This window comes from Mirounga angustirostris, unplaced genomic scaffold (assembly GCF_029215605.1).
Source record: "Mirounga angustirostris isolate CCGP_5_RB_7025 unplaced genomic scaffold, mMirAng1.0.hap1 SCAF_6, whole genome shotgun sequence".
NCBI lineage: Eukaryota > Metazoa > Chordata > Mammalia > Carnivora > Phocidae > Mirounga > Mirounga angustirostris.
In genome coordinates this window covers 42751-104307 of record NW_026991714.1, presented here as the reverse complement: position 1 = coordinate 104307, position 61557 = coordinate 42751, and the positions used below count along the sequence as shown (strand labels likewise).

The 61557-nt window shown below is 49.7% G+C and overlaps 6 protein-coding genes across 10 annotated transcripts in view; all 6 read left to right on the top strand.

The window, feature by feature from the left end:
• Nucleotides 1-927: 927 nt before the first annotated feature.
• S100A2 (S100 calcium binding protein A2) lies at nucleotides 928-4421 on the top strand. Of its 3 annotated transcripts, none has more exons than XM_045876030.3 (3): nucleotides 928-1073; nucleotides 3204-3351; nucleotides 4181-4421. In XM_045876030.3, exons 2-3 carry the CDS (start codon nucleotides 3211-3213, stop codon nucleotides 4331-4333), a joined length of 294 nt encoding a protein of 97 aa, XP_045731986.1. In that variant the 5' UTR covers nucleotides 928-1073; nucleotides 3204-3210; the 3' UTR covers nucleotides 4334-4421. The 3 variants fall into 3 exon arrangements, with proteins under 3 accessions (XP_045731986.1, XP_045731982.1, XP_045731983.1); XM_045876026.3 differs by lacking the exon at nucleotides 928-1073 and adding an exon at nucleotides 2057-2215; XM_045876027.3 differs by lacking the exon at nucleotides 928-1073 and adding an exon at nucleotides 2295-2717.
• Nucleotides 4422-4542: 121 nt separating this feature from the next.
• On the top strand, nucleotides 4543-16676 carry S100A3 (S100 calcium binding protein A3). The gene is made up of 3 exons (XM_045876025.2): nucleotides 4543-5514; nucleotides 15754-15899; nucleotides 16312-16676. Exons 2-3 carry the CDS (start codon nucleotides 15759-15761, stop codon nucleotides 16471-16473), a joined length of 303 nt encoding a protein of 100 aa, XP_045731981.1. The 5' UTR covers nucleotides 4543-5514; nucleotides 15754-15758; the 3' UTR covers nucleotides 16474-16676.
• Nucleotides 16677-18068: 1392 nt separating this feature from the next.
• S100A4 (S100 calcium binding protein A4) lies at nucleotides 18069-20247 on the top strand. Of its 2 annotated transcripts, none has more exons than XM_045876022.3 (3): nucleotides 18069-18183; nucleotides 19034-19189; nucleotides 19962-20247. In XM_045876022.3, the coding sequence occupies exons 2-3, from the start codon at nucleotides 19049-19051 to the stop codon at nucleotides 20124-20126; spliced, it is 306 nt and encodes a 101-aa protein (XP_045731978.1). In that variant the 5' UTR covers nucleotides 18069-18183; nucleotides 19034-19048; the 3' UTR covers nucleotides 20127-20247. The 2 variants fall into 2 exon arrangements, with proteins under 2 accessions (XP_045731978.1, XP_045731979.1); XM_045876023.2 differs by lacking the exon at nucleotides 18069-18183 and adding an exon at nucleotides 18775-18926.
• A 124-nt stretch (nucleotides 20248-20371) lies between these two features.
• Nucleotides 20372-26557, top strand: S100A5 (S100 calcium binding protein A5). Its single transcript, XM_045876021.3, has 3 exons — nucleotides 20372-20648; nucleotides 23694-23843; nucleotides 25744-26557. Exons 2-3 carry the CDS (start codon nucleotides 23706-23708, stop codon nucleotides 25885-25887), a joined length of 282 nt encoding a protein of 93 aa, XP_045731977.1. The 5' UTR covers nucleotides 20372-20648; nucleotides 23694-23705; the 3' UTR covers nucleotides 25888-26557.
• Nucleotides 26558-26944: 387 nt separating this feature from the next.
• S100A6 (S100 calcium binding protein A6) lies at nucleotides 26945-28161 on the top strand. 2 transcript variants are annotated; one of them, XM_045876019.3, is made up of 3 exons: nucleotides 26945-27099; nucleotides 27435-27593; nucleotides 27932-28161. In XM_045876019.3, exons 2-3 carry the CDS (start codon nucleotides 27456-27458, stop codon nucleotides 28064-28066), a joined length of 273 nt encoding a protein of 90 aa, XP_045731975.1. In that variant the 5' UTR covers nucleotides 26945-27099; nucleotides 27435-27455; the 3' UTR covers nucleotides 28067-28161. The 2 variants fall into 2 exon arrangements, with proteins under 2 accessions (XP_045731975.1, XP_045731976.1); XM_045876020.2 differs by lacking the exon at nucleotides 26945-27099 and adding an exon at nucleotides 27128-27296.
• A 30433-nt stretch (nucleotides 28162-58594) lies between these two features.
• The window catches only part of LOC123842441 (protein S100-A8), an 8905-nt gene continuing 5942 nt past the window's right edge, over nucleotides 58595-61557 (top strand). Inside the window, exons 1-2 of the transcript XR_010412110.1 lie at nucleotides 58595-58940; nucleotides 60950-61120. The gene's annotated coding sequence lies outside the window, so the exon portion shown is untranslated. The remainder of the gene's footprint in view (nucleotides 58941-60949; nucleotides 61121-61557) is intronic.

The following is a 61557-nucleotide window of genomic DNA, read 5'->3' as shown; positions in this document are numbered from 1 at the left end:
TGCCAGCTGTTTTCCAGCCCGGGGTCTAAGTGCCACTTCTGGGACCTGGGGAAGTTAGGATTTGGTAACAGAGTCCGTGGTGTGATTTGGGAGACCAGAAGGCCCCTTGGCTCCTAACTACCATCCCCAGTGCCCACTGCATTGGCACGGGGTGTGTGTGAGACCCTTTGTTCATGCAGAAACGAGTAAGACCCTGCCCAGTGAGCTCACCGTGTGGGGGTGAGGGCAAGAGAAGACAAGCACTCGAATGATTCAGCCCAGGGCAGATGCTCTAGCGCACAAGGACAAAAGGAGTCCTTGTATGGGACACAGCAGGTAGAGATGGAATCTGGCTGGGCCCGGGGAAGGCTCCATGAAGAAGGTGGCATTTACCCAGCCTTTGAAGGATAGCTGGGATTTCAACAGGAAGAGATGTGGGGAGCAGGGGTCAGGACAAGCAGGGGGTCCCAGCGCACCGGGTGCATGCATGATGTGCTCAAGACGCGGTGAGCCAGGCAGTTAGGGTGTGTGTAGAGGGGCTTGGAAAGTAGGCTGGGGCCAGGGTCCAAGCACCTCGCTGCCAGGCTTCGTGGAGGAGCCATGGGCACGGCTGCGATATCTGAGCCTGAGAGGCCTTCTCTCACGTCCTGAGGCAAAATGGAGGAAGTGCTTCGAAAAGCAGTGCGTTGCACCCATTGGGCTTTACCCTCAGGGGGAAGGACTTTTATTTCAAGCTCTACATGAAACGGGGTTTGACAGGGAGGAGCAGTAGCATGAGGGGTCCATGTGCCTCGGACAGGAGGGGACACCGGGGGCTCCGAGGCCTGACGCCCTCTGCACTGTTCAGGCTGCCCTGAGTCCCACGGTGACCCCAGGAGAGGGCAGCCTGGCTTCCATCTGACCCTGTCAGTTCTCAGTCCCAGCTCCTCTGCGGTGTCTAACTCAAAGCTCCCAGACGGGGGCCCATGAAGGGTCTCCGTGCCAGCATCCTCTCCTCCCAGGCTGGGTTGGGGTTTCCAAGTGCTGCCCTGGCCTCCAGGGAGGAGGCGGGCGCCGCTGAGTCATTGCCCGGGCATCTGGGCCTGGAACAGTGGGTGAGTCACCGAGGGCTGGGCGCTGGGGGAGGGGAAAGAAGCTGCTGGACCTCTGGAAGGGGGAGGGGAGCTTGCGGCCGGAAGGGCGGTGCCCAGACTGGTGGAGGTAGAAAGAGCAGTAGGCCCCGGCGCCTGGGAGGGGGCAGCATGAAGCCCGCTCTTCTCTGAAAGCCCCGCCCTGGGCTGGGTCCTAGTGGCTGCAGTTTGGCCTTCCTCCGGGCATGGGGAGGAGCCTGGCGGGATGGGGTGAGGAGGGCCATGGCTGTGGCCTGCCCCAGCCCAGGCCTCCGCTGGGGGAGCTGTCCAGCCCCTCCTCGCTTGCCCACCCCCAAGCCTTCCCTTCTCCGTTTCGAACCTCCAGGGGCGTCCTTACAGTTCCCACTGACTTGCTCGCCCCCACTGCGAGGGTCTCTCAGGGCCTCCCTGCCTCCTTCCAGATGCCTTCCTACCCACGGGGGCCTTTCAAGCTGTTTTTAGGCACACGCTTCCCTCATTACCTCACCGAGAGGAATTCCGTTGCCAGCCACGAAGCTTCCCCCCGTGAGTCCCTAAAGTCAGCTTGCAAGCGTGTGTGCGCGCGCGCACACACACACACGCACACACACGCACCCACACGCACGCATGCACGCACACACACACGCACGCACGCGCACACGCCCGCACACGCACGCGCACACACGCCCGCACACACACGCACACGCACGCACGCACGCACGCACAGGCCTGGGAAGTCCCTGGGTGCCTGTATCCTCTGACTCACAAATGAGCTGCGGCCCGCAGGCATGTGTCAAACGAGCAAGGCCTGGCACGAGACTCTAGTCGTGCAAACAGGGGTGACGGCCCCTTACCCTGCTTCCCCATGACACCTCCCACTCCCCTCCGCGGCGTCGGTGGGGCCTTCTCGTCCAGCTGGTGGTGGGGCTGGCAGAGTCGGTGGGGGGGAGGGGGGGCGGCAGAGTCTGGGGTGGGGGCTGGCAGGGAGTGGGTGGGGGTGGCAGGAGGCCAGGCTTCAGCGGGATCAGGTTGGGGCAGGTTTGATTTCCTTAAAATGCCAGGCTGGGGGCCAGTGGGGCAGGCATATAAACCCCAGTGTGGGAGCCTGGCCCTTTGCTTTCCTTCCAGAGCCTCTGTCATCTGGTCTGGTGAGTGCCTCAGTCTTCTGAGGGCTGGGTGGGGGGACCCCAGGGGTCTCTGCCTTATTCTTCTTTCTTAATCTTTGTCTCTATAGTTTCCTCATTCTGGGTCTCTCCCTTTGGGGGACCTTGTGTGAAGTGTCCGACTGAGAGTTTTTTCCAGGCTCCTCTGTGAGGTCTTAGTTTAGGGGTTGCTCTGAGACCTTCTCTTGGGTCTCACAGTCTAGGCATCTCAATCTAGAGACCCTTCTTGGGGGCCTAGGCCTAGGAATATGAGGTGTGGAGGGTGGTGCTTTAACAAGAGTCTTGAGTTTGGTTTTTGTTTTTGCAAAGTCCTGGATTCTAGCAGGACTAAGGGACAAGAGCCAGGGATCTCAAGTGCGTGGGCCTGCCTGGGTCCCTGCCCTGCATAGCTGCATAATGCCCTGCCCTTTGCCGCTTCCCATCTCCTCCCCCTTGAGAAGGCAGAGCTAGCGGATGGGCCCAGAACTTTACTTGCCCCTGACACCAGGTACTGAGGCCTTACCCCAGGACTCCCCCCTAAGCATCCCGGGGCTGCTCAGAGCATTCTCAGAGGCAGAGCCGTGGAAAAGATGGCCTCTGAGTTCTGTCCTGCTGTTCCCAGGACCCAGGACATGTAATTCCTTTAGTACCAATCTCAGTAGGATCCTTCCTGGTGGGGAGGGTTGCTCAGTGGCCTTCACCTGTCTGATAGAGACAGTACCCCTCTCCCCCTCCCGGCTCAGAGGTCTCTACTGGGAGGGAAGATTCATCCCTATCCTCTGAGAGTCCTTAGTCCAGTGGAGGAAACATACTTGCCCAAGGATACTTCTCTGGCCTTGGGGGTCCCTCGTCTATGGGGGAGATGACTCCTCAGGGAGGAATAGTCTCGGGAGATGCAGAGGGGGGTTTGGAGAGGCACTTTGGGGCACAAGGGCAGAGTGTCCTGCGGGCTGGGATGAAGTGTCTCCATCACCTGCCACCCCTGTGGCCCCAGATCCAAGATGTCCAGTCCCCTGGAGCAGGCACTGGCTGTGATGGTCACCACCTTCCACAAGTACTCTGGCCAAGAGGGTGACAAGTTCAAGCTGAGTAAGGGGGAGATGAAGGCCCTTCTGCACAAGGAGCTGCCCAGCTTTGTTGGGGTGAGTGGGGCTGGTTGGGGTGGGAGGGTCCTGATGTATGTGTGGGGGCTGCCTGCTGATGCAGACACAGGGCGCAGCCTCACAGAGGGGGCCGAGGCCCACCCACGTGTGAGTGCCCTGTCACTGCCGCCCCTGCGGCTCTCCAGAGGATGGATGGCTGTCAGGGCCCTCAGCGTCCATCTGTCCGATCCCCTCACTGAGTTGAGCAAACCAAAGCCCAGAGAGGGGAAGTGACTGCCCAAGAGCACACAGCTCTCTCGCTCTTAGTTTCCATGTTATATGCCAAACTAAGAAGGTATGTAGGGAGAGAAGAGCCCAGCTAACACATGCGCCCTGGGACAGTTGGCAGAAAAATGCAGTCAACTTTCAGTTTGCCCCTCACCTGCCTCATATTGACTCCTGAAGAATTCAAAGTCAGTTCTCAGGCTTTGAACTTATGGGGCATGTCCTTTATTCCTTTAAAAAATTTTTTTTTGGTTAAGCTTTTCTAATTTGGTTTCATTTTGGCTGGTATTAAAAAGTTTGCCTTTTCTGAATTCAGAAATTTTTAATTTGTTCATCAGCACAGTGGGGGTAGTGATGCCCACCTTGTTGGGCTCAGGGAGTACCTGGGTGCTCCTCACTCCCAGCAGGGACAGCTGGAGACCCTCCCCAGTGAACGTCTACCTGTCCTCATTCCCAGAGCCTCTCTGTAGCTCCCAGGAGGTCCCTGCCCACCACGTACCCACTGCCCAGTGCGGAGTGAGGGCTAGGCTCTGACCAGTAGGTGTGTGATTGGTGTGGGGGTGGGTGGAGAGCAGCCTGCTGAACCATTCTTTTTCACTTTCAGGAGAAGGTGGATGAGGAGGGCCTGAAGAAGCTGATGGGCAATCTGGATGAGAACAGTGACCAGCAGGTGGACTTCCAGGAGTATGCTGTTTTTCTGGCTCTTGTCACTATCATGTGCAATGAGTTCTTCCAGGACTCCCCAGACCGGCCCTGAAGCAGAGCTCTTGCTTTGCTGTGGGCCTCTTGGACCCACGGGGACTCTAGCTATCCTTTGTACTCAATAAACTTATCTGTTGATCATATTTTATTTTATTTTATTTTATTATTTTTTTTAAGATTTTATTTATTTATTCATGAGAGACAGAGAGAGAGAGAGGCAGAGGGAGAAGCAGGCTCCCAAGGAGCAGGGAGCCCGATGTGGGGCCCGATCCCAGGACCCTGGGATCATGACCCGAGCCGAAGGCAGATGCCCAACCATCTGAGCCACCCAGGCGCCCCTGTTGATCATATTTTAATAGCTCAGTGATGCCCCATACCCTGGCTGGCTCAGTTGGGGTGCTGGAAAATGAGAGCCTCCTTAGATCCTACCCCCTCTAGGCTCTGACTCTTCTGGAAATCTCCCCAAGGCCAGAGCTGTGCCTTAAGTCCCAGACTTTGGGATTTCAAGTACCAGTAAAAATTTGAGATAGTTTGCTAACTTTTTTTTTCCCAATAAAGATATTAAAAAAGGCAAATACCATCCACCATCACTGTCATTTCATAAAAAGAGATAAGTCTAACAAAGAAGGAAGGATACACTCCGAACGAAGGACAGACCTTGACATTCAGTGCTGTGAACAATTAGCTGTACTAGGATCTGCTCCAGAGGCGTAAGGTGGTCTAACCAACCCAGCAGACCTGCTCAGTAAAGACTTCTTTTTTTTTTTAAAGATTTATTTATTTATTTGAGAGAGCGAGAATGAGAGAGAGTACATGAGAGTGGGGGAGGGTCAGAGGGAGAAGCAGGCTCCTCACTGAGCAGGGAGCCCAATGCGGGACTTGATCCCGGGACTCCAGGATCATGACCTGAGCTGAAGGCAGTCGCTGAACCGACTGAGCCACCCAGGCGCCCTCAGTAAAGACTTCTTATCAGGTTGCCGGCTTTAGGCCCTGTTTTAGCAAAGCTGTATTTCTTTTGATATCTGCTTTCAGATGGGCTCCAGTTTGAGTTCATTCTTCTCCTGTTGGAAGCTATCAGGCACTAGTTCATATCGGCATCCTGATTTTTTTCTACCATTTTCCCTAAACTTGTAGCGAGGTTGCCATCTGTTCTGCACCCTACGGTCCATCAGGTGACAACATGCCCGAACACCTTGCCACCTCCTAACAAAGTCACTGACTTTCCAGCCAGCAAAGGTGAGGTCCTCATATTTTATTCTTTCCTCTCCTCAAGTAATTACACATGTTAGATTCTCTCTCTCTCTCTCTTTAATGGATCCCACTTTTAGTTACCAAATTCTCTACCAGTTAGGAATGTATTCAGTTGTAAGATACAGGAAACCCGACTAAGAATGGCATAAATGAATTGGCATTTAAATGTCTTATAAAATAAGTCTGAGGTATGGAATTCAGGTTTGGTTCAGTGACTTAGAGATGCTGTTCTGGTTACCTATTGTTGCATTACAAATCACCCAACACTTGGTAAATTAAAACAGATTTATCTGTCAAGTTTCTGTATGGAGACTGCAGTCAGTCAATGAAGTTCTCATTTGGGACTTTTCATGCGGTTGCAGACGGATGTTGGAGCTGGAGTCATCTGAAAGTTCAAATCAATTCAACTTCCAAGGTAGCTTACTCGATATGCTTGGCAATTGGTGCCAGTTGTAAGCTGGGAGCTCGGCTGGAACTTTCGTCTGGAATGCCTACCTATTACCTCTCTATGTAGCTTGGGCTTCTCAGAGCATGGCAGCTAGGTTCTGATAGGGAGGATCCCCCAAGTGAGCATCCCAAGGGGTCCCAATGGGGGCTGTGAGGCTTCTTAGGATTTACCTCAGCAATCCAAGAACATCACTTCTGCTGCATTCTATTGATCAAGCAAATCATCAGGCTGGCCCAGATTCAAGGGGAAGAGAATTAGGCTCCATCTGTTCATGTGAGGAGCAGTAGCACAAAACTGACGTGGCCATCTTGGGAGACTGTATACCATAGTCTGACTTCTAGCAACCATGTGCAGAATGTAGTCACCTCCTTCCCAAGACCCACCATGTTTCACCCTGTTAAGGCATCAACGTGGGGTCCAGGGTCTTGTTATCTATGTCAGGCCCTAATCAGCTCCTCAAGAACAATTCCCTTGACCTGAAGATCTATGAACAATACATTCAATGCACAAAAGTGAGACAGACAGATAATAAACACTCCTAGTCAGAAAGGGGTGGTGGTGGATCAAAGGCACAAAAGTGTCATTGGTCCATAGCAATTCTGAAATTGAGTCAGACACATGCCACCAGATTCTTGATTAGGGCCCAGTTCTGCTCCCTATAAGTGGTTCTTCTTGGGTCCATGCTCTAGGCTGTTGGTTTCATTCTCTTTAACTCTTTATTTTCTATAAGGAATGTCTGTGTTTGTAGGTTTCTCAGCTGCCCCCTGCCCAAAGGAAGTTGACAACCCAAAGCTTCTTTTGTTTGAACTGTCTCTATCCCTTTCAGCCCAGGATTATGTAATTCCTTTAAAAATGTTGTGGGCTAGGGGCGCCTGGGTGGCTCAGTCATTAAGCGTCTGCCTTTGGCTCAAGTCATGATCCCAGAGTCCTGGGATAGAGCCCCACGTCAGGCTCCCTGCTCAGCGGGAAGCCTGCTTCTCCCTCTCCCCCCGCTTGTGTTCCCTCTCTCGCTGTCTCTCTGTCAAATAAATAAATAAAATCTTTAAAAAAAAATGTTGTGGGCTTCCTGTGTATCAACTTATAATTCACTTAATTAGACTAATGCCACACTTAGAAATCTCTCTGAGACCGGCCCCTCCCTACCTTAGACTGAGAATCAGGGAGCTGGGAGAAAGGCCCTCTTGTCTGAAAGCATCTGAGAGGCACACTTCCAAAATTGTTAGAAGCCAACTTGCTTATCTGAGATCTGTGAGACTTGCCTTTAAATCTTTCCAAGTCTCTACCTTTGACTTTGTTTTTACCCGGAGTCCCTCTCTATTGGCAAGGCCCTGGATTTGACCTTTGCCCTGAAGCCATTTATTACTTTGAGAGCCATGTGCTGGCTGTAAAGACTGTTCTGGGCCATCTATATTTCTATATTATATTAAAAAACCTGAGCAGTTCCTTCTTAGGTCATCTCTTTCTTCTCCTGTTTTATCATGGGCATCAGAAGAAGTAGGCACTTTCAGTATTCCATCTAAACATCTCCTCAGCTGGATCCATGAGTTCATTAGGTACGCTTTCTATTTTCCCATTACCATAGACTGTAATGTCCCCAGACATTCCACGACTACATACTAGGGTCTTTTCTTTCTTTCTTTCTCCTTTCTTTCTTTCTTTCTTTCTTTCTTTCTTTCTTTCTTTCTTTCTTTCTTTCTTTCTTTCTTTCTTTCTTTTTTTCTTTTTCTTTCTTTTTCTCTTTCTTTCTTTCTTCTTTCTCTTTCTTTTTTTAAGATTCTATTTATTTATTTGACACAGAGAGCACAAGTAGGGGGAGCAGCTGAGGGAGAGGGAGAAGCAGACTCCTCGCCGAGCAGGGAGCCCGATGTGGGACTCGATCCCAGGACCCTGGGACCAGGACCCTGGGACCACGACCTGAGCTGAAGGCAGACGGTTAACCGACTGTGCCACCCAGGTGTCCCTAGGGGTCACCTTTTCTTCAGCCTTCAGTAACAATTTCCTCACTACCCTCCAAATTATTACTGCTAACCTCCTGAGGTCCTTCTAGCTTTCACTTATTACCTGATCCCAAAGCCAATGGCACCTTCTTGGTTTTTGTAATAGCAGCATCCCCCTCTTGCAAGGAACCAGCTCATGTTAACTTTCTAAACTTTTCCTACCACTTCCTCTATCACTACATTTAGGATTCTCTTTGGTCTGCATCCCAAGATACATCAATGAACAGTTCAACCAAATATTTTGTCATTTCGTAACAAGGGTCTTTGGCTTTCCAGCCTGGACGTATTTGGCTCTTGTATCTCTCTGTCTTTCCTCCTCCACTTAGCCAATTGTATTTTTTAGATTCTTTTACTTGAGGACTCCACTTTCAGATGTAAAATTCTCTACCAGTTTGGAATGTATTCAGCTATGAGTTGCATGGTTATTTCCATGGTGCTTAATTGTCTTGCATAACAAGAAGTCTGGGGTGGGCAGTTCAGGGTTCGTTCAGGGGCGCAGAGATGCTATATGACACCAAGTGCCTTTTCAATTTTTTTTGCTCTGTAACCTATAGTATATATGCTTTTCCCCTCATGCATGCTGCTTCGTGATCACAAGATGGCTGCTGTACCTCCAGGTTTCACTGTCCATGTTCCAGTCTGGAAGGTGCAAAAAGCTTTCCTTCAGACTTTGCCTTTTAATTATGCAAAAAGTGCTCTCTCCAGGGATTTCCACTTGCAGCTCTTTGGTCTTAAGGATGTAATAAGACTGGACCTAGCTGCAACCAAGTATTTTTACCTGGGCATAATGACACTTTGAAAGGAAAAAAAATTTTTTTTTTTAAGATTCTATTTATTTATTTATTTGAGAGAGAGAGTGCACACACAGGCGCGCGTGTGCAGGAGCAGAGGGTGGGGCTGAGGTGGAGGGAGAGGGACAAGCTGCCTCTGCGCTGATCATAGAGCCCAATGCAAGGCTCGATCTCAGGACCCTGAAATCATGACCTGAGCTGAGACCAAGAGCTGGCCACTCAACCCACTGCATCACCCAGGCACCCCCAAAATGGGTTTTCATAATAAGGAAAGAGGGGATGGATAGTAGACAAGCAATAGACAATATAATATTTTCCTGAATTGTTTTCTTACTTCCCTGGGAAACCCTGATGCTTGGTGACCACTTTCAGAATACCTCAGACTAGACCTGCCCAGAGATGGATGGGACCCGAGTGCGAGGGTGCCTGGACAACCTGCTTGTTCTCACTGTTCTGCTTAACTGCACATCTGGGGCTGGTGAGGCAGGCTGGGCAGGCCTAGCAATGAGAGAAGCCCACCTCCCTAATGTCCTGTAGGAGACAGAGCCAGGAGAAGTAGGTCAGGGAGTGGTGCTGATGGTGATTCACGGCCCAAAGCAGCTCTCTCAGCAACTCCATGCAGTGTCACTTGGCCTCTGGATTCCCTGGAGAGGGTCTGTCCTTAGACCCTCATCACAGAGAGGAAACGGGGAGGGGGCAGCATTGGCGTTCCTGGACATCTCCCTCTGGCCGGGCTCTCTGCTGGGCCTGTGGAGCACTGTCTCCTTGCATCACCAGAACAGTTAGATGATGGGTGTGCTGGTGGTAACTGCACCTCACGGAAGAGGAAACGGGCCGGGAGACGTTGAATAAGGAGCAGTGTTGGGACTTGACCCAGGTCTGTAAGAAAACACCTCACCTCTATGGAACATGGGATACGGAGGAGCAGTGTGGGCCTCCCTCCTTTCCCCTGGCCACCTCCACAGCCTTAGGCTTTGTGGGAAGGAAGGGGACCCGGGTGAGCACAGTCCAGATGTTCTTGGTCTCTTGATGAATCAAGGGGAAACCTGGCTCACTTGCTGGTGGTCTGGATACTCACAATGGATCCTGGCTTCTGCTGGGGCTCAGTTCCCCATTCCTGGACTGTTTTGGCTGGTGGAGACTGGCCTCAACTGGTGGGTGCTGAATGGGGCTAATTTTTTGAAAAAATATGTTTTTATTTATTTGACAGAGAGAAAGAGAGAGAGAGAGAGAGCACAAGCAGGGGGAGCAGCAGAGGGAGAGGGAGAAGTAGGCTCCTTGCTGAGCCAGGAGCCCGATGTGGGACTTGATTCCAGGACCCTGGGATCATGACCTGAGCTGAAGGCAGACCTTAACTGACTGAGCCACCCAGGCGCCCCCTATGTGACATTTTAATCCTTCCCTTTTGTTTCATTTTGGAATTCTAATTCTCCTTTCTCCACCTTCTTTTGCCTTATAATCTTTTCTTTGAACTTTGTATCTCTCTCTTTTTAAAGATTTATTTATTTATTTATTTTAGAGAGAGAGAAAGAGAGAGAGTGTGTGTGCATGCTTCTGTGGAGTGGGGGAGAGGAGGGGCAGAGGGAAAGAGAATCCCAAGCAAAGTCCTGCCGAGTTGGAGCCTGCCATGGGGCTGGATCCGACAACCTTGAGACCATGACCTGAGCCAAAATCAAGAGTTGGACGCTCAACTGACTGCACCACCCAGATACCCCTAAAAAATTATTATTATTATTATTATTATTAGAGTAGGTTCGGTGCCCAGTGGGGCTTGAACTCATAACGCCGAGATTAAGAGTTGCATACTCTTTTGACTGAGCCAGCCAGGCGTCTCCCACCCCCTTCCGACTGAGTCACCCAGGTGCCCCGGAATGGGGCTAATTTCTTTTCCTTCTGTGCATTTGACAGACTTAACAAACACCAGACTTACCTAGCTGGTCTTAACAGTCCTCCCACAAAATCTCTGCTGAAGCAGAGAGCAGAAGAGTCCAGAAAATGGCATCATTCAAAGGAATGTCGGACAGGTTGCTTCCTCCCTTCTCCTGGAGCTGCAGCTGGGAGACCCTCCTTAGGACAGCCATGCCTCCCATCAGGGCTTGCTGTCCCCTTGGCCTTTGCTCTTTAGGGTCTACCCTTGGCAGCCTATTAACCCTCCAAGAAAAGAAATATTGACGTCAAAGGTGGCTTCTGAGACAGGGGAAAGACTGAACTAGGGCTCCCTGTGCTCCTGTCTTCAAGTCACATGAGCTCTCCACTGACTCACCGATCCCATCTGGGAAATGGGCATAACTGGCTCGGCCATCAAAAGAGGTAGTATTCTAAGCTCCACAGGCTCTCCTTGGTCTCAGTTCAGACCCTCTCCCCAGCAAAGACCTCCCGGCTCCAGCCCCAGTAATTAAATCCCCCCTTCTCACCTCCCCTTATGGGACTTAGATGATGAGAAAGAAGGTGGATCAATCTGACAGCAGTTCATTGGCCCCATGGGGCTATGGGATTGGGGGTGCTCACCCTGATCCCTGGGCTCAGGTCCTTTTGGAACAAGTACATGAATGTCCAGGTGCTCTAGGACACTTCATTTTATTTCTCCCTGAGGTGCAGAACCAGACACTGACCTTGAAAGGGCAACACAGCTTCCCAGGAGCCTTTCAAAGGCCCTGGTGGTGATGGTGGGGGCAGTGGAGAGAGGAGGGGCAGGAAGGAGAGGGAGAGGGGGAAGGCGAGGCGGGAGGGTCAGTACTGTAGGAAATCCTGTCAAGGCAGAATGCATCTACTCCCACCCTCACACCCACAGGCCAGGGAGAGACCCTCACCTTCCAGATGAGGTGCACACCTCAGCATTTAGCTCCGGCACCCACAGCAGGGGAGCTCCGGTGAGAGCCCAAGGGTAGAGAAGCAAGAGGAGGTAGCGGACAGCGGAGGGTGGGACAGGACGACGGCAGCCCCCGACTGGCCTCAGAGGGATGGTTAGCGTGAGGTCCATTTGGAACCACTGCAGAAAGCGGGGTTCAGGGCAGCTGCTTGGGAAGGCCCTCCAACGGGCAGGCAGATTCCCGTCACTGCCAGAACTCAGGAAAGCAGGGGAGGAGGGTTTGCAGCTTTACCCACGCCCTGTGTGGAGGCCGAAGAAGGCTGCCCAAAATGACCCGGTGAGGAGGGCCTTGTTCCCTCCTTCCGCTTCCCCTCTCCCTGACGCCTCCATTGAGGGGTCTCAGTGGGCTGGCAGGCTGTAACAGTGAGTGACATAAAGTACTTTCACACGGAGGTCCTAGGGTAGGAATTCTCCAAACCCATTTTGGAGGCAAGGAAATTAGGCCCAAACCAGGCAAAGGATAAGCTCGAGGCCAGGTGGCAAGAGGGTGGTGGAGCTTGCAGGGGAGGTCTGGTGAAGGGCCCTTTCCACGACGGTCCTCCAACCCCAGAGTGCCTGTCTCTCCTGGGTGAGCTCCTGCCCCTCGCCTGCAGCAGGCCGACAAAGGGGCAGCATCCTTCCGGAAAGGTGCAGCAGGCTGAGGAATGTGAAGGACCTCTGAGAAGCAGGTTGCCACTCAGCAGACCACCACATACAATGCCAGCCCGCCACCACCCTCTCTCCCTTGGCCCTGGCTCTGGCTCTTGCACTGACACCACCAGCCGAGCGTCCATTTATTTGTTACTGCCTGTGTCCCCCACTAGGTTGTCATCTCCACAGAGCCAGGCTTGATGTGTCTTGCTTATGACTATGCCCATAATGCCTTGGACAGGTGCCTTTAAATATCTGCATGAATAATGAATGGCTCTTAGGCTGGCCACTTATTAGCTGTGTGACATCGGACAAGTTACCCACCTCTCAGCTAACATTTATGCCCTTACTATGTGCCAGGCACTATTTATCTGTGAGCTTTATACACATCAACTCGTATAAGCTCCACAGGAATCCTATGAAGTGGTCACCATTATTATCCCTGATCATTGACAGATGAGGGAAGTGAGGCCCGGAGGGTGGGGTGACCTGTGGCAGGGAGGTGGCTGGTAGCAGAGCCGCGAAATCACAGGCTGGAACAGGTGCTTGGCCTAGAAGTGAAGTAACTGCTGGCCCCCACTTCTGTCCCCTCCTCCTTGTAACCTTTTGCCTATAAAACAGGGCTAATCACAGCTCTCCTTTCCCTACCCGCCCCCTGCTCAGCCCCCTCACCCACAGGGGCTGAGCCCTCATGGAGAGGATGCAGAGGCAAGGTTTGGGTTCTGGGGAAGGGCTGGGATCAAGGTATCATGAGCTCTCTGTTTGCCTCCATCAGCAACAAGCTTCCTCAGAGGCCTGGGTGCTGACGTCCTCTTCCACTTTCCACACACTCTTCTGGGTCTTGGGTTCTCCTGCTATGAAATGGGGAAGGGTCTCTCAGGCTGGGGGGCATGAGAGAGGGAATAGAGTCATAGTGATATGGAGGGATTTCCACTTCTGGTAATATGGTGGTCTCTGCCTGTTCCCACTAAAAACAACAAAAAATGTTGGACAGAATTAAAAAACATGTTCCAAAGCAATGAGGAGCTCACAGGGCAGTAGGGAATGAGGAGACCAAAATCTAAGAGAAAGCCAACTCCAGGGGGTGAGCAGGGCACCAGGGCCCCTCATGCCCCAAGACCATTGGCCAAGCTGAGCCCAAACGATCTTTGGCTTTCATAGTCTGTGGGGTGAGGAAGACAGAAGCTGACGCCCAGGCCTTATTGAGGAGGGGAGACAAGGGGGACAGCCCCCATAATGCTGGGACCCCAAAGGGCTACATACTCCAGCTAAAGGCCAGAGGAAACCAGGCCCCATCCCATCAGACCTCAGGGAACAGAGGACAGGACACAGACCTAGGGGCTGTATGCACAGGGAAGCCCGCAGGTTTTATGGCCCACTTACGGCCCTTAGGGCAGTGGGGTGCGGGCCGCAGAGAAGTCAGCCTGACTGTGGAAGGGCCCCTCGGAGAGTTTGCCTTCCTTCCTCCTATTCTTCCAGACACCCTGCAGATGGTCTCCTCAGGGGAGAGAGCAGTCCACAGCCCAAAGTGACCAAGAACCATTGACCTGGTCAGGCAGAGAGGATATCTCAGGCCTCAGTGTTCTCACCTGCAGATGGGGGGCTAAGCAGGTGAGACCTTGCTCTCCAAGATCCCCTCTGGCACAGGGATTCTCTAAGGGTGAAGCTATGTGTGCTTCTAGAGTGAAGAGGTGGGGGTGGATGTGATGGATCAGCCTGTCTCCTCCAACTGTGCTGGAAGGGGTTGGGGGGGTTGCTGTGCCCAGTTCCCAGCTCTGGGGGCGGACAATAAGGGGGTTGTGTCTGTGGCCCCGAATGGGCCTTTGATGTATGCATGGGTGGGTGGGCTGGTGGGGCCTATAATAAGGGCCGCCAGGGAAGGAGGCAGGGGAGCCCCTGGGGGCATCCTCAGCTTGACCTACTTGGGCCCCCATAATTGCTCCCTTCCTTCACTGGGAAGCTACAAATAGGGATGTCCTGTCTCTAGCCTCTTACAGCTGAAACCAACACCAGCGGTGAGTACCAGCTGCTTGGGTGCTGCCTGGATTGGGAGGCAGGGCAGCTCAGGGTCTGGGCATGGGTGCAGAGGGATGAGCACAGCAGGGACTGGCCTGGTGAGGGATGTCAGATATGGTTGGCTCAGGGGTCCTTTGTACAGCGAAGGGCTGTCTGGAAGCTTGGGTTAGGGGTGTGGAGCGCTGAGATCTGGCAGGGGTCAGGGCTTCACGGGGAAGAGAGGATTCCCTCCAGTCTCCAGGGACCCAGCTTCTGAAAGAGCAACCGCGGTGGTGCCAGCCAGGCTGGCAGGAGCCCAGAAGGGCCTCTGAGCACCTCGGAGTTTCCTTATTCCCTGCGTGTGTGGCCTTTTCCTCTGCTGGGAACACAGACACCTTGCCCCAACGCTGGGCTGTCATGGGGAGACCACAGGCAGTGCTTTGCCCCATCGCCCCGCCCGCAGCCCTGCCAGCCTTCTGCTCCACAGGGCCCAGCGGAGGGGCATCAGGGACAGAGCCACGGCCGGGCAGCCTTGCTGCACACTCCTGTCCCCTGGGGGAACAAGGGCCTAGGCTCACAGGGGAATAGTACTGCCTTCCCGACTGCCTCAGGGTTTCCCCAGGCTGGAGGCAGCCTCCCAGAAGGCGGTGGGATTGGGGGGAGGCGGGCACTTCCAGGAAAGCCTGCCCCTCTGACAGAACAGGGTGGTCCTATGCAGAGCCTTCTATCTCACGACCCCAGGGAGCAGGGGGACAGCTTCAGGTGGGGCAAATCACAGACCGGTAAATACCTGAGCTGACTCTTTCTGTGGACTGCCGGTTCAGGTCCCTGAGTAGGCCTGAGAGGCGGAATGAACCCCAGTTTACAGCTAAGGCCCCTGACACCCAGTGTCAGTGGCTCATCTGAGGTTGCGTGGCTGGTTCGATGCACAGGGGATCCCAAGCAGAGTTCACGGGAGGAGGGTTGGGTGACGGTGGTGGTGGTGAGGTGGTGGGGGTTCCTCTCAGACCTGACCCCTCCCTGAGAATGCCTAGCTTCTCCAAGGGCCTGAAGATGAGGCACACAGGGCAAGGGTCTCCTTGTGCTATTTCCTACGGAAGGAGTTTGGGTCCTAAAGGTCAGGAGGCTGTATCTCATGGGGTGCACAGTGGGACTGAGCCCTTCCTGGGTGTCAGGGACAAGAGAAGGTAGACAGTCAGGGAGTCCTCAAGGATCCCCAGTGTGGGGGTGTAGTTGGCGGGTGGGGCACTCTCCCTGAGGAATTTGCAATGATGTTAGGGAAAGAAGACCTCCATCCAGGAAAATAACAATGGGGTAGTAGGGAAATAAATTAGAAGGGGCCGGAGTGGTCAGGGAGGGCTGCTCAGAGGGGAGCTTGTGGGGCCTGCCCGAAGCCTGGTGGAGACTAAGGTCTGGGAGCAGTCCCTGGGAAACGCCCTGGGCAGAGGTGCCCTGGGCCTCTGGCATGAGTCTCACACCCTTGTTCTCTGACAGTGAGGATGGCCAGGCCTCTGGAGCAGGCGGTGGCTGCCATCGTGTGCACCTTCCAGGAATATTCGGGGCGCTGCGGGGACAAGCACAAGCTCTGTCAGGCAGAGCTCAAGGAGCTGCTGCAGAAGGAGCTGCCCACCTGGACCCCGGTGAGCACCTGGGGTGGCCAGTCTGCAGGGGAGCACTGCCTGGACTCTGCAGAGACAGACCCGGGGGCAAGCTCTGAGCAAGTGGGGTACAGGCGAGGCTGTGAGGAGGGGACACCAGAAAGGGAACGGACGTGGCAGGAGTCCCGGTGTCCTCATCTGTGAGACGGGAAGGAGAGTCGCTACACCTGCTGCTTTGCAGGGCTACTCGGAGGACAGAGGGAGAGACACTCAGTGGCAGACAGTGGGATCTGAGAAGGACGGTGTGGGGGGCACGGACATGGGCGAATGACCAGGACAGGAGGCTGAGGCTGGCCCCCAGAGGGGTGTGGGAGGCGTGGGACCGCCCAGGAGTGGAGGGCGGGAAGTGGCATGCTCCCTCCTCAACCTGCCCCCTCCCCCTCCCCCTACACAGACCGAGCTGCGAGAGTGTGACTACAATAAGTTCATGAGTGTTCTGGACACCAACAAGGACTGTGAGGTGGACTTCGTGGAGTACGTGCGCTCCCTTGCCTGTCTCTGCACCTACTGTCACGACTACTTCAAGGACTGTCCCCCTGACCCCCCCTGCTCCTAGTAGGCTCTGCTCCCATGGGCAGGGGTCTGCTGGGGCAGGACCTGATACGTTGGCCGGGCCTACCCATGAGGCTGGGGACGTGAGGGGACCTCCCCAGGATCACAGCTAGAAAAACACAGAGCAGTCAGTTGCTGCCTCCCCACTGAGGCTGTGACGGGAGGGGGGGAGGCTGCCCTGCACACACAAGGCCCTTTTAACTCCTAATAAAGAACTGGTGTCTCTTGGTTTGGCTTGCTTCTTCTGATAGTTCGGGTCTCGGGGCAGAGTCCTCACTCCTCTCTGGTCTTTCGTGCTGGAGAGCAAGAGGCCAAGGGCGGTGTCAACCCAGCGGAAACATATGGTCTCCACCTCCGGTGGGAGGGGTGGGGTCAATATGAGGACAATGTCTAGGGGCTTTGGGGGTGTCTCTTTCTCTCTCTGGGGAGAAGAAGGAGAAGCTCCCCTGGGCTGTCAAGGAGGACACCAGGGCAGCCCGAGATTCCCTGGGGATGGTGCTCGGTCCTCAGCAAGGCTGTTCTGAGGAGGAGGGTGGGGTGTAGGGGTGGGGCGGGCTTGTTGGCCTGGCTGTGGGAGCCCAGAGAGCAGAACTAATAGGATTAGGGTGTCTGAGGTCTGACTAGGGTATTGCTCCTGGCCAGGGAGGGGTACCCTGCATCAGAGGGGGAAGGGGGCACCTTGAGCCAGAACCCATCCCTGAAGCCATAACCAGCTGAGGGCCTTAGCCCCCCACTCCTGATCCCAGTCAACCTGAGTTCATACCCCACTCTGAGAGGGTGACCCTGATCCCTGCCTTCCCCATTTTGTGCCATTTCTTCTCTAACTTTCCACCCCAACCTGCGCTCTTCATTTTAATTCTTTCCCAACTCTGGATAGCCCCTCCTGATACCCTCCCTCTCCCCAGTCCTATGGGTACCTGCTGTCCATCCCTGAGCCCCACACTTGACTCCTACTCCCTACTCCATCACTACTGCACCCAGGACCTTCATCCACTGACATGCCTGGGGTGGTCCTAGCATCAGCTTCGGCTGTTGGTTTGCTCCTCCTCCAGACCCCCACCTCCTGCCCTGGACCTCACTCAGCATGGCAGAGCGCCCTTTGGGGAGGGGAAAAGGGCAGCAAGAGCCGTACCACAACACTGAGCCTGGGGTCCCCTTCTTAGTGCTTGGGCAGCCACATTTCCAGGGCAATTTCTTTTTTTCAAGATTTTATTTTATTTTATTTTTTAAGTAGGCTCCATGCCCAACGTGGGGCTTGAACTCAAGAGATTCAGAGATCAAGAGTAGCATGCTCTACCAACTAAGCCAGCACGGGCATTTCCAGGGCAGTTTCTCACCCATCACTCACCTCCCCTGTATCCCCCTTTCTAGCTGCCCAGTGGGACCACTTCCTCCCTGTCTCCCATACCCAAGGCACAGACTTCCTCTAGCTCCCTAAAATTCAGGTTGAGCTGTGCCCACTGGGGAGTGCCCAACCCACTGAGCCCCCTGCTTCTGTGGGCTCTCCCATTGTCCAGTGTGCCTGCCCAGGGCAGGAAGCTGGGTTTCCAGCTGGGCTGGTGGAGGGGCCCACAGGAGGACTGTCTCTCACTCTTCCCCAGCTCCTGCTATGGGCAGGGCCTGGCCAGGGTATAAATAGGACAGACCGCTGGGTTTTCCCCACTCTTTCTCTCTTCGCACCCTCTCTCCTCATCTCCTCCTCCCTCTTGGCCTGGTGAGTCGTGGTCTCCTGACTAGCACACAAGGGCTGTCAGGTTGAAGCTGGGGTCAGGCTCAGGGCAGAGGAAGGAGTGGCTGGTGGGGGCCAGATGTGCTAACTGGGTCCAGCGTGAGATTCTGATGAGGAGGCCCTGTGGTGGGATGTGTGTGTGTGTGTTTGCGCACCTGCATGCACATGCAAGAGAAAAAACCCAACAAAACAAGAAGCGTGCAGGTGGCTGGATTTGACCTAGCTGGGTGGTGATGAGATGCTGGGCTTTGCACATGCTGTTGCTGTAGTGTGTGTGACCTGTGGGTCTGCACACTGGCTTGTGTTTGCTGGGTTGCACAAGCCTGTGTATGCACACTCGGGTGTGGGAAGAAAACTGAAGGCAACTGGCCTTTCGTCTGGTTGTGTCCTATGGGCCTCTGCTCTGCACCCAGCAGCCCAGCCAAAGGGAGCTTGCCTCCCCACCCCTCCCTTGCGTCTCTGCCCCTGCCACCTCACCCTGCCCCTCCCTGTCTAGGGCTAGGCCGCTGGTTTTTTCCGCTGCAGGCCCCTTGGAGGGGGAGAATGGGGCAGGGCGGGGCTGCTGTGGCCGTGGGAGTACTGGGGGGTGGGGAATAGTTGGTGAGGCCCAGCCTGAGCAAGGCTGCCTGAAATCCAGAGCCTGTGCAGCGGTCCTGGCCAGTGTTGGTGGCCCGAAGCACACACTTTCCACCAGGAGCTGAGCCCCACCTTTCTGGGGCCCCCCTCTGGTGAGAGCAGAGTCTCACCAGGTGGTCCCTGAGGGATGGGAGTGGGGTGGGGCATTCTGAGGGTGGGGCTGGGGAAGATAAGGGTGTCTCTGGGACCCTGTCCTCAGATCCTGACTGCCACCATGGCATGCCCCCTGGAGAAGGCTCTGGATGTGATGGTGTCCACCTTCCACAAGTACTCGGGCAAGGAGGGTGACAAGTTCAAGCTCAACAGGTCAGAGCTAAAGGAGCTGCTGACCCAGGAGCTGCCCAGCTTCTTGGGGGTGAGTCGCTACTGCCTGGGAGTATGCCCCTGTGTGCCCCCTTCTCCGCAGAGGAGGGGCAAGGTCTGGGTGGGAGGGCACCAGTGGTTTGGCAGAGTCTGTGACAGCTGGCATCTGTCACCGAGATGGGGACGTCCGGGCAGAGGGCTTGCTCTAGTTGGAAACACAGTGAGCACCCGCCGCTCATTTCCTGGAGCCCAGCAGGAAGAGGGCTGGGAACGAACAGGTAGGACGCCCGCCGGACTTCGCCAGGTGCTTTGTCCAACTCAGCTGAAGGGCAACAAAAGTTGAGAGAGGCTAAGGAACTTCCTAAGGTAGTGAAAGTGCAAAGCTGAGATCCACAAACCGGGATGTTTACCATCAGTCCAGCAACGAATAATTTTTGAGTCTCTGTGCATGTGAAGACACAGTTATGGAGACACATGCCTATGCTCCCGAGCACTCACAGCTCCCATTTATATCAAACTTTATGCAGTTTGTATGTTACCTTCATGACCATTGTCTAGTTGGGTTCTTGGAACAACCTTGGGGGAAGACATCGTGGTCCCCTTCTCCAGCTGTGTGCAGGTACTCAGAGTTCCTCACCCCTTGGGGTGATCTTCTGTGGCCCCAGCCTAGCCCCTGAGAGCTGGGGTTCCAAAGCGGGGCCCCCAGGGCGGGCCCCCAGGGAGTGGCCGTGCCTTCTTGAGCTCCCATCTGAAGATGGAAACCTGGTGTAGTCTTGGCTCCATCCCCAGACTTTGTGGTTCTACCTGTCGCCTCTTCCCTGCAGAAAAGGATGGATGAAGCTGCCTTCCAGAAGCTGATGAGCAACTTGGACAGCAACAAGGACAAAGAGGTGGACTTCCAGGAGTACTGTGTCTTCCTGTCCTGCATTGCCATGATGTGCAATGAGTTCTTCGAAGGGTTCCCCGATAAGCAGCCCCGGAAGAAGTGAAGGCCCCCGTGTGGGTGGGGGGTAACTTACCTGTTGGTAGAGGGCACAGGACCTCACCCCGGCTCCACCAGATGTGTGCACGATGTGGACCAAGTTCAATAAAGATCCTTGGAAGCTTTGAGGCTGATGGTCTGAGAGACTCTGGGTCTGGGGTGGGGGCTGAGGGACATGTGGGGGTGGGGAGCACAGGCAGTGGGCAGCGGTTCTGTGGAGAGCAGACTAGTGAAGGTGGGGGGGAAGGGGTGAATGGAAGACTGTCCTTGTGTGTGCATGATGGAGTTGACTGATGGGGCCGAGGGCAGGGAAAAGAACACCCAAAGGCTTGGAAAGCCCCAGCTGTGGGGTCTTTGCCAGCAGAATTGCCCCTCCCACCTCAGCCTTGCCTCTGGAGGGATTGAAGTTCGTATCTGCTCCTGGCTGGGGCCTGGAATGGAGTTTGGGCGCCTTGGAGCAGGGAGCTGAATCAGGAGGGCCCTACCCTGTGGGCCCCTTCCAGTGCCCTGGTTTCCAACCCAGGGATGGGTGAGTCCATCCTGTCCATGGTTAGATCAGGGAGGCCGCGTGGAAGGAGGCCACACCGTTGCAGCAGCCTGAGAATATCACCCTCTCAACCTTTGTTGTCCCTGCCCCAGAGACCCAGGAATGAGGGCTGTTATCAGTTAGGGTCATGGTCCTTCAGAGAAGGACAAAAGGACCTCCAAGGGATGAGTGGAGGATAGTAGCTGGGGTGGAAATGAGGGAGATGGTGGGAGGTGGCCATAATTTTGGAGATGAAATTCCAGACACATGATCTGATAAATGAAATTGAGATTTTTCTTTCCCCAGAAAATATCAGGCAGGATTTTGCATCCCGTCAGGTTAAAGGCTGGTGGGTGATTGAAGTTAGACTTCCAGGCCAGGCCCTGGTGGTGTGGGGGCCTTTAGGAAGGAGGTGAGTAAATGTGGTGTCCGGCAGCAGGGGGTTTTGGTCCCTTGACCTTTCAAGCTTTCCCCCTTCCTTCTCATTATATACTGTTTTTCTCTCAAGTGTCAGAGCAGTGGGGCAGGTGACTCAGATGTTCCCTCAGAGTGTGACTGCAGAGGCCTGGGTAGGATTTTGGTCCAGGAAAAAGCCTGCCTCCTCCCCTTCTGTCTGGCCCCTGGCCACCCATCTTCCAAGGGAGTGCCCTCCCCTAGGGACTGCTCCTGCATCACTCTATCTCAGAAACTCCTGTTGCTCAGCGACCAGTCCCTGCTGCTTCTCTAACCTTGCCACTGGGGGTGGGGCAGAGTGGGTGCAGGGGGGAGTGCCCAAGCAGGCCAGGTGGGGCTGCAGTACCTCTAGGTGCAAGCCCCTAACCAGCTCTGTTCTCATACTTGAACTACTTGGTAGTAGAACAATGTCTCTCCTGGGATTCAGGCAACTCTCCCTGCCCCCGGCCCCATTCCTTCCTGCCCCCCGAACCTGCTTCCCCAATCCACAACCTCTACACCATCACCTGGCCCTACCCTTCCTGGGCCCCTTCCCGGTCCCTGATTCCCAAGCTACCATTCCAAGTCTCTGACAATTTTTTCCCATGAAGATGAGTGAGGCTTAGAAGAAATCACTTTTAAAAGCCCTTTAGGGGCACCTGGGTGGCTCAGTCGTTAAGCGTCTGCCTTCGGCTCAGGTCATGATCTCAGGGGCCTGGGATGGAGTTCCACATCAGGCTCCCTACTCAGCGGGAAGCCTGCTTCTCCCTCTCCCACTCCCTCTGCTGTGTTCCCTCTCTCTCTGTGTCTCTCTCTGTCAAATAAATAAATAAATAAATAAAAAATAAATAAAAAAGAAAAGCCCTTTAAAAACAGGCTCCATACTTGCTAATGACCTTGACCTTGACTTTCACGCCCTTGGCAGGAAACATCTTCCCTCATGGATTCCCATCTCAAGGTGTGTTTGCTCTACTCTTGGTGTGGATGGGAGGGCCCCAGTGTGGAGAGTGGCCTAGGGTGAGAGAAGATACCCTGTGTTTGGCCCACATTTCCTGGGTCTTTTCTCCCCAGTGCAGCTGGTTTCTCTTCTACCCTGTTGTCCCATCAGATTGAGTGCTGGTTTTTGGTTGGGAAAATAAAGCTTCTGGAACTGAAGATGTGTGTGCCGCAGTGAACTCAATGTGCCCCCTTCCCCTCTGTTTGGAAACAAGGAAGGCAAGATTGGCAGAGGGGTTTCTCCCGAGCCCCGTCCCATGAGCCTCTGACCTGGGCCTTCTCAGGTCCCTCTCCTTCTCATTGGCTCTTTCCCTCCCCTGGTTTCCTGGGGACCAGAGCAAGGGAACAAAGGCAGGGAGTGGTGGGAGGGAGCCTGTTTCTGCTGTGTGGGTTGTCTGCTGCTTCCTTCCCTGGTGAGTCCTTCCTTCTCACCTCCCTGCTCATATATACGCTGGGGCAAGGAGGGCAATGAGGCCAGACCATGACAAGCCTTGTGGAAGGCCTGGCGTGATGAGTGGGCATGCGCCCAGGAAGGAGGGCTGAGTGTGGAGCTGTGGTTATCAGAATTTCTTGACAAGTGGCTCTAGGCACGGAGTTGTGATCAGAACCAGCCAGGATGCTGTTGCAGATGCCCAGAGAACCTTCCCTCCCCTGTGGTCCTGGCTGAGTCTCCTGGAGTGGGGGAGGGGGGCAGGTGATGCTGAGGTTTTGGGGTGGTGAGAGGTGAATGACAGATCCAGTTCAAGAATCACTAGGGGGGCTTTGGGCTGAAGGTGAGAGCCAGCTGCTTCTTCCTTCTTGCTCTGGACTCCACACAGATTAACCTGGAGCACCCAAGTTTCTTGGGTGTTGCCTCCTTCCTAAGGGGAAGTGGTTTTCAAGTCTGAGTCATGGGAGCTCCCTCTTCCCTTGGGTGGGTGTGGCTGTGCTGATGGACATGGGGGGCCACATTCAAATCCAACCTCTGGATCCAGCTCTCAGAGGGGCCCTGGAGATTTTGATAGGCCCACCCCTCTTGGTGCCAGTTGCGTGCAGTTCTCTGGGCCAGAGACTGAGACCAGCTGGACAAGTCCAGCAACCTCTGCTCTGTTTCCTGCTGAGACCTTATCTCCCAGTTCCAGCCCCAGGCCCCTCCAAACCCTGGACTCTCTCTTTGCCCTGTCCTCTACTTCTATAATGGGACACTCCCCACTATCAGGTGATTCAGGCACTGGGGCAAAGGAGGGAGATTGGGGTGAGGGCTGCCTCTGGGAGATGAGTGTCCAAGCTAGATGGGCCAGGGGCCCTTTCTCGGCTCCATCATCTGCCACCAGTTCATCTTTGGGGAGGTCATCTTGTCATCTGCCCCTAGAGCCCTTTTCCAGCATCTCCTAAGCAGGAGAGTGTGTAGGCTCCTTTGGGGGCTGGCTGGTCTCATGGCTCTGGCTGTTCCACGTTTGCCTCGGGTCTTACTACAACTTGTTCTGATACATTTGGGTCCACTTGTTGGTAGATTCTGTGTCATCTGGGTTCTAATTTCTGGTCCTTGAGAGACAGCCTCGAGGCTGGGCTAGTGATAGGGGAAGCAGAAGGTCTGGCTTCCCTGGGATGGTGATCCTTCCCTCTCCCTTCACCCTCCAGAGCCACACACTGATGGAGACACCTCTTGAGAAGGCCCTGACCACTATGGTCACCACTTTCCATCAATATTCGGGGAGAGAAGGCAGCAAACTGATCCTGAGCAGGAAGGAACTAAAGGAGCTGATCAAGAAGGAGCTGTATCTTGGAGAGGTAGGTGACTGTCACCCCCACCCCAAAGCCTGAATTCTCCCTGTGCACACCTTGGGGGAGGAGGAAAACAGAGGAAGCACCATACCACTGTCAGGGGCTCCCCTTCTGTGAGGTAGGAAGCCCCAGTTCTGCATCTGTAGAGACCCAGAATAGGGGACACACATCTGCCCTCCGAGTGCTCTAGTCTCAGCCAGGAGCAGGATGGCCAAAGGCAACTGACAGAGACCTAATGAAGAAGGTGGACATCTTGGGCCACCAGATGCAAGACCTCTGTGATGAGGGACGAGTTGGGTTTCACTGGGAAGGAGTAAGGGCAGCATCCAGAGGGTGAATTATAGCCTGTGTGAAGGTTTAGAGGTCAGGGAGCCTTCTTTGTTGAGGCCAGGCCCACACAGCCGTGGAAGAGCCTGTGTGAGGAATCTGGGGAACAAGGCACCAGGGTGCCCAGCTTGAGCTGTGCACGGCTCAAGGGCAGGGCCTTCACCTGTGTGCCTGGTACATCCAGGGCTCTCAGCTGGCGCTGACATGGGAACAAAAAGGATCATTCTTCTAGTTTGTGAACACAAGGTTGGAAGGAGATAGATTGTTTCTTGCCAGATGGAGATGGTGGGAGGCGGCTGACCAAAGGGAAGGCCTATGAGGAAGTTATGTTATTTTTACAGTTCAAAAAAATAGAGGCTCAGAAACATTATCTAACTTGTCTAAAGACACCCAGCTAGTAAGAGGCAGAGTCCTTTTTCCCTTGAAAATCCAGTCTTGGGGGCCTCTCCAGTCACATTGTGAACCTTGGTGGGCCTCCCCAGAGAGAACCTCCCCTTTGGGCTTCGGACTGGAGCAGGTGTGGGTTTCACCAAGCCTGCCCTCTGGCTTTCCTGCCAGGCTCTCTGCATCCTGGAGTTAACAAGGGCAAAGGGAGGGGTGGCGGGTCCCCTAGGGGTTAATTACAGGGGAACAGAGGCCCTGGGGAAGGCCTGACTTTAACAGGAGCCCAGACAGGGGGCAAGGACCGTGTCACAGAGAAGCTGTTTCCATCTCCCTTTGTCCTGACGTCTGTCTCCTGTGGAAAAGTGGGAGCTGAGGGCAGTGAAGAGAGGAGGGCAGAATAGGTCTGTGTGTTTTTTTTTTTTTAAAGATGTTATTTATTTATTTGACAGAGAGAGACACAGCGAGAGAGGGAACACAAGCAGGGGGAGTGGGAGAGGGAGAAGCAGGCTCCCCGCAGAGCAGGGAGCCCGATGCGGGACTCGATCCCAGGACCCTGGATCATGACCTGAGCCGAAGGCAGTCGCTTAACCAACTGAGCCACCCAGGCGCCCAGGTCTGTGTTTTCTTCCTGTCCCACCAGAGGGCCCTGTTTCCATCCTCTTGGTGGAGCTGGGCTGGGAGAGCAGGGGACAGACAGAGTATGGCTGAGCCGGGTCCTCATCCTTACACAGGTGTGCCGCAGGCTCTCCCAGAAAGGGAGGCTCTGGTGGCTTCTGGCCTCTGGCACACTGCTCTCATGGCGTGTTGTCTGGGTCAGTTCTCAACTATCCTCTACAGAGACAGAAGAAGTCTGAATCATGCTCAGTGCCACATAGTCACCAAGGCGTTTCTGTTGGACACTGTATAAAATCTAGATGATTATTTCTTTGGATGGTGGAAAGTGCTGAGGAAGGGAGATTGGACCAGCTTTCCTACAGACATTTGCTTAGATTCAGGAGTCAGGTCACTGCATGGGGCCAGGCCCCAGGCTGGGTGTGGGCTGGGGGAGATGCTGGGGGTTGAGATGTTCAGAATGTTGCTGACCCAGATGAGGATCACGCTGAGACTGCCTTCCCAGGGGGTGGGTGGCACCGTGCAGTGGTGAGGCAGGGCTAGGTGGGGTGGCTGACCCGTCCCTCTTCCTGGGCCCTTGAAGAAGATGAAGGAGAGCAGCACTGATGACCTGATGAAGAGCCTGGACAAGAACAGTGACCAGGAGATCGACTTCAAGGAGTACTCGGTGTTCCTGACCACGCTGGGCATGGCCTACAACAACTTCTTCCTGGAGGACAGCAAATGACCGGGGCTCAGCCCCTTCCCCCTGGTCTCTGCAACTTCTCTCACAGCTCCTCTCTGGCCCCTTGTCCTCCTCTCCCTTCTGGATGGACCCTGCTTCAGCCTTCCCTTCCAGCAGAGGAAATAAAGATTTTCCATTCCTGGCTGGTTTTGAAGATGTCTTGTCCACCTTGCCTGGGGGTGGGTGGGGCAAGGCAGAACTTCTCCTTGAGTGTGTTGAGAGCCTCTGGGAGTTAGGGTCCTCGGCTTCCACCCCACTTCCTGCCCTTCTTCAGTGTGGATGTCACTGAGCTTGCTGGGTTTAGTTTTGCCTCTCCGGAAAATGGGGAAGTTGGGCCAGGCTTTCACTTGCCTCCCAGAGAAAGCGAAGAGGAAGTGCTCTGATAGAGCATACGCAGTGAGGGAGCTGGGGGAGGCTCCTGAGGGCAGTGGTGGACAAGCCAGTCTGAGGCCACAGGAGGCCACCGGGACGACACCCCATGCCAGCCCCCTTTCCCCCTCGGCAGCTAGCCCTACCCACCTCACCACGATCATCTGTGGGGTTCAGTGCTTCCGCTGTCTCCACTTCCCCCTGAGAAATTCCTGTCTCAGGAGAGGATCTGGAAAACCTTTTCACTGGAGGGTACATAACTCAGGCAAGCGCCAGGGTGCACATTGCCCGGCAAGAGGCTGAAGGCGGAATTCCAGGCTGGGGTGTGGGGGTGTGGGTGGGGAGGAACGGTTGTGAGGGTGGTGGTGGGAATTTGTTTTTGCTGAGGGGTGGGTGTTCCAGATGTCCTTTAAATCATATCCTATAGACCACTGGCTGATCCCTCTCCTTCCTCGGGGGTTGACCCTGAATACGCTCTGGGGAGCCCCCCGGGCCAAGGAGCTGCCGGAGCTCCATGTCCCTGACTTGCAACGGTCTCCCCTGGGATCCCGGTTCCATCCCGGGAACCCGGAACAGCCCGGCGCAGGAGGCGCGGAGGGCTGGGGGCCCCCGGGGTGTGTCGTGCGCCCAGCGGGCCTGGACGGGGCGGGCCTGAGGGCGGGGCGGAGGTCGGGGTGGGGCTGGCCTGGGGGTGGGGGGCGGAAGTTGGCTGGGATGGGCGGGGCGGGGTTGGGGGCCTGGCGGCGGGAGGGGTGGGCTCTGGCTCGCCCGGCCTCCGCTCGGCGGCCGCTAAAAGGCGCGCTGGCCACCGCCCTGCCGGCCCCTGGACGCTCTCCCGGCCAAGCGGTGAGTCCTTGCGGGGCCGCCGGGTCCCCGTGGCCGCCCGCCCTGGGGTGAATCGGCCCCCGGGCTGCGGGAGGGGTGTGCCCCGGGTGTGTCAGCGCGGCCCGCCTCGTACTCCCCGACTTCTGGAACCCCTGGAGGCTAGCTCCCAGCTGTGGTCCTATTTGCTCCTTGACCACCTCTCTCTTCTGGGCCTTCAGGTCTGCCTCTCCCTCCCCCTCAAGCCCTGGGCTGACTCCCGATGGTGACTGGATGCGGGTGGGGACAGAGCACTTGGGGAATGTGAATGTGGGTGGGTGGGGAGGCCGTTGGGCACTGACCAGCCTTTCCGCCCCCAGCTCTGAGCCCAGTGCCCAGCCATGGCGTGCCCCCTGGATCAGGCCATTGGCCTCCTCGTGGCCATCTTCCATAAATACTCGGGCAGGGAAGGTGACAAGAACACTCTGAGCAAGAAGGAGCTGAAGGAGCTGATCCAGAAAGAGCTCACCATTGGTGCGGTGAGTAAGGCCCCCCGTCCTCTGCCCTTTAGAAGCAGGGTGAGGAGAGGGAGAGGTGCCAGGTGTATCTGGCTCACAATTATCCACATTCTGGGGCCCAAGTCCACATAGCTTACTGGGACCATTGGTCAATTCCTAATACTCTCAGCCTGGTACTCTCCCTAGTGAGGAGCAGGAGCGGAGGAGAAGTAAAGCCAAGTGAACCCAAGGTGGACTCTGTCTTTGACAAAGAGAGTGCACAGCCACTTGTGTGAGGGAGGGCTGCCTGGAAGGGGGAAAGGGAGAGAACCCAAGGTTCTCATCACGTTGAGTCTGGATTTCCCTTTCTGACATGCTAGAAGCTGCAGGATGCTGACATTGCAAAGCTGATGGACGACCTGGACCGGAACAAGGACCAGGTGGTGAACTTCCAGGAATATGTCACCTTCCTGGGAGCCTTGGCTTTGATCTACAATGATGCCCTCAAGGGCTGAAAATAAATCAGGAAGGTGGAGACACCCTCCATCGGGCCTGCCTAAGTCAGCTCCAGTGGTGGGTAACTGTTCAATAAATATCTTTTTTTGGTCAAGTCTGCCTCCGTGTCCTGGCTTCTAGTGACTTCTGTTCCCTCCTCTTCGTGGTGCTGTGCCAGCCATCAGAGTTTGCTCATGGTCATCTCTGGGAGTGACTCAGCAATGACCCACACCTGGGGCCACCCTGACCAGGCCACCGCTAGCTCGTAAGGTGCCTTTACATGAATTAGAAAAGGGTCTCGCCCTGGACGAAGGCATCTTAAGGGACAATCAGGTGGTCCCCAGGAAAGAGGGTTTTAGGATGTGGGTGGGGAAGGAAATGGTGCCTGAGCCAGGCTGGGATGGGTCCAATGGGGGGCAGAGATAGTCCTGGTGATGCGATGTAGTTTTTCAATATTGGTGAGGTTGGTGAGGGCTGGAGCCGACGGCCAAGAATTCTTGAGACGTCCTTGGTGCAAAAAGGTGGTTTTATTAAAGCTCGGGGACAGGATACGTGGGCAGAAAAGAGCTGCTGTCTCGGGATTGTAAGGAGCAACTGATTATATACCTGTGGGTTGGGGGAAGTAAAGATAAGGGAAGATCCAGAAGGACTTTCATATGTTAAAGCCGACTCTCAAGATACTGGAGGCCTTGCTATTGTCAAGCTAAGGTTTTTCCCTCTAGCAAAGTATTTACATTAAGACAGTTGGGAGCTTCCTGGAGGAAGGTCTACTCTGCTTGCCTCGAGTATTTTGTCAACGGGCTGCAGACTATAAGGACATTTAAATTTACATTTCCTTCTGCCTTTGTTTCCCACATCATTGGCAGGGTCCCTGAAGACAAAGACCTGTTTTGCTCTGGGTGTGCTGACAGAAGGGCTGTGGGGTGGGGCCGGTCCACTTTCTTCCTTCCGTGGAGTGGAGGCAGAGAGGGCACGTCCGGAGTGCCCAAAGCCCGGCTGGAGAGGGTTCTGAGGCCACTGCGGCCACTGTAGGGCTGAGTCCACAGCAGCTGCCCATGGCCCAGTTGAAGGTGGGGGGCCTACTTTAGGATCCTGTCTCTGTATTTTGTGTTGGGGGTGGTGGTCTGAGTAGCTGGCAGCTGCAGGAACATGAGAATCATGGGGTGCTCTTGATGGGGGCAGGGTGGGGTCCCTGGGGCTGGGCCAACCACAGCTTCAAGCCTTTCAGTCAATATTGAGCTGGCCCATCCCTGCAGCCTCAGAATGAATCATCCCAGTTATTTCATGGGAACCAAGCCTGGCTCTCAGCCCCCATCAGGGAGGATGACTAATTGAATTATTGTCTGAATCCATTGTTTGCATTTGTGGTTTCAGGGTGCGGGGCATGGGGATAAACTCTATCTCAGGGCAATGGGGCATTTGTCACTGTTCTCTCCCCTCCAGGCCTAGTCTGAGCCAGGCAAGCTCCTCTGTAGGTTCTGGACACCTCAGAGGGAGACCAGAGCCTCCTTCCCCCCTTTCTTCCCCACTTCCTGGGGGCCCAACTTTGTGGAATTGTCTTCCTTCTCCATGGGGCTGCTAAGAGTGAACAGTCGAGAAAGGGCAACTAGTCCCTCCTCCCCAGTTGCCCCTCCTGCCCCGCAGGGAGTAGGAACTGGCCCTGACGGGAAGCAGGAGAGACCCAGAGCTTCCTGCTCCCAGGCCGAAGAGCCTTGTCCAAAGCCTTGGTCGGCTCTATTTAACTCCCTCTGGCAAAGTACCTTCCCCGCCGACAGTGGTGGGCAATTTGGGGCGTGGAGCGTGCGCCCTCGTGTGGGCAGAGAGCAGAATGCTGGGGGGAGAATGGCATTGGTTTTCTTGAACCCCTGGGGAGGGGCCCGTCTTGATGGAACCCGCAGCTCTGGTTCTCAGGGAGCTCTTCTTATGAAGGGGGGAGACAGGATTTGCCCGCCCAGGGAATGTCAGCAGGGGGATCTTTTGGCTCCATAAAGCAACTCAACTTTGTCTAAGACACACCAGCGTGAGCGAGTGGATGAAAGGAAGGCGGTTTGCAAAGACAATTAGAATTTGAACCTCTAACCCCCTTTCAGGGGCGAAAAGACCTCGGTGCAAAGAGGAAGGAGGAGCTGTCTCAGCAGGTGAAGACCCCCTCCCCCTCCACCGAGGGAGGAGCTGCTCTGGCCAGGCGAGCTCTGGAGGCTGAAGTGAATCCACAAACGTGCATAGTCCACCTGCTAAATAAAGAGGCTTGTCCTTTAGCTTCTGCTTCTCCGCAGTAGTGGAACATGGATTTAAAAAAATAAAACAAATCCCAAATAAATAGCAAGTCTTTCTGTTTGCTTTGAGAGTATGATTTTTTTTTTTTAAAGATTTTATTTTTAAGTAATCTCTACACCCAGTGTGGGTCTCCAACTCACAATCCCGAGACCAAGCGTCCCAGGCTCTACTGACTGAGCCAGCCAGGTGCCCCCAAGGTATGATTTTAAAGGTTTTTTTGGGGGGTGGTGGTGGTGGGAGGAAGCAGCATTTCCAATGGAATCTGGTGGGTGGAATTGGGGGTGGAGAGGTGCACGGACCGTTCATTTTTATTGTGTTTGACTCCAATTGATGTAAAGTTGAAGTGAACCCTTTGAGCTCACTCTGTGGAGTAGGGGTCTGGGCTTAGAAGAGAGAGAGAGGTTCAGATGTGAGGCGGGGGGGGGGGGCGGTTGCTTCATTCATACTCTGTCCCTTTGCTGAGGCTGATCTGGGAGCCAGTTCACCTGCGGGTGGGACGGTGGAAGAGGCTGTGTGACCCCCATCCCCCTAGCTGAGACTCTTTTCCCCCTCACCATGCATAATTGGTATTAATCCTTCAACCTGTGGTCCTGACGGTGTGAAGCCCATTTTTGTAAGCTGGGGTGGGCCCAGGAAGAGGGGTAGGACTGAGTCACAGGATGTAGCTCTCTGTTCCCTGCCCAGCAAATCTGAAATTATTAAGAATAACGCCACTTTACATTTGTGTAGCACTTTTATTTTTACAAGACACTTTCACATCCATTGTCTTTTGTGATCCTCAGAAGATCTGCGTGTAGTATGTATTGTTAGCCCCATTTAATGAGTGAAAAGTCTGAGTTACGGTGAGGTAAGAGCCTCTACTTGGGCATTAGATCAGAGCTGGGCCCTCCCATCCCTTTGCCAGTTCACTAGTGTGCATCTTTTTTTTTTTTTTTTTAATTTTCTTTATTTAAGTGATCTCTACACCCCACCAGGGGCTCAAACTCACAACCCAGAGATCAAGAGTTGCATGCTCTTGCTACTGAGCCAGCCAGGCACCCCTAGTGTGCATCTTATCGTGACATAGTTTGGCCATTTCTTCATCTTTTTTTCCTACATGTCTTAATTATATATTGAGAGTATACGAAATGATTTTCGGAACACATCTAAGATTTAAGAATCATGGCACAAAAACCTTGAGTTTTATTAAATTAAATTATTAAATGCAAACAAGTTCAGAATTGTTAATCTTTGGGGGATTTTTAAAATTAATATGTGACTTTTTTATTTCTAATAATGCTCTTTGCATGTTGCATTTTATATTAATCAGCTTTTGTTTGGTTAATATTTGCATGGTGTATCTTTTTTCATTCTGCTATTATTGAATAGAGTCCTTTTGCTTTGGATTTGTCTTTTGTAAACAGCACATGGAAATTTAAAAATCTGATCAGATAGTCTTTCTTTCTTAACTAGATTATTGAATTCATTCAGATGTATTGAAATTACTATGTATTTGTTATTTCTACCATTTTATTTTATGCTTTCTATTCCCCCTCATTTTCTATATTTCCATTTCCAATCATAATTGACTGAAGTGATTTTTCACCCATTTCATTTTTGTCCTAATTAGTATGTAAGCCTATTCCTGTTATTTTGGTGGTTACCTTGGATATATTCACATGCATATTGGATTCATTAGTGTAAAGTATTCAGTATTTTTTCCTTCTCTTGAAGGAAGAACCTTAAAATACCTAATTCTGATCACCTCTCCCTGGTTTATGCACCATCTTTGTCAGGTACATTGGTTTTCTCTTTTTGGCTCCACAAGTCAGCATCACTAGTTAATATATATTTATATTCAGCCACACATCTTACCACTCATTTGTTCAATTTTCCTTATGTTTGAAATTCATTCTTAAATATTTGCTTATCTTTTGGTAGCAAATTCTCTTAGGTTTTGTTTTTCCTTATTATGCACTTGTTCTTGGAAGATATTTTTGGTGGGTTGAGTTTTCTCCCTGCTCATTTATTATCCACTTCTTCTGTTGTTTATTTTTGTTTTTTGTTTTTGTTTTTTTTTTTAAAGATTTATTTATTTATTTATTTGAGAGAATGAGAGAGAGAGAGCAGGAGAGGGGGGAGGGTCAGAGGGAGAAGCAGACTCCCCGCCGAGCAGGGAGCCCGATGCGGGACTCGATCCAGGGACTCCAGGATCATGACCTGAGCCGAAGGCAGTCGCCCAACCAACTGAGCCACCCAGGCGCCCTATTTTTGTTTTTGAAAAAATCAGCTGTCATCTAATTTTTAGTCCTTTATTCCTCTTTTTGCTCTACTACTTTTAAGCTCTTGTCTTTGTTTTTCTACAGTTTCATTATTACATCTCTAGAATTGGATTTGTTTGTATTTAACCTGCTTGAGATTCATTAGTTGGGGTTCATTCAGTTGTTACAAAGCTGTGAATTGGTGTTTCTTCTCAGTTTTGGAAAATTCTCATCCATTGTTTCTGTAAATATTTCCTTGGCTCTATAATTTCTTCCTCTCCTCTCCTTTCTTTTCTTTCTGGAACTCTGCATGTTAGAGCTTTTCATTCTCTCCTCCCTATCTCTTGACCTCTCATTTATGTTTTCCATCTCTCTGTCTTTCTGTACTACGTTCTGGGTAATTTCTTCTATAGTTCACTAATTGTCTCTGCAACTGTCTCTTGTTTGTGGTTAAACCCATTCATCCAGTTTTAAAAATTTAATTATTTTATTTTATTTTTTAAAGATTTCATCCATTTATTTGACAGAGAGAGAGAGAGCGAGCAGGAGCACAAGCAGGGGGAGTGGGAGAGGGAGAAGCAGACTTCCCACGGAGCAGAGAGCCCGATGCGGGACTCGATCCCAGAACGCTGGGATCATGACCTGAGCCGAAGGCAGACGCCCAACAACTGAGCCACCCAGGCTCCCCTATATTTTATTTTAATTTATATTTTATTTCATTTCATTTCTCTATTTAGTTCTTCAAATATACTTGGTATTTTTATAGTCTCTTGCTCTTTGCTAATATATCAACTCATTTTTTTTTCTTTAAAGATTTTATTTATTTATTTGAGAGAGAGAGAATGAGAGAGAGAGAGCATGAGAGGGGGAAGGGTCAGAGGGAGAAGCAGACTCCCTGCTGAGCAGGGAGCCCGATGTGGGACTTGATCCGGGGACTCCAGGATCATGACCCGAGCCCAAGGCAGTCGCTTAACCAACTGAGCCACCCAGGTGCCGTCAACTCATTTTATTGTTAAACATATTACACATAGTTATTTTATGTTCTGTGGCTAATGTTTCAATATTGGAGTCTTTTTGGGGGCAAATTCTTGTCTCTGTTTCTTCTGGCTCTTGTTCATGGTGCCTAATTTCCTTGTGTGTTTTGTAATTTTTTGACTGTGAGCTCATGTTTCTGGAAATTTTATCTGTGGATATTTTTCAAGTGTCTAGGTTAAAGATGGGTTCTTCTACAGCAAATTTGCATTCATTTCCACCAGGTGCCTTAGGGTACTCTCTTCTGAGGCCATTATATATATATGATATATATACATATAAATATCTAATATGAGATATTTATATATAAACAAATAAGTACATATATATATATATACTTTTAGAGAGGGAATGGGGGGTGGGGGGAATGGCAGAGGGAGAGGGAGAGAGAAAATTTTAAGCAGACTCCACACCCAGTGCAGGGCCTGATGTAGGGCTCAGTCTCACAACCCTGAGATCACGACCTGAACCAAAATCAAGAGTTGGATGCTTAACTGACTGAGCCACCCAGGCACCCCAATGCTGAGGTCATTTTAATTAATTAAGTAATTAATTAATTTTGGAGGGGTTTCTTTTTTTAATTTAAATTCAATTAATTAACATATAGTGTATTATTAGTTTCAGAGATAGAGTTCAGTGATTCATCAGTCTTATATGACACCCAGTGCTCATTACATCACATGCCCTCCTTAATGCCCATCACCCAGTTACCCTGCCCCCCCACCGTCCTCCCCTCCAGCAACCCTCTGTTTGTTTTCTATGATTAAGAGTCTCTTATTGTTTGTCATCTTCTCTGCTTTTGTCTTGTTTTATTATTCCTGAGTTTGTTTCCTTTGTAACCAGAATGTAACCAGAATCATGCTGTATGTATTGTTCTTTGATGTGCTTGTTTGAGATGTTCTCAGCCTAGCACACTCCTTTTATCCATTATATATTCCACAGAATTAATGTCACTATTTGGGTTGCTTCATTCTGCTGTTAAAATTATGAGCACTTTTGTGCACAAACTTGAGCACAGGGGCTGGAATTTGAGGGGAAGAGTGCCAGTTGGAGCCATTGGCAATCTGAGGTGAAGGCGTGTTGACTTGAAATTGAGCAGGTGGCAGGCAGTACATGCTGACTTGGGCAGGAGGGCAGTGGGACTGTGAATTTGGGACCCACAGGCCGATGGCATCATGTGTGACAGGGATGTGGCTGGTTTTGCTTTTAACTTTTGTTTTTCTGGGAAACTCGATCTCTCCTTCTATTCTGAATGAAAGCCTTGCTGGATAGAGTATTCTTGACTGTAGATTTTTTCCTTTTTAGTGTTTGAATTTATCATGACGCTCTCTTCTGGCCTGCAAAGTTTCTGCTGAAAAATCCACTGATAGCCTTGTGGGGTTTCCCTTGTACGTCACTGCTTTCCTTTCTTTTGCTGCTTTTAAAATTCTCTCTTTATCACTGCTTTTGGCCATCTTATTTACTTTGTATCTTGGTGCAGACCTCTTTGGGTTGGTTTTGTTGGGGGCTCTCTGCCTCCTTGATCTGGATTTCTCTTTCCTTCCCCAAATTCAGGAAGTTTTTAGCTATTATTTATTCAGACAAATCTTCTGCCTGCTTTTCTCTCTCTTCTGGGATCCCTGTCATGCAACTGTTATGCTTGACAGTGTCGCTGAGTCTATTCTCATTTTGCGTATTTTTTTTCCTGGGTCTATTCTCATTTTGCGTATTTTTTTTTCCCTCTCATCTGCTCAATTTGATTACTTTCCATGACTCTGTCCTCCAGGTGGCTGATCCGTTCTTCTATTTCCTCTTGTTTCCTATTTATTCCAGGTGGTCTATTTTTATTTTCATTTAGTGAGTCCAATAGCTCTAAATGGTTCTTTTTTTTAGGTCTCCTATCTCTTGGTGGAGGGTCTCATGGAGGTCCTGCACTCCTTTCTCAATTCTAGTGAATATCTTTATGAGCATTACTTTAAATTCTCTATCAGACATATTACTTATCTCTGTTTTGCTTAGGTCTCCTGCTCTGATTTTGTTCTGGTTCTTTCATTTGGGACATATTCCTCTGTCTCCTCATTCTATCTATTGCTGTGTCTGTTTCTCTGTGTTAGGAAAGTCAGCTATGTCTCCTGCACTTGAAAGTAGTGGCTTTATGAAGAAGAGGTCCTGTAGTGCCTCACAGTGCAATGTCTCCTTTTCACCAGAAAATGGTGCTTCAGGAGTGTCTCCTATGTGTGTTGCTACAGGGGTGCCTTATTGTTGTGGTGGAGCTGTGTTTGCTTTCAGTGCAGCCTGTGATGGCTCTCTGCCCGTTGTGGGCAGAGTCTGGTGCCCATGGTGGTAGTGGGCCAGTCTGGGGCTGCCTTGGGCTTAATTTGAGTCAGACCAGGCATTTGCCAGAGATGCAGTAGCAGCAAACTGCAGGCACTTTCCCTGTGTTGTCCCCTGAGAAGCTTTTGATGGTGAGTGGGGCCTGCTGTCAGACTAGCTGCCTGCCCCCAGCCCACTGCTGGGGTCACAGTCAGACTGGTGTGTGGTTATCTTTTTTTTTTAAGATTTTATTTATTTATTTGACAGAAAGAGAGAGATCACAAGTAGGCAGACAGGCAGGCAGAGGGAGAGGGAGAAGCAGGCTCCCTGCTGAGAATGGAGCCCGATGCGGGGCTCGATCCCAGGATGCCGGAATCATGACCTGAGCCAAAAGCAGACACTCAACCGACTGAGCCACCCAGGCGCCCCTGGTGTGTGGTATCTTCCCCTCTCCCTGGAGCAGGACTCACTCGGGAGTTGTGCTGGCCCTTGTCTGGGCTGCACACACACTGCTAGGCTTGTGGCACTGCTTGGATGGGATCCTGCCAAGAGCATTATCAGAGTGGGTGGATCTGCTTTGTTGTGGCCTCTTGTCTATATCCGGCTGTGGAGAGTCTGTTCTGCCAGTCTTCCGGTCACTTTCTGGGTTATTTGTGCTGACGTGGGTGTTCTCTTGGTGGCCATGCTGCAAGAGGTGAACCCAGGGTCCTCCTACTCCATGTCTTTGCAAATGTTAAGATTTCATCTTTTTGATGGTTGAGTAATATTCCATTGTATATATATACCACATCTTCTTTATCCATTCATCAATCGATGGACATTTGGGCTCTTTCCACAGTTTGGCTGTTGTTGATAATGCTGCTATAAACATTGGGGTGCATGTACCCCTTTAAATCAGTATTTTTGTATCCTTTGGGTAAATGCCTAGTAGTCAATTGCTGGATCATATGGTAATTCTATTTTTTTTTTTTTGAAGAACCTCCATACTGTTTTCCAGAGTGGCTGTGCCAGCTTGCATTCCCACCAACAGTGTTAGAGGATTCCCCTTTCTCCAAATCCTTGCCAACATCTGTTGTTCCCTGTTGTTAATTTTAGTCATTCTGACAGGTGTGAGGTGGTATCTCATTGTGATTTTGATTTGTGTTTCTCTGATGATGAGTGATGTTGAGCATCTTTTCATGTCTGTTAGTCATCTGGATGTCTTCTTTGGAAAAATATTTATTCATATCTTCTGCCCACTTCTTAACTGGATTATTTGTTTTTTGGGTGTTGAGTTTGATAAGTTTCTTTATAGATTTTGGATACTAACCCTTTATCAACTATATCATTTGCAAATATCTTCTCCCATTCTGTTGGCTGCCTTTTAGTTTTGTTGATTGTTTTCTCCCCTGTGCAGAAGATTTTACCTTAATGAAGTTCCAGTAGTTCATTTTTGCTTTTGATTCCCTTGCCTCTGGCAACATGTCTAGTAAGAAGTTGCTACAGTCAAGGTCAAAGAGGTTGCTGCCTGTGCTGCCTGTGTTCTCCTCCAGGATTCTGATGGTTTCATGTCTCACATTTAGGTCTTTCATCCATTTTGAATTTATTTTTATGTATGGTATAACAAAGTGGTCCAGTTATATTCTTCTGCATGTTGCTGTCCAGTTGTCTCAACACCACTTGTTGAAAGGACTGTCTTTTTTCCATTGGATATTCTTTCCTGCTTTGTTGAAGATTAGTTAACCATATAGTTGTGAGCCCATTTCTGGGTTTTCTACTCTTTCCATTGATCTATGTGTCTGTTTTTGTGCCAATACCATACTGTCTTGATGACTACAGCTTTTTGTTACTGTTTTTAAATAATTTATTTATCTACTGGAGAGAGAAAGAGAGAGAGAGAGTGAGTGAGAGAGCAGGAGGGGGCAGGGGAGGGGAGGCAGAAGCAGACTCCTGGCTGAGCAGGGAGCCCGACGTGGTGCTCGATCCCAGGACCCCAGGATCATGACCTGACCCGAAAGCAGATACTTAACCGACTGAGCCACCCAGGTGCCTCTATGACTACAGCTTTGTAATATAGCTTGAAGTCTGGGGTCATGAAGCCTCCAGCTTTGCTTTTGTTTTTCAGGATTGCTTTGGTTTTTCAGGGTCTTTTGTGATTCCATACAAATTTTAGGATTGTTTGTTCTAGCTCTGTGAAAAATGCTGGTGGTATTTTGATAGGGATTGCACTAAATGTGTAATTGCTTTGGGCAGTATAGACATATTAACAGTTTTTGTTCTTTGTTTCCATGAACATGGAATTTTTTCCCCATTTCTTTGTATCCTCTTCAATTTCTTTCATAAGTGTTTTGTAGTTTTCAGTATATTTCTTTTACCTCTTCGGTTAGGTTTATTCCTTGGTATCATATTGTTTTTGGTGCAATTGTAAATGGGATCAATTCCTTGATTTCTTTTTTCTGTTGCTTCATTATTGGTGTATAGAAAAGCAACAGATTTATGCACATTGATTTTATATCCTGCGATTTTTCTGAATTCATGTATTAGTTGTAGCAATTTTTTAGTGGAGTCTTTTGGGTTTTCTACATAGAGTATCATGTCATCTGCAAACGATGAAAGTTTGACTTCTTCCTTGTTCATTTGGATGCCTTTTATTTCTTTTTATTGTTGATTGCTGAGGCTAAGACTTCCAGTACTATGTTAAATAGTAATGGTGAGAGTGGACATCCCTGTCTTGTTCCTGACCATAGAGGAAAAGCTCTCAGTTTTTCCCCATTGAGGATGATATTAGCTGTGGGTCTTTTGTATATGGCTTTTATGATGTTGAGATATGTTCCCTCTATACCTACTTTCTTGAGGGTTTTATCAAGAATGGATCTTGTATTTTGTCAAATGCTTTTTCTACATCTGTTGAGAGGATCATATGGTTCTTATCCTTTCTTTTCTTTTTTCTTTTTTAAAGATTTTATTTGTTTATTTGAGAGAGAGAGAGAAAACACAAGCAGTGGGGAGGGGCAGAGGGAGAAGCAGACTCCCCTCTGAGCAGGGAGCCCGATGTGGGGCTCCATCCCAAGACCCTGGGATCATGACCTGAGCTGAAGGCAGATGCTTAACTGACTGAGCCACCCAGGTGCCCCAGTTCTTTCTTTTATTAATGTAGTATATCACATTGATTGATTTGTGAATATTGAACCACCCCCTGTAGCCCAGGAATAAATTGTGGTGAATGTCTTTTTAATGTACTGTTGGAATTAAATTGCTAGTATGTTGTTGAAAACTTTTGCATCCATGTTCATCAGGGATATTGGCTTGTAATTCTCCTTTTTAGTGGGGTCTTTGTCTGGTTTTGGAAACAAGGTAATGCTGGCCTTGTAGAATGAGTTTGGAAGTTTTTCTTCCATTTCAAGTTTTTGGAACAGTTTGAGAATAGGTATTAACTCTTCTTTAAATATCTGGTAGAATTCCCCTGGGAAGCCATCTGGCCCTGGACTTTTGTTTGTTGGGACATTTTTTGATTAATGATTCAATTTCTTTGCTGGTTATCGGTTTGTTCAAATTTTCTATTTCTTCCTATATCAGTTTTGGTAGTTTGTAGGCTTCTAGGAATTTGTCCATTTCTTCAAGATTGCCCAGTTGGTTGGCACATAATTTTTTTAAAGATTTTATTTATCAGAGAGAGAGAGAGAACAAGCAAGTGGAGCAGCAGGCAGAGGGAGAGGGAGAAATAGGCTCCCCACTGATCAGGGACCCTGATTGATTTGGGGTTTGATCCCAGGACCCTGGGATCACGACCTGAGCTGAAGGCAGATGCTTAATTGACTGAGCCACCCAGGCACCCTGGCATATAATTTTTCATAATATTTTCTTATAATTGTTTATATTTCTGTGGTGTTGGTTGTGATCTCTTTCATTCATGATTTTATTTATTTGGGTCCTTTCTCTTTTCTTTTTGATAAGTCTGACTAGTTTTTTTTTTTTTTTAAGATTTTATTTTTATTTGTCAGAGAGAGAGCATGCAAGCAGGCGGAGAGGCAGGCAGAGGGAGAAACAGGCTCCCAGGGAGCCCAATGTGGGACTCAATCCCAAGACCCTGGAATCATGACCTGAGCTGAAGGCAGATGATTAAGCAACTGAGCCACTCAGGTGTCCCAAATCTGGCTAGGGGTTTATCAATTTTATTAATTCTTTCAAAGAACCAGCTCTTAGTTTCATTGATCTGTTCTACTGTTTTTTTTCCCCCTGTTTGTTTTTGCTTGTTTGTTTGTTTCTATATTGTTTATTTTTGCTCTAATCTTTATTATTTCCCTTCTTGTGCTGGCTTTAGGCTTTGTTTGCTGTTCTTTTTCTAGTTCCTTTAGGTGTAAGTTTAGGCTGTGTATTTGAGACTTTTCTTGTTTCTTGAGGTAGGCCTGTATTGCTCTATACTTTCCTCTTAAGACTGCCTTTGATGCATCCCAAAGGTTTTGGACTGTCATGTTTTCATTTTCATTTGCTTCCATGTATTTTTAAAAATTTCTTCCTTAATTTCCTGGTTAACTCATTCATTCTTTAGTAGGATGTTCTTTAATTTCCATGCATTTGTGTTCTTTCCAAAAGTCTTCTTGTGTTTGACTTCAAGTTTCATAGCATTCTGGTCTGAAAATATGCATGGTATGATCTCAATCTTTTTGTACTTGTTGGGGGCTGATTTGTGATCCAATATATGATCTATTCTGGAGCACATTCCATGTGCACTTAAAAATAATGTGTATTCTGCTGTTTTAGGAGAAAATGTTCTGAATATATCTGTTAAGTCTATCTGGTCCAGTGTGTCATTCAAAGCCATCGTTTCCTTGTTGAATTTCTGCTTAGATGATCTGTCCATTGCTGTAAGTGGGGTATTAAAGTCCCTTACTATTATTGTATTGTTATCAATGAGTTTCTTTGTGTTTGCTATTAATTGATTTATATATTTGGGTGCTCCCAAATTGGGGGCATAAATATTTACAGTTGCTAGATATTCTTGATAGATAGATCTCTTAATTTTGATATAATGCCCTTCTTCATCTCTTGTTACAGTCTTCGGTTTAAGTCTTGTTTGTCTGATAGAAGTATGGCTACTCTGGCTTTCTTTTGGTTGTCCTTTAGCATGATAGATGGTTCTCCATCCCCTCACTTTCAATCTGCAGGTGTCTGTAGGTCTAAAATGAGTCTCTTGTAGGCAGCATATAGATGGGTCTTGTTTTTTTTTTTTTTAATCCATTCTGATACCTTATGTCTTTTGATTGGAGCATTTAGTCCATTTACATTCAGAGTGATTATTGCTAGATAGGAATTTAGTGCTATTGTATTACCTGTAAAGTTGGTGTTTCTGGTGATTTTCTCTGTTCCTTTCTTATCTTTGTTGCTTTTGGTCTTTATCCCCCCAGTCAAAGAGTCCCCTTTAATATTTCTTGCAGGGCTGGTTTAGTGGTCATGAACTCCTGTAGTTTTTGTTTGTCTGGGGAACTCTTTATCTCTTCTTCTATTCTGAATGACAGCTTGCTGGATCAAGTATTCTTGGCTGCATATTTTTCCCATTCAGCACATTGGTATATCCTGCCACTTTCTTCTCGCCTGTCAAGTTTCTGTGGACAATCTGCTGTGAACCTGATCTGTCTTCTCTTTTAGGTTAAGGACTTTTTTTCCCTTGATGCTTTCAGGATTCTTCCCTTGTCCTCTTTTCTGTGTATTTTGTGAATTTGACAGACCTACCTTATAGGGTGGTAAGGGTTAAGGAGGAAAGTGGGTACAGTAGGTACCTTAATGCCTGACACATTTAAGAACTCAATAAGTAGTGGTGGTCGTTAGTGTTAGTTGTCAGAGCCAATCTGTAGAAGGATGGGTGACGAGCAAAACAAACCATGCTGCCTCCAGAGTCTGAAATTCCACCTTCCTTAGGTCCAGAAACCCAGTTTTCTCTAACCTATTTTCTGTCCTGCTGTGACATGTCCCACTGGCCTCCCAGCCCCAGATCAATTTGGGAACAGGAGAGGCTCAGGGGAGGTCCCTTAGGAGGCGCAAGACCTGGAGGCCTGGGATTCTGCAAAATGCTGAACACACCCTCCTAGGTATGTTCCACCCATCTGAGTGGGGTAATGCTCCAGGATGCAGATAGCAAATATGGACTCAGGGTTCCCAGCCCCTGGGAAGAGCCAGGCTGAACCCCATAAAGGGATCAGTCTTTGCCCAGGTGCACACATCTCACTCATCCTTCTCCTCAGGGATGCCTTCTCAACTCTGGTAAGTCTGTACCTGCTTCTTTGCTTTTTCTAGAAGGAGTGCTCAGGGCCTGTGGGAGCAGGGAAAGAGACTGTCACAGCCCAGCCACCGAGAGGCTGCCACAGCCCAGCCACTGAGAAGCCACTATTTTACGTGTACTTTTTACAAGGGTCCCTCCCAACTCCCCCATTTCTTGTATAAAAGGGCAGTTCTCTTCTTAATTCTGCAGACCTGCTTTGGGTTTTGCTGTCCAAGCTTGCTTGTCCATGATGCCAACTCAGCTAATCCCAGATAAGCCCATCCTTGGCTGGTGAAATATTTTTTATTTTTACTTTTATTTTTAAGGTTAACAATATCTCTGGCTCCTGCATACAATTTCGTTTGCAGAAAATATCTTGGAATAAAGTCATTTGGAAACCCCATAGAAGGAGGGTCTGACTGGAGGAGGGTAGATGGGAGGCCGTGCAGAGGATGCAGAGATATTTCCGAAGAACAAAGTGCAGATGCATTCAGGGTGTGTTTGTGTGCATGTGTACATGTACGTGAGACAGAGGGTGTGTGTGTGTGTGCGTGCACATGTGTGTTGGGGGGCAGTTGGAAGAAGAGTAGAGCCAGGAAGCCTTGATATCACAGATTCCCCCAGTGCTCATGTTAGACCCTGAGAACCGGGAAGAGCAGTTTAGGGGGAATAGAAAGGTCCCCAGGGAGGCATGAGAAACAATTCTGAGGAGCTCCAGGGTGCTTGGGTGGGTGCTCACTGAATAATCCGGGCTCCTCTTACTCATGGGGATGATTTGTAGCACAGAGCAGGTAGAATGAACCCAGTGATTCTGCAGTTCCCATTGGCAACCGGGAGACTCGTTCTCCTGTCATGATCCAGAACCCTGTGGGGCTGTGTGCCCAAGCAATAAGGATGCTCATTGAGAGTTGGGACTCCTGGGCCGGACCCTGAGTCGGCTGCTCCCTAGCTCTGTGACTTTGGCCAAGCCAACCTGACTCTTGGACTCTGTTTCTTTAGTTATAGAGTGAGGGAGATACACCAGTTGCCTTTCTGGGCCTCTAAGGAGGATCTGGCAAAATGCTTTCAGTCAAAGTGGTTTTCCTCAGAACGCACAAGTGCTTCCTTCATAGCTGTCTCCTGTGGCGCAGCCTGTGACTGACAGGAGTGTGAGGGCCACGGCTTCAGAGACCATGGGAGCCCCACCCCGCTGCTTGGGCCGTGGAGTCTACAGAGCAGCAAGGACTGAGGTCCCTGGGCCCTTGTCACAGCCCTGGTTGCTTTGCTGTCACCCTCTTGGCCACACAGCTGTGTGCATAGCATCTGCCTTGATGGTGGGCCCCTGTGGGGGCAGGCGTGGGGGTGACCCCGCTCGCTCAGCTTCGTGATGGACAGACTTGAGTGTCCTGCAGAGTGCTGGGAGCCAGCCTTCAAAGTCAGCCGGACTTGGGTTAGAATCCTGGCTTTGCCATTTATCAGGAGGGTACTCTTGGGAAATTTATCCAAGCCCTTGGCTCCCCATCTGTGAACTGGGATAAGGATACCTACCACACAGGTTTTTTCCTAAGGATTAAATGAGATAATGCATTCAAAGCTTTTAGCATACCACCTGGCATATAGGCAGCGACTCTTACACTATTGACAATTAATGAAAGTTAGTCAAATGACTCACTGGATATGTAATCAGAGACTCTGGTTCCACCTGCAAATCCCCAAATGCTCTATTTCCTGGGGCACAGCAGCCTTGTACCTTCCCTCTGTCACCATCTGCTAGTCCAGCCCCACAGAGCTCCCAGTGGGGCCTGGGTCGGGCAGAGCCCTGGGTGTGAGTTCCCACCCCGAGCAGTGTCACATGGGCAGTCGACGGGACAGGCCTAGATGTGAGAACCATAAAAGGGACTGTTCTTCACCCCATGCGCACCTCTTATGTGTCCCCTCCTCCCTGCCTCTTCCTCAGGGTCTGGTGGTTCCCCATTGGCTGCTTTGCTTCTTCCAGATTAAAGGTGCGGTGCCCCAGCTTTGCCCTCTGCTCTTCCCAGGGGAGTACCCCAGGCCAGGAGTCAGGAGGGAGTCATTTCTTTTCTTCCTCCAGGCCTCAGCATCTTCTGAGGGGCTGGACTAGATCATCTCTCATGTCATTTCTTTTTTTTTTTTTTAAAGATTTATTTATTTATTTGAGAGAGCGAGAATGAGAGAGAGTACATGAGAGGGGGGAAGGTCAGAGGGAGAAGCAGGTTCCTCGCTGAGCAGGGAGCCCGATGCGGGACTCGATCCCGGGACTCCAGGATCATGACCTGAGCCGAAGGCAGTCGCTTAACCAACTGAGCCACCCAGGCGCCCTCTCATGTCATTTCTGTCCCAACTTTTGATGGCTCTGTGACATCCAGAGAGATTCACAGAACTACTGGGGAGAATGTCTTTATAGGCAACTGAGGACAGATCCAAGTGTAGGACTTCCAGAGCCTTCTCTATCTTTTCAGTCCTTAATCCTAGTTAATCTGTGGTTTGTGGCATCCCCTGGCTTTCTGGGCTCTGATCTCTTCAAGATGCTCAGAGAGACACCTGGGGGGCTCACAGCCAATCCCTGCATGTTTGTAATATTCCCTTTGTCCCAGCCCTGCGACCCCTATTCATCACTATTCTGGGTCTTACCCTGTCTAGGTCTGGAAAAGGACAGTCTAGCTTACAAATCCCAAGAGCAAATGCTTCATTATCCTCTGGCTTCCCTTGCATCCCATGACCCTGACAGCAACTAGCCTCAACTTCAATGGGCTCTGGAGGGCTCCTCTGGCTGGGCCTCAGAAGGTGTCCAAAATAATGGGGGGCCCGAGGCTGGGGGCCAGGGAATATTATAAACATGCAGGATTGACTGAGCTCTTTGGTGCCTTTCTGGGAGCCCACGGCAGACCTGAGTCCAGAGGCCTGGGAGGTCACACAGAATGTGGTGGGTGAAGGCTTCCCCTTGGGAGGTGACTGTTGGCCTGTGGCAGCTCCACACTGACGGGGCTCTGCTCTCTTACTTCTGTCATACTCAGGGACATAGGGCTCTGTGCCTTTCTTTTTGGCAGCGTTTTTGATGGGGAGTGTTAACCCTGCTTTCAGTACTAACAGACATAAGGTCTGACTGCTGTCTTTCCCTGTACCTTAAATCAAGGTCCATCAAAGTCTATGACTTCACACTACCCTGCACAGCCCACCCACTTCTGCCCACACATCTCCTCCCAGCCCTTGGAATCTCCAGAATTTCCCCACCCTCTCCTTAAAACTTTATTCCCTTCCCTGAACTTTACCTGGACCCAAGGAATCCCCAATCCACTCAGGGCCATTCAGCCCTGCCCACTGCCCCTCTCTCCGTGGCTCTGCCCTCACACCATCCCAGCCTGGGCCAGTTCCCCAGTCTCACAGATGGGAAGGTAAAGCTGGGTGATCATCTTCCTTTCTGCAGCTTTATTGGAAAACCAAGAAGAGAAACAGTGAAGTGAGAAGATGTTGAGGGCCATTCAGCCTACTTCATAAACCCCTGAGATTCAGATGTCATGGACAAATCTGGCTTGGAGAAGATGGTGAAGGAGGATTCTCCCCCACACCCCAGCCCCTTCCCATGGACCGGTGTGAGGAGGAGTCTAACTGGGCATGGCCAGCAGGAGGGCAGGAATGGGCAGGACCCATGACCCTGTTTGCTTGAGGACCCCAGCTCACCAACACAGTCAGGCTGCTAAGCATTTCCCACCTCCCCCAGCATCCAGCAGGGCCTACTCTTCAACTCCAACAGGTGTGAGACTGCATCCAGGATAGGGGTCAGATGACCAGTTTCTGGCATAGCAATGACATTTACTTATTACTGAGTAGCCCCCACTTATTCATGGCGGATATGGCGCAAGACCCACAGTGGATGCCCGAAACCACAGATACACTATAATAATATGGTGAAGCTTAATCTATAAATTAGTCATGAATTTATACTAATTTAGAAATTAGTAAGACATTAACAAGAATAACTAACAATGAAATAGAGCAATTATGACAATATGCTGTAATAAAAGTTATGTGAATGTGGTTGACAGTGGGTAACTAAAACTAGGGAAAGTGAAACCACAGATAAAGGGGTTTGTACATTGTTACAAATACGCTCACATCACCTACCCCCCCCTTTTTATTTTAAAGATTTTATTTATTTATTTATTAGAGAGCAAGCGAGAGAGAAACAGCATGAGAGGGGAGAGGGCCAGAGGGAGAAGCAGGCTCCCCGCTGAGCCGGGAGCCCGATGCGGGGCTCGATCCCAGGACTCCGGGACCATGACCTGAGCCGAAGGCAGTCACTCAACCAACTGAGCCACCCAGGCACCCCTCACCTACCCCTTAAGCTCCAGTTACCTTAGATGTAAAATAGGGACAATAGTTCTTATTTCCCAGGGTCGTTATGAGCATTAAGTGAGGTGATGTATGTGAGCCTGCTCTATAAAACGGAAGGATGGGTAGAGATGTTAACAATCATTATTAGTCAGTAATCCATGGTGATTTGTGGGTCAGGGAAAGGTCTGTTGGCTTAACGTGTCTTTTCTGTCTGCAACAAAAATTTTCCTCTTTATTTATTTTTATTTTTATCTTTTAAAAAAGATTTTATTCATTTGAGAGAGAGAGAGACAGAGAGAGCACAAGCAGGGGGAGGGGCAAAGGGAGAAGGAGAAGCAAACTCCCCACCGAGCAAGGAGCCCGACGTGGGGCTCCATCCCAGGACCTGGAGATCATGACCTGAGCCGAAGGCAGACGCCTAACTGACGGAGCCACCCAGGTGCCCCCAAATTTTCCCCTTTAGACTCACCTCTTTGGGTTCAGCTGCTGCTTCTGGTAGCTTCTCTTCATGCACCCCCAAGAGTAGAAATAACACAGTAGAAATCATAATGCCAAGTGAAATGCACCCCTAAAACTATAGTTTTTGATTCTTCTGACATTCCTTCTCAGGTGAGCTAAATTGGTAAAATCCACAATCCTGCCTCCTGAGTTGGAAACCCCAGTTCTTCCCTACTGTGGGTTCCTTTTCTGCTCACCTTCTTTACTCTCTCATGACTACCACACTCACACAGAACACTGCACTTCTGACACTTCTGGTCACCAAGTGTGTGGGGTCTTACTCCACACCAAGCAGTTCTCCATGACACCTGCTGGGTGTCTTATAATTTAACTCAATTCTGACACTACTGACTTGGAGGCAGAATCAGATCCCACAGGTTAAAAGTTCAGTCCCACCAGACTGCTCCCACCTCCACTTTGGATGCCAATCACAAGCAGTAGGCCCCTGGGTTACTCACAATTTCTGTCTGACTTGGCTACAAATTACTCCAATTTTCCCTGAACTCTTACACCTTTGGATTTGATTAATTTGCTAGAGCAGCTGACAAAACTCAGGGAAACCCTTACATTTGCCCTTTATTAAAGGGAATGATAAAGATACAGATGACTATCCAGATGGAAGAGATGTGTAGGGTGAAGTATGTGGGAAGGGGCGTGGTGTTTCCATGCTCTGTCCAGGCATGCCCCTGTCCCAATACCTCTAACTGTCCACCAAACTGGAAGCTCCTGTACCCCATATTTTTTTGATTTTATGGGGGCTTCTTCACATAGGCTTGACGGATCATTAACTCCATTTCCAGCCCCTCTCCCCTGTCTGGAGGATGGGGATGGAGAGTGAAAGTTTCAAGCTTCTAATCAACACTTGGTCTTACTGGAGACCAGCCCCCAGCTGGGAGCCATCCATATGCCCGCCCCAGATTTGTCTCATTAGAACAAAAGGCACTCCTGTCACCCAGGAAATTACAAGGGTTTCAAGAGCACCGTGTCAGGGACTGGGTCAAAGACCACATATTAGAACAAAAGATGTTCCTAGTGCTCTCATCACCCAGGAAATTATAAGGGTTTTAAGATCTTGTGCCAAGCACTGGGAGCAGAAACCAATGATATAGTTTCTGTTATCTCCCAGCTCCAAGGAACAGAGACCTCTGAATCATTCACTCTGGTCGATGGGTGTGGTGTGGCATGGGATAGAGTAAAATCTGATTGGTTCTGTTTTTTGGTGTGTTTTCTTTATTCTGTTTTTTGAGATTTTAATTTAATTTAATTTAATTTTAGTTCCAGTATAGTTAACATACAGTGTTATATTAGTTTCAAGTGTACAATATACTGATTCAGCACTTCCATACATCACCATGTGCTCATCATGCCAAGTGTTCCCCTTAGTCCCCTTCACCTATTTCCCCCCATCTCCCCACCCTCCTCCCCTCTGGTAACCATGACTGTGTTCTCTGTAGTTAAGAGTCTGTTTCTTGGTTTGCCCCTCTCTCTCTTTTTTCCCCCTTTGCCCATTTGTTTTGTTTCTTAAATTCCACATATGAGTGAAGTCATATGGTATTTGTCTTTCTCTGACATACTTATTTCATTTAGCATAATATCCTCTAGCTCCATCCATGTCATTGCAAATGGCAAGATCTCCTTCTTTTTGATGGCTGAGTAATATTCCATTGCGTATATGTACCACACCTTCTTTACCTTTTCGTCAGTTGATGAACATTTGGGCTGCTTCCATTATTTGGCTATTGTAGATAATGCTGCTATAAACATCGGGATGCACATATCCTTTTGAATTAGTGTCTTCGTATTCTTTGGGTAAATACCCAATAGTGTGATTATTAGATCGTAGGGTAGTTCTATTTTTAACTTTTTGAGGAAACTCCATACTGTTTTACAGAGTGACTGCACCCCACCAACAGTGCATGAGGGTTCCTTTCTCTCCACATCCTTGCCAACACTTGTTATTTCTTGTGTTTTTGATTTTAGTCATTCTGACAGGTGTGAGGTGATCGCTCATTCTAGTTTTGATTTGCATTTCCCTGATGATGATTGATGCTGAGCATGTTTTCATGTGTCTGTTGGCCATCTGCATGTCTTCTTTAGAGAAATGTCTGTTTATTTCTTCTGCCTATTTTTAAATTGGATTGTTTTTTGGGTATTGAGTAGTGTAAGTTCTTTATATATTTTGGATAATAACCCTTTATCAGATATGTCATTTGCAAATATCTTCTATTCCATAGGTTGCCTTTTTTATTCTGTGTTTTGATTTAAGTTCCCAAACCGAAGGCCAGCTATCCTGTCCTTCAAGTGCTTTTGCTCAGGCTGATAATAACATCCTGTGCCAAAGCCCCTTTGCTTTCAGCTCATCTACTGAGGGAATCCAGATATCATCTGCTGCCAGAGCCTCTGTTCTCCAACCAGTCATTCTTCTCTCTCTCTCTTCCATCTTGAAATTTTGTATCCAGGGATTGGAGTGAGAGGAGGGTGCTGCTGCCTGTTTGCTTTCTGTTAAAACCAGTGCAGTCCAGTGACCTTTTCATATGGAGCTCTGGGCAGAGCAGGTCCCTGACATTATGTCCTGTTCATTAGGGAGCCTTGGACACCACTGCACCCTTGATATTAGCCCCTGAGTGCAGAGGTGAGGTCTCCCAGGACTCTGGTTCTGTTCTGACTAGAACTTGGGCCATCCACTGCAGACCAGAGATTTGAGCACCTCGTTTAGTGGGTGGTGGGATGCCCAGCTGCGTAATGATTGGCAGGTTCTGGCTCTGGGATGTGTTGCTCTTTCTCTGCGGCCTCCCCTCAGCCCCTGTGGTAGCTTGTAATAAACCCTAACATCTACTACTGTGACTCCTCTAACTCTTCTTCATAATCGTCTATGCTATTCTTAGCCTCTTGAGTTCCATATACTTTTTAGAATTAGCTTGTCAATTTCTGCAAAAATCGTGACTACAATTTTGATAGGGAGTGTACTGAATCTATGGGTAGCTTTTGGGAAAAATGACAGCTTTGCAATACCAGAGTCTTCTGGTCCATGAACATGGTGTATCTTTTATTAGCTTCCCATCCCATTTAGAGTAAACTCCAAATTTGCAGTCTTTCTTGGTCTGGCCTCTGCTTCCCTCACAGAAGTAACCTCACCTCCTACCTCTCTTGCTCTGTGCCCTTAATTTACATTATTCTGGCTGTCTTCCTTCCGTCTCTTGAACATATCAGGCTGACTCCCACCTGAGTATGCCCTTGTATCAGCAATTTTTTCAAACTGCAGGACTCCTACCCCAGCCGGATCCTCTGTTATTCAGAGGCAAGATAACACGGTTAATGTACAACATGGTGATGATAGTTAACAAAACTGTATTGTATACCTGTCATCTGCTAAAAGGATAAATCTTAAATCCTCCCAACACAAACACACACACAATGGTAATGATGTGAAGTGATGGGTATGTTAATTGGCTTGATTGTGGTGATCATTTCACAATGTACACATGTATCAAAACTTCAAGTTGTACACCTTAAATATATGTAATTTTTATATATCAATGATATCTCAATAAAGCTGTTAAAAAAAGAGAAAAGAAACAGCTGTCGTGGAGCCAGACTAGGTATGAATTGTGCCTCTGCATCAAGCTATGTTGCCTTGAGCATGTTCCTTAAGTCGTCCCTTGGGCTCTTCATCAGCAATCCTTACACAGGTGAGATGAATGGGCAGGTGTGAAGTCCGTGCTCCACACAGAGGAAGTGCTCCTTTAGTTATTTCTATATATTTAGTAATCTTTTCAGTTTCCAGAAGCCTCCCAATCCTACAGAAGCAGCCCAGGCACTCTCCGTACCCCAATACTCTTCTAATTTTCTACATGGCAAGGAAATTAGGTTACTCAGAAAATGCAATAATGTCACTCTTTCCCTGTCATCTCAAACATCCTCCCTAAGGATTCTGAAGCATCTAGTAACCCCTCTCAAGCATAGACCATCACTGGTAGTTCCAGATACCAGTGAGGTCATTGACTACAATATCGGTTGGTTCTAAGTATAAAGATAAAATGGGTCTATAAAATAGAAAGTAGATAAACACTGAGGAGAACTGGTAAAAATCCCAAATGGAGCCTCAGTATTTAACCATTATAACCTGATTCATTATCTTTGGTGTCAAAGTGGCCATATTTCTTTACTTTTTGTCTGAAATCCATACCCTACCACCCCAACCTAATATTCTCTTGAGGTCTTGGGCTTCAGGGCCAATTTTGAGTGAGTCTTTCTCAAGCTAACTAGAGAGCGAGCCCTTTGCCGTAGTGGCTTGTGGCCACTGCCAGGTGTTGCTTTCAAGGACTGGTCTTCACAACTGCACAGCGGTGAAGGCTAGGACTGAGCCCTGGCGACTGTGGGGATGTCTGTTTGGCACTAAGCCTGGGTTCTTCTCTAAGCAGATGACCTAGAGTTTTGTCTAGGTGTCTGCTTCCACCTCCAGACTATAATCTTCTAGAAGATAGGGTGTTGTTCTTCTTTTAAGTTGAGAAATATTTGACAGTTAATAACTGTATATATTTAAGGTGTACAGTTTGATGATTTGATATACATAATACATTGTGAAATAATGACCACAATCAAGCTAACTAACATATTAGTCACCCTATATAATTACATTTTTTAGGTGGTGAGAACACTTATCCCTTAACAAATTTCAAGTATACAATAAAGTATTAACTATAATCACATTATTTTACATTAGATCTTCAGAATTTATTCATTTTGCATAGCTGAAACTTTGTATCCCTTGACCAACATTTCCCTCTTTTCCCCTCCCTCCAGCCCCTGGTAACCGCTTTTCTACTATTTTTAACTTCTTTAGATTCCACATATAGTGAGATCATATAGTATTTTTCTTTCTGTGTCTGCCTTATTACACTTAGCATAATATCTTCTAGGTTCACCCATGTTGAAAATGGCAGGATTTCCTTCTTTTTTGGGTAGTAATATTCCATTGTATATACATGCCACATTTTCTTTATCCATTCATTCTTCAATGGGCGTTTAGTTTGTTTCCATCTCTTGGCTATTATTAAATAATGTTGAAATGAACATAGGGGTGATTATTTTTTGAGATCCTGATTTCATTTCTTTTGGGTATATATCCAGAAGTGGGATTGCGGGATCATCAGGTAGTTCTATTTTTAATTTTTTGAGGAACTTCCATACTATTTTCCATAATGCTTTACCAGTTTACATTCCCACCAACAGTATACAAGTATTCACTTTTCTCCATATCCTTGCCAACATTTGTTACTTATTGTCTTTCTGAATATAGCCACTCTAACAGGTATGAGATGATATATCCTTGTGGTTTTGATTTATATTTCCCTGGTGGTAAGTGAAGTTGAACACATTTTCATATACTTGTTGGCTATTTGTATGTCTCCTTCTCCTTCCTCTTCTTCTTCTTCATTATTATTATTATTTTTAAAGATTTTATCTATTTATTTGACAGAGGGAGAGACAACGTGAGAGGGAACACAAGCAGGGGGAGTGGGAGAGGGAGAAGCAGGCCTCCCACCGAGCAGGGAGCCCGATGCCGGGCTCGATCTCAGGACCCTGGGATCATGACCTGAGCCGAAGGCAGACGCTTAACGACTGAGACACCTAGGCACCCCTATTCTTCTTTAAAGATTTTATTCATTTATTTATTTGAGAGAGAGCGAGAGCGAGCGAGCGAGAGCATGCGCATGAGTGAGGGGAGGGGTGGAGGCAGAGGGAGAAGCAGACTGCCCGCTGAGCAGGGAGCCTGACATCCCAACCCTGGGATCATGACCCAAGCTGAAGGGAGATGCTTAACCGACTGAGCCACCCAGGGGTCCCATTGTATGTCTTCTTTTGAGAAATGTCTGTTCAAATTTTTTGCCCATTAAAAATATTTTTTGTTAGATTAAAAAAAATAAACAAAATTAGATTTAAAAAATATTTTTTGTTATTGAGTTGTATGACTTCCTTATATATTTTGGATATCAAATACATGGTTTGCAAATATTTTCTCACATTCTGTTGGTTGCCTTGTCACTTTGTGGATTGTTTCCTTTTTTGTGCAGAGCTTCTAATTTAATGTAATCCCATTTGTCTATTTTTGCTTTTGTTGGCTGTGATTTTGGTCTCCACATCCAAAAAACATTATTGCCCAGACCAATATCAAGAAGCTTTTTTCCTATGTTCTTCTCTAGTAGATTTATGGTTTCAGGTCTTATATTCAAGTCTTTACTCCATTTTGAGTTGATTTTTGTGTATGATGTGAGATCAGGGTCCAGCTTCATTCTTCTGCATCCAGTTTTCCCAACACCATTTACTGAAGAAACTACCTCTTCCTCATTTCAGCACTCTTGTCAAAGATCAGTTGACCTACGTGTGAACTTATTTCTGGGTTCTCTATTCTGTTCCATTGGTCATGTCTGTTTTTATGCCAATACCATACTGTTTTGATTACCATAGTTTTGTAATGAATTGTGAAATCAGCAAGTGTGATACTCCTAACTTTGTTCTTTTTGCCCAAGATTGCTTTGGCTATTCAGGGTCTTTGTGGTTCCATATGAATTTTAGGATCGTTTTCTATTTCCATAAGAAATGCCATTGGGATTTTGATAGGGACTGCATTGAATCTGTAGATAACTTTGGGTAGTATGGACACTTTAGCAATATTAATTCTTTCAATCTATGGACATTGGATGTTTTTCCATTTATCTGTGTCTTTTTAAATTCTCTTCATCAATATTTTCATAATTTTCAGTGTGAAGGTCTTTTGACTCTTTTAAGTTATTTCCTATGCATTTTGTTCTTTTTCTTGCTATTGTGAATGAGATTGGTTTTTTAAAATTTCTCTTTTGGATAGTTTGTTGTTTGTGTAAAATTCATAGATTTTGTATGCTTATTTTGTATCCTGCAAACTTACTGACTTATTTATTATCTATAACAGGTTTATTGTTGTTTAGCCTTTAGAGTTTTCTATGTATGATCATGTCATCTGCAAATAGAGATAATTTTATTTCTTCTTCTCCTATATGGATGCATTTTGTTTCTTTTTCTTACTTAATTTCTCTACTAGGACTTTCAGTATCAAGTTTAAAAGAAGTGGCAAGAGCAGGCTTCTTTGCCATGTGCTAGATCCTGGAAGGAAAGCTTTCAGTTTACTTCCCCCATTGATTATGAAGTTACCTATAAATTTTTCATATATGGTGTTAAGGTCCTTCTGTACCTATTTTGTTGAGTTTTAATTGTGAGGGGGTGTTGAACTTTGTCAACTGCCTTTTCTGCATCTATTCAGATAATTATGTCTTTTTTCTTTCATTATATTAACATGTTATAAGTTCAATTTGCATATGTTGAACTATCCTTGAATCCCTGAGATAAATCCCAATTAGTCATGGTGCATGATCCTTTTAATGTGCGGCTGAATTCATTTTGCTAGGATTTTATTAAGTATTTTTGCACGTATGTTCATCAGGGATATTGGCCTGTAGTTATTTCTTGTAGTGCCTTTGCCTAGTTTTGGTATCTGGTGATGTTAACCTTATTAAATGAGTTTGGAAGTGTTCCTTTTTCTATTTTTTTGAAGAGTTTAAGAAGCATTGGCATTAATTAATTCTTCTTTGAATGTTGTTAGAACTCACCCATGAAGCCATAGGTCCTGGGTTTTTCTCTTTTGTTTTCCAGACAAAACAGGGAACTCATCACTAGAATTATAAGAAATGCTTAAGACAGTTCTTAAAATTGAAATGAAAACTCACTAAACAGCAATGTGAAAGCACAGGAAAGCATAAATCTCACAGGTAAAGATAAATATATGGACATACACAGATTAAAGTAACACTGTAAAGGTATCTACTGACTTTTATATTAGGGTGGGGAAAGCTGTTGGGGTTCTCCTGTTCTCCCCCCACAGAAGGAAGTCATGGTTAAGAGGACCTCTCAGGGCTCTGCATACGGCCATACTTGGTGCAGCGGTGATACCTACGTCTAGACGTGGTTGTGTGTGGGGCAGCTCTGGATCTGGGGTTTCAGGGCTTGCATTTGGGAGGTGGGTGGCAGCTCTGGTCTGGGGTTGGGATTCAGTGCACATCAGGGGCAGCTCTGGCCAGGGAAGGAGGTGTAAATCTGCTTCTGTCCCCCTTCTCTCCAGCACCTAACACACATGGCAAAGATCTTTTTTCTTTTTTTTAAAGATTTTATTTATTTATTTGACAGAGAGAGACACAGCGAGAGCAGGAACACAAGCAGGGGGAGTGGGAGAGGGAGAAGCAGGCTTCCCACCGAGCAGGGAGCCCGATGCGGGGCTGGATCCCAGGAGCTTGGATCATGACCTGAGCCAAAGGCAGACGCTCAACCACTGAGCCACCCAGGCGCCCCACATGGCGAAATTCTTAAGAAATATCAATATTAAGGGAAGAGTTGGTTGAAATGTATAAATCTAAAGTAATTTAAATGTCTACCAATAATGGATTAGTCAAACATATTTTGATACATGCAAACAAATAATCACTAGGCATTCATTAAAAATCAGGCTAGCCTTGATTAAGTGGGTGGGAAGATGCCCACAGTCTAGCATTAAGTGAAAAGAGTGGTTATAGCAGAGTTGTGGAAGGAGGTCATCACTGTGCATTGGGATGGTGTAGGGAGTCGTTTTGTCCAGGTTGAACAAAAGTCAGGGTGAAGAGGGGTACAATACGACCTCCTCCCCCCAAACAAGCTATGGGTTAAAAATGGAGTTCCTTTTGAGTGACGATCATTAGCCAGTGATGGTCCAAATTTGTTAATTAAGTAGTTTCAAGGTTTTTATTTTTATTTTTGTTTTTTTGGCTACAGAAAATGCAGTGGCGAACATTTTACTACCTATTGCTTTTTAATATCTGTTTAATTTCTTTCTTGGGATAAATTCCCAGGACAGTGATGGCTAAATTAAAGGTATTCAATAAAAATCTCTGTGACTGGGGCACCTGGCTTGCTCAGTCGTTAAGCGTCTGCCTTTGGCTAAGGTCATGATCCCAGGGTCCTGGGATTGATCCCCGCTTCTCCCTCTGCCTCTGCCTGCCACTCTGCCTACTCGTGCTCTCTCTCTATCTCTCTGTCAAATAAATAAATAAAATCTTTAAAAAAAAAAATCTCTGTGACTCTGCCAACTCTGTAGGTTGGCATTGCCAAATTGTTTTACATTTCAGAAATTTGAGCCCTGTTTTTATTTTGGAAACATAAATGTGTATTCGTGAGCTACTTATTTACTGGAGAAATCATTATGTTGGGTAGACGAAGGCTCACCCCGCAAACTGAAAAAGATTTTGGCTTAAGGTCTTTCCCTAACCGCTCTCAGGCCTTCAGGGATTCAATTACCTGTCCTTTGGCGCCCCCGTCTGGGAGACGTACTCACTAGCTGGTGTGGCCTCTCCCACGGGAGGGGCTGAGATGGGCTGAGAGAAGGGGCGCCCTTAGGGTAGGGTCTCTTCCATATTGCTGTCGGTTATTTTCTTACAACAAAGCTGTTCCTACCACTTCTTCCTCACCTCCCAGCCTTCACCCAGTCCATTAAAAATCCTCTATCAGCTTCTTCCTGCTCACAGGATAAAGTGCAAACCTGGCTTGGCACACAGGCTCCTTCATGCTCTGTCTCTGTCCTGCCTCTCCAGCCTTCTCCATGCTTCTCCCTGCAATTAAACCTTTTCTTCAAGCCCCAACTCAAATATCATCCCCCTAAGGAAATCTTCAACTCTTCTCCAGGGAGAAAATGTTCCTTCCTGGGCACCCGTGTACCTTGTTCATGCCACCAAGCTAGGAGTGTTCACAGTGGGTTATGCCAGCGCGTGATGCTGTCCCCTCCACTCATCCCCACCCTGTGAGCTGGCCCCATGTTGTACTCACATTCCCTAACGAGGTCCTGGCCCAGTGTGGGGACTCCAGAAATATTTGTTGGATGAATAAATGTGCTTCGTGACTGTAGAGTCCGGGGACTCAGTCATTGAGGGAGGACATTGGAGGATGATGTATTCACTTTGTGTGTCTGACCCCACCCAGGCCCTGGAGCTGGGAGGATGAACTCTGAGGTAGAGAGACGGACAGTGTGACCTCCTGTGGTTCTGAGATGCTTCAGATCAGGCTCCGAGGGAAGGTGGGTCCCTGAAACCGGTTGAGTTAATTGTAGGAAGTAAGTGTCATGTGATATCATCTCAGGAATGCAATTAAGCCTCGGTCGTGCTGCTGGAGAACCTGTGAAGAGTCACGACACTGGCTGCCATAATTAGAAGCACCAAGGATGAGGGCGCCTGGGTGGCTCAGTCGGTTAAGCGACTGCCTTCGGCTCAGGTCATGATCCTGGAGTCCCGGGATCGAGTCCCGCATCGGGCTGCCTGCTCGGCGGGGAGTCTGCTTCTCCCTCTGACCCTCCTCCCTCTCGTGCTCTCTGTCTCTCATTCTCTCTCTCGCAAATAAATAAAATTAAAAAAAAAAAAAAAAAGAAGCACCAAGGATGGGCAGGATGTAGGACCTGGTGGCTGGGCCCCTGCTTGCACCAAGGCCTCCTGCCTGCGCGCTGGGGAATCTGTAGGACAAACCACAGGCCAGCACTGTGGATTCGGAGCAACCTTGTCCCAACAGCACAGATCAGCACTTCTTCTGAGTGGTGCGGCCTCTCCCAGGGGAGGGGCTGAGATGGGCTGAGGTGGGTGGACAGTGCTGAGTCTGTGCAGGTCCGAGAAAGCAAAGATGGGCAGCTTACCTGTTTTGGAGAATGTGTGCGGTGCATGGATGTCCCAATATGGTACCTGTGGTCCCCCAATTGTTTGAATCTAGCTCCAGGTGGATCAGTTGTGTGATTTTAGGAAATTTACTTAACCCTTCTGGATTTCATTTCTTCCTCAGGAAAATGGGAGTAATGACGCCTACCTCATAAGGTCACTATGAAGCCAGTGCTTGGCTGGCTCCCTAAGGGTCAGAACCAGCAGATGCTATGATCCTTACCTGCACAGAATCTGGAGGGGACTGCTGAGCTGACAGGGTAACCCTGCCTCCCGAAGACAGGGATCTCATCTCTGCAGGGTGTGGGCAGGAGGAGGTGGGAGCATCAGTACTTCGTCTGTGTGCACAGCACCAGGCTTGGTGCCGTGGGGTTACCACAGGAGCCTGGAGGTACCACTGCTTACCCCAGTGCCGGCCAACGCAGCTCAGGGCTGAAAGGACTCTGTGAATGGCAAGTACACTGCTTTCGAGGGTCATGCAGCAAGGCAGTGGTCAGAACAAAGCTGGGCAGCCTGGTGTTGTCTGTACATTCAGCTGAGGAAGGAAAATAACAACACTTGAGCAGGGCTGGGGTTTCTGGGTGGTGCAATTATTTTAATATTTCATTTGTGGTATGAAGTAGTCTAGTAGTAGGGATCTTGACTTCTCAAGGGTTTAAACATATTTCCACTGGAAAGCGCCGTCTTGCACCAAGGAGTCTGGATTCTTTTCATTCTTGGTTTCTGGTGACTCTTAAGTTGGGAGTAGGGTCTAGGGGCAGAGAGCACAGCTCCTGTCCTCAGGAAGCCCATGGTCTCAGGGAAGGGACAGAGCCCTGTCTGAGGGCTCACAGCAAAGCTTCTTGCAGGGCAGGGACTCTGAGCCATGTTTGCAAGGGGTCAGAGGGAATGCAGGGAGGGGACCTGAGACAAGGTGCAGGAAGGTGGGCAGAACGAGACGGCAGAAGATTCTCGGAGGAAGCACCCATCTGCTGTGGGCAGGCCTAGCCAAGGTGCTGCTCTCCCCTCAGCTTCACCACTGTCCCCAGGTACTCCAGTGATACATCTCCAGAGTTGCTTCCTGTCCTGGCCAGGGCCCAGCCGCCATGACACACACGCCAGTGGAGGAATCCCTCTTCCAAATCATCTACTGCTACCATGAGTACGCAGCCCGGGAGGGGGATGTGGAGACCCTGTCCCTGGAGGAGTTGAAGGCTCTGCTTATGGATAACGTACCTGCTTCATGGAGAGCCTGGTGTGTGGGGTCTGGGGTCAGGTGGGGATGAAGTATAGGGTGGGTTGTGGGGTTGGAAGCAAGTGGTGAGGGTGTAGGTATGGGGAGCTATCTCCCAAGAGAATTCCTACTTAGGTGAGGAGGGTGAGGGAGTTGGGAGGGCAGGGTGTGGGGCAGAGGGAGGGTGGATCTGGCCCAGCTTTATTTCTCCTTCTTCCTTCTCCTGAAACTCCCTGCTGGGCCCCACTGCAGCCCAAACGTAGCTAATCTGGAGACTTAGTCTTGACTCCAACCTGTTTATTCCTCTGCTCATCCTGTTTCCTGAGAGAATAGGTCCTAAGTCTTCCCTCTGCCCGCAGCCCCATTCAGTCAGCGATCCTGCCCCAAACCTGCCCTTTTAGCCCCAGGCCCCTTCTCCCAGGGACTAGTACAAACCTCGGTGTCACTGTGCCTGGGTGAGGACAGTTTGGGCAGAAGCCGGGGGGCGGGGGCGATGGTGGTGGTAGGAAAGGTAGTGTCCCCTTCTAGTTGCTGTCTGAAGGGCTAACAGAGGCTCTTGGACTGGCCTGGGAGCTCAGAAACCCTCTCAGGCCTGCGCATCTTCTCCATTATCAAGCCCTATAATTCCCAGGCGCCTTGGGGACTGCGAGGCTGGCAGGAATGTCTGGGGTGCTGCCCTCTGCCCTCAGTGCCATGCCTGAGGGGTCTCTGCACTGTCATCTCCAGAATATTTCAGGCCCGTGCCCTGACTGGAGGCCCCCGCCTTCCAGAAGGAGCACCGCCTCCTTCACTTTGTATGTTCCCTTACTTATCTTTGGGAAACATCAGAGGAGAGTCTTGTCCTCAGTTTAGTGGAGTGTCATTGTGAGGGTCACAGAGGGGACTGGGGTGACTTTCTTTCTGGGGCCAACTACCTATACCGTGGGGCTGGGCAAGGACGGCCAGACCATGCCACTTGGGGCTCGCAGCCCTGCCTGGGGAACAGGGCCCTCAGGGACAGACAGATAGCAGCCTGGGTCAGGGGGGCTGAGCTGAGGTGAGCCAGAGAGAGCCTGCCCACGCAGGAAGCCCCAGGGTCTCAGATCAACCAGTTTTTGCGGAGGAGATAAGATTAGGTGAATTAGATGGTGGTGGGCGGTGTGGGGAAACAGATGGTGCAAACCTGCCCACGGGGACGGGGGCCACCCTCCAGGCCCCCAGCTGCTGACGGATGCAGCAACTTCCTTCCCTGGAGGCTTTCCGAGGACTCCGCTCTGGGTCCCCACACCCACCAGCCAGATGCTGCCGAAACCAGCTCTGAGGCCCTGTCTGGGGCTCCTGCCATGACCCCACCTGCGCTTTCTCCTGCCTGGGCTGCATGCTGACCCTTGCCTGCCTTCTGGCTGTCCCTTCCTCCTCAAGTGCTTTTGTTCCTCCCCTATAGCATCCTCGGTCTTCAGCCCTCCAGGCCACCTGATCTGGGACGTACTGGACAGCCCAGGCCCATGACTTTGTCTTTTCCCTCATTCTGCACTTTCTGCAGGTGACACAGGCTTGGTGTCATAAACAATTCCTGGGCAGATGCCATGGCATGCAGACACCTGATCCCATGCAGACATTGGGGGCAGGTGGGCTGTGCCCTGGGGAGCTCGCCGTGTGAAGGAAGGGGCACAGCCTTCCATCCCAAAGCCGCTGGGCCGGGCTGTTGCTGCTGGGCAGCTCCCAGGGCGGCTGGGAAGACAGGCTTAAGCAGCCACCAATGGTGGACAGATGCGTCCGGAGGCACCAGGCCACTCAGCACTGCTCAGCAACTGGCCGAGCAGCGGGCCAGTGGTGCCCAGGCTGCACAGTCCGCCCAAACAGCCCCAGGTCTGGCTGGCAGAGGCGCCTGCCCCATCTCCCCCTCGGAGCCTGATTCTGTCCCGTACGGTGTCCTGGCCTCTGCCCGAGGGAGCGGCTGTGTCCTGCAAGGTGGTGGAGGCACGGCCATTGGCTGTGGGGCTGTGGGGCTGGGGGCCTGGGCAGGCGATTGACCCCCTGCCCCTCCTCAGGGTCGGAAGGAGCCCTGCTACATCTCGGAGCTGTTCAGGGCTGCAGACAAGAACCGGGACAACCAGATCTGCTTCGACGAGTTCCTGCTCATCCGGGGCCGGCTGCTGAGGGACTACCCAGCCGGCACAGCCTGCACCAGATGGAGATGCGCGGGCAGCCTCCGGCTTCAGGTGCCCGCCTGGGCGCAGGGCTCTGCCCCGCTTGTCGGCCTAGCCAGCATGTGCACGCACCTTTGCACATGCGTGTGCAAGGCACAGTTGAGAGGGAAGAGAATAAAGCAATCCCACAAATGTGCTGGGAATTCCTTGTTCGTGCTTCTGGGTATCTGCTGTGGGTCCACAGAGGAGGTTTGCTGCTCCCTTGGGGATCATCCATTCCAGCCCCTGTCTGAGGGGGGAGACACAGCCCCCGGCGTCCAGGAGCCCCAGTCTGAGGGGGGAGTCTCTTCTCTCGGGGAACTGGCTCTCTGACACGGAAGACCGGTGATGCTCTGAGCACTCATGCTCTGCACATACATGATGGGACAGGGGACAAGAGGCAGGAGGGCAAATGCATACTGGACAAGGACCCACTTTGAGGGTCTCCTTGCTCTGGGGGAGAGCCAAGG

Excerpts from the sequence above, each read along its gene's own strand:
- S100A2 (XM_045876030.3), top strand. The coding sequence starts at position 3,211 with ATGTCCAGTCCCCTGGAGCAGGCACTGGCTGTGATGGTCACCACCTTC. Across the intron at positions 3,352-4,180 it reads AGCTGCCCAGCTTTGTTGGG|GAGAAGGTGGATGAGGAGGG; the intron begins GTGAGTGGGGCT and ends TTTCACTTTCAG.
- S100A3 (XM_045876025.2), top strand. The coding sequence starts at position 15,759 with ATGGCCAGGCCTCTGGAGCAGGCGGTGGCTGCCATCGTGTGCACCTTC. Across the intron at positions 15,900-16,311 it reads AGCTGCCCACCTGGACCCCG|ACCGAGCTGCGAGAGTGTGA; the intron begins GTGAGCACCTGG and ends CCCCCTACACAG.
- S100A4 (XM_045876022.3), top strand. The coding sequence starts at position 19,049 with ATGGCATGCCCCCTGGAGAAGGCTCTGGATGTGATGGTGTCCACCTTC. Across the intron at positions 19,190-19,961 it reads AGCTGCCCAGCTTCTTGGGG|AAAAGGATGGATGAAGCTGC; the intron begins GTGAGTCGCTAC and ends TCTTCCCTGCAG.
- S100A5 (XM_045876021.3), top strand. The coding sequence starts at position 23,706 with ATGGAGACACCTCTTGAGAAGGCCCTGACCACTATGGTCACCACTTTC. Across the intron at positions 23,844-25,743 it reads AGGAGCTGTATCTTGGAGAG|AAGATGAAGGAGAGCAGCAC; the intron begins GTAGGTGACTGT and ends GGGCCCTTGAAG.
- S100A6 (XM_045876019.3), top strand. The coding sequence starts at position 27,456 with ATGGCGTGCCCCCTGGATCAGGCCATTGGCCTCCTCGTGGCCATCTTC. Across the intron at positions 27,594-27,931 it reads AAGAGCTCACCATTGGTGCG|AAGCTGCAGGATGCTGACAT; the intron begins GTGAGTAAGGCC and ends CTGACATGCTAG.